At 44.3% G+C, this 72,089-nt stretch overlaps 1 pseudogene; it reads right to left on the bottom strand.

Annotated features, from left to right (window-relative positions):
• Positions 1-27,812: 27,812 nt before the first annotated feature.
• On the bottom strand, positions 27,813-39,960 carry LOC131901728 (fibroblast growth factor receptor 3-like; annotated as a pseudogene).
• Between the last annotated feature and the right edge of the window lie 32,129 nt (positions 39,961-72,089).

Raw genomic sequence — 72,089 nt, 5'->3', positions numbered from 1 at the left:
GGATCCATAACCTTATTGATTCTCATAGCCTTTGCCATTTGTACATATGGTGGGATATATTCTACCTCCCTTATACCTGTGAAATTGTATGCCCTTTGTTCAATTGCCCTATTAAATATGAAAATATTTTTTGCTGCTACTTCATCTGTAGTAACATTGGCACTGACTTCCCAGGGTATGGGCATGTCCAGTAAGTCTTTAGATTCGTGAAACCAGCAAACTGATATCTTACTGCCACCTAGCATGTTATGTATTTTATGTTTTGGTTCATGTATCATGCCTATGGTTAATATTGGTGTGCTGTCAAATTTTGCTAATGACATATGTTTGTTTATTATGGTAATTTTACCATATATATTCAAATTTATTATTGTGGTTGCTTTATTTGTGGTACAGTTAGTCCATACCGCTGTATTATTTATTTCGGTAAAGCATGATAATTTGTTTCTCAGGCTTGTGACACCTCATGTTAGTGATTTTGCTAAGGTTAGGTTAAAAAGTCCCAAATTGCTTGCTTGCGTAAAATATGTTGGATATGACTGTTGGTCATCATTAAATCTCATTATTGCCTGGACCTGTTTAGTAGCTGTTATATTTGCAGTACTGTCCGCAAAAATTCCTAGCCATGGTATCTCCTGGCCTATTGTATCTGTGATTGCTATTAAATCTTGTACTGACCTTGATGTTCTTCCAGTAAATAAAGGTCCTACATGTAGGTCCACTATGGTTTTCGTATTGTTGTTTTGTCTAATGTTTGTGTTTGCTTCGGACATGTTGATACATGCATATGCAAAAGAGTGTTTTTCCCTGTGTAATGTGGAATTTACTGTAAGTATGCAGATGTGTGTGGTGGTGTCTGTGTTGCAATCATATTTAGGTTTCATTGCGTGTCTCATTGAAGCCCAAGGTTGTTGTATAATATCTGTAAGTATGATTGGGAATCTCCAATGTTCTACTCCTAATTGCAGTATTTTTGTCCAGTCATCCCATTTCCATTCCTTTCCTTTTACTGATGGGTTATCTGTGCTATATAATACAGAGAAGTTACCATAGAATGGTAAATTGGGATAGTCTGCTACGCATAACCAGTTAGTATTATTTTGTCCTGGTACATCTAGCTTATGTTTTTTAATGTATCTCCATAAGTTATTGGGACATCTATTTCCCCAGGGTTTGGGTAATGGTATTATTCTACTGGCCATGGTTTTACCATTACACCATCATTGCATGCTGTCCAATTCATAGGGTTGCATGGGTTTATAGGTGTTGTAGTTACTTTAGGTGTTGTTGAATATGTACTAGTAGGGTAATCACCATCATAATAATCATCATTGTAATTATATACTTGTTCTTCCCACCTTTCTGATATCTTATTATACAGCATACCTATCTCCTCCATTTGTTGTGCTATTACTGGTGCGAAATATTGTCTCACAAAGGAGCTATTCATGCCTAGTTCACAGTCAAATTCTGGTTCTGTTTCTATTCCCATTGTATTGGTCCTATAGTGTGAGTTTACCCTTAATGTGTTTGTTCTGATATGTGAATTCTTTGTCCAATACATGTTGTATATGGCTGCGTGATTGGTAATTTTGGTCCATAATTCATTGTAATGGCATTTTAATGGGTTCTGCTCATGTATGTTGGTGTTAACATCATCCCCTGATTCTAACATATATTCTTTGTTTGGATGGTATATGCTAAGTGCCATTCTATATTGATCACAACCCTTATACCAGGCATATGTTAAACATGCTGCATATTTTTGCCAAAAACTATGTGTTTTTCCTATATAATGTGTAAATCTTCTCTCTGCTGACCAATATAGTGGTAATTTGCCTTCTAGATCATAAATTGTTGGAGTAGCAATGGTATTCTGTTTCCTAGTGCCCACTTGTATAACATGTGGCATGGTGGTGGGTCTGTTTGTTGTGGGTGTACTGTCCAATAGGGCTGGCATTGGTATGCTGTTATTGCCATCACATCTGCTAACCTGAGGCAGAAAAATGAGCACACAGAGGCCCCAATAGCATATAGCTTGCTTGCCTTTAGTGTGTACATCACCTTTGCTATTCTTATTGCCTCCTGTGTAGATAGTGTATCCAGCATACCGTGAAGTTGTCTGCTCTGGATGCTGCAGAAGCGTATTCAGGATTGGTATTGTTAACTATGTTGTATGAGTAGCTTCTTTGGTAAATGATGTTACAGAAGGGAAAAACAAATTCTAAGATTGGCAGTACTATGTATACTGCAATAGCTATTAGCCAAATCGTCAGGAGGGTTGCCCTTATGAATATCACCTCCCTGACACACATTTATGCTATATCCTCCAGCCTGGCTAATTTCAAGTCCTTTTTACCTTGAGTTATCCACACGTTGTTTCCTGTTCCTGGTGCTATTATTTCTGCTGGGGATAATTTGTTATTCTTCCGGTTCCTGTAAAGGCAATTAGGATTCCTTATTACTTCTCTATCTATAACTGTAGGATAATCTATTGTATGTTGTTTTTGTATAGCTTCTTCTATTGGTGACTTCCTATTTATTCTGGGTCTGGTATTCAATTCATAAGTTGCTATTTTTATTGCTAATGACAGTGGCATTCCCTTATGCATCTCTAGCTGTTTTTTAATCATTTCGTTCCATCTTTCTATTGCTCCGGCTGCTGTTGGTGTATAGGCTCTATGGAAGTCCCATTGAATGTTTAAGTTTCTAGCCATTCTTTGTGTTTTGGCTCCTGTGAAATGAGTTCCTTGGTCTGATTGTATTATATCTGGTGTTCCATATGCTGCACACCATCCCCAGACTGTAAGTATCGTTGTGTTTTGGTCTGGGTGTGTGCTTTCTCGGGCCATCCCAAGACCTGTCGTTATGTCTACTAGGGTACAGCAATATTTTCCCTTGAAGTTGTTTAACGGTCCTATGAAGTCTATTTGTAGGATTCTATTAAAATCCATTCGGTGTCCTATTATCCCTTGGTAATTGTGTGTTAATCTTGTCATAGCCTTTGGGCAATTGTTGCAACTATTGATTGCTTTCCTTATTGTCTGCCATGTTATCTTAAGATTTCTTTTATCGAACCAACTTTTTAGTGCATGTGTACCTATATGTCCTAACTGCTCATGGATTTTCAGTATCTCTTCTGTACTTATAGGTATGTCCTTAGTTGATGGTCTTATCTGTATCCATTCTCTCTGTATTTTACCTTTTCCTGTTTCTGGATCAATGTTTGCCTTCCATGTACCTTTTAATTTTATACTTAATGCTGAAGCTAGTTTGTCTACAACTTCATTGTTTTTACTTGTCTCATCTTGTTTCTTGGTATGTGCATCTACATGGTATACTATGATTTTGATTAGTCTGCTTGCTTCATCCAATTCCTGCCATGCTGCCTTTGACCATATGTCTTTACCATTAATTTTCCACCCATTATTTCTCCATTTACCTGACCATACTGCTATGCCATTTGCCACACACCATGAATCGGTGTATAAATATATTTGTTTATAATTGTCCTTTATGGTTTGTCTTATCGCCAATAGTGCGGCTATAACTTCTGCATGTTGGGCTGATTTATCAGTGCCCTGGTCTGTAATGACCATTCCATCCCCAGGTCTATAGGCGGCTGCTTTCCATCTCACTTTGTTGTTCACCGTAGTTGCTGATCCATCAGTGAACCAGGCATTAACCAGGGAGGGATCATACTCTCTAGTCCCCCAATGGCCCATTGGTACCTGTTTCTGGGGAGGGGTTGAGGTTGGGAAAATGTATCCCTCTGGAGTCATGGGCCTGTCGGACTGAAGTATCGACTCCGATACCGCTGGTACCGACCCCTTTGCTGACAGAGGTGTTGATCGAAGGAACTCCTGAAGGTACCATTTCCATTGAAGTACCTTTCCTTCCATGGGTAGTCCAGCCCATGCCTCTCCTGGTGCCTTTACTCAGTCCAAAATGGGTATATGTGACCGGAGAGTCACATGGTTCTCTTTGAGCAGTGAGTTGATTGTCCTGAATGCCTCGTAGGCTGTCCATATGGTTCTTTCGAACAGCGAATATTTGTTCTCTGACCATGGGAATTTCTTGCAGTAGAAGCCTATTGGTGTTTCCCTGTCTTTATTTCTTGAAAATATATTCCAATTAACATAGCCCTGCGTATACAAGATGTCCACAAATATGTGGTCACCGGGCTGTATATAATATAGGTGGCTGTACTGGTTTATATATCCCAGTACCAGTTTAACGGCATTTTCACAGTTTTGGTCCCATTCAAAATCCTGTGCTTTCTTTGTTATTTTATATAAAGGCTGTAATATGATCTGTAGGTATGGGATATGTTGCCTCCAATATGCAAATAGGCCAATTAGATGTTGTACCTCAGTTTTATTCTGGGGCCGCTTAATTTGTTTTAATTTATCTATTACTGTTATAGGTATTGTTGGTCCTTCTGTAGTCCAATGTACCCCTAAGAATTTTACTTCTGTTCCTGCTTTATTTACTTTTTCTAGGTTTATAGTCCATCCTTCATTTCTTAAATGTTGAATTAGTTTCTCTAATGTACTTTGTACTTTTTCAGTGGCTTGTCCTACTATCATTATATCATCTACATAGGTATATATGTTACATTCTGATTCTGGTTCGAAGTTCTTTAATGTAGTTGTTAAGGTGTTGTCTGCAATAATAGGACTGTTCAAATACCCTTGAGGGAGTCTCAAGAATTGATATTGCTGTCCTTGCCATGTAAATGTAGTAAGTTCCCTAGATGTTGGGTGTAATGGGATTCCAAAGAACATATCACTTAAGTCTATAGTTGCCATTGCTTTTGGAGCTGAATTTTTAATTCTAAGAAAGATGTCTTCCACATCGGGAAGTTGTCCTGGAAGTTTGGGTGTTTTTTCATTTATTCTCCTGAAGTCAACTGTAAATCTCCATTTGCCATTAGGTTTCAACACCGGCCATACCAGGCTGTTATAATTGAATGATTGAGATTTCTCTATAATGCCTTCTTTTAGCAAAGTTTGTATAGTCTCTGTTATTTCCTTAATACCTCCTTTGATAGGGTATTGTGCCGTGAAGGTCGGGGGTGTGTGTGGTAATTTAATAGGTTGTATTTTTACTTCTGCTAGATTACATCTGACCTTAGCTATTCTCTTATTATTTAGAAAGTCTGGGAATAATTTTCTTATTTCTTTAATGCCTAGGATATTACAGGGTGCATTGAAACTAGCTGCTTCAATCTCATATTCCTTATTATATAATTTGAGTCTTAATTTTATTACTGGTACTTCTGTTTCTGCTGCTATTCCCTGTATTATAACCCTTTTGTCAGTTTTAAAATGTTCTGTAAATTCCGTTATTATACTAATTTCAGAACCTGTATCTATTAGCCATTTTACTATTCTCGGCCCTTTGTTAGTTATTATAGGTATAGCTACGAATGGTCTACCAGCCGGGTTGATCAAGTCCGTCTTGGTATGTAGCGTCTGGGGGGTCCTGCTCTTGGGGGCCTGTAGTTGTTCTGATTGAAAAATTTTGGTCTGAAATTTGGTTTGAAATTTTGATTGCCTAAAAAAGGTTTTGGTTGGTATGTCTGTCTCCATGGGTTGCTCTGTGTCTCTCTCCATGGGATATTTTTCCTTCCTGTCAACCTTCTAATTGGATTCCATGGTTTGTTTGCATTCTGTCTTATGGGCATTTGATTAGGTTTTCCAAATGGTCTTATGTTTGAAAACCGTGGTGTAACTTTCTTCTTGTCCTGTTTCTTATTAACATTAAATGATACTACCTTGTCTATGTCCATTTCCCTGTAAGATTTAAAGAATTCCATGGCATCTGAGATGGTTTGACATGCTTGCAGGGGTCCAGCTAGGCTCATTTTAAGGTGTGCTGGAGCTCCTTTAATAATGATCTTTTTAAATTGTGGTGTAAAAGGTGCGGCTTGAGGTGTGGGTACCTGGTTGTATATGAAATATAATATACCTAATTTTCTACATTGTTTTATGGCTTGTGCGTATGTTGTCCACTGTGCTGCTGATTCAAATTGAGTGAGGTCTAGTGTTGGAAATGCAAATCTCCAAGCTGCAGTAATCCAATCTAATAGTGGATGTGTATCGCCTTTTGATGTCTCAATTACATGCTCTAGAGCTTCCGATACTGAGGGGTTCTCTACTATGTTTCTGATCTTTCTCATTTCTAGATCAGTTAACATGACTGTGTCAGCTCCCTTTTCCCACAGTCGGCACATATATTCTGCATCTTTCTGTCCATTTTGGGCATAATCTTTCCATAATTCTGAGATCTCCTGAGGAGTATATGGCCTGATTTCCTCAAACTTCATTCCCATTTCAAATTTGGGATGATTACTACCTCCTCCAGTGCTGAAGGGGTTCAGAGCTGATATAGTATTTCTAATAGGAGTTCTCTTACTTTGGGTAGAGACAGGAAATGATGGTACGGTGTTACGTCCTTTCCATCCAGGAGTAGCGCTATGCTCCTGTTCCTTCCGCACTATGTGTAAGGCTAGCCTTTTGCTCATTAATCTGTCCTTATCAATATCCTGCACCGTTTTCATAAGCAGTGCGGTAGTTTGTGCCTTGCTACATCCCTCTAATTCTTGTTCTACCACATCCGGATTTGTTAATGTGTTAGTCACATTTACTGATTTCATGCCGGCCTTATTTTTAACCTTGGAGGCTACTTTCCCCCACTGTTCTTCAACCTCATCTTGATATTCTCTACTTGTCACCGGGGAGATGTTAGTCTTCTTAAATTTCTTAATTAATCTATTCATTGTAAGTGGTATACCAAGTCGTACAAAAATTTAATTAATTTTTTCCTACGGTACCACTCCCAGTCACTAATTCGTTTAGACTGATTCAAGGAATCAGTTATCAATTTTTCAAATTTTAAATCCACAATCCTTTCTATCCTTTTGGCCAGCCAGCGCCTCATTTAGCTCTTTCTCAGCACCTTCTGCTCTTCCCCAGGAGTCTGGGTTGGCATCAAGGTGTCCGGTATTCTTTCGGTATTCCGCACCCTTAGGGAGGGTGGTGTTTCCCGTCTGCTTCTGATACTCTCTCTCCTACCAGTTCTTCCTCCTTGGACCTTCAGATTAGGTCCTCAGAGTTGACTTTGAGGAGTTGATTTCTCAGAGCAGCTTTGAGGTCGCTTGCTAGTTTATTTGGTTTCCTGTAATTTGTTACTCCACCAGAGTAATAGCCAATTCTTTTGTATTACTTATTTTACATTCCTCAGTGCTCAGTGGTCAAGGAGGCCTTAAGCCCAAAATCCTGCCGACTACGCCAACTGTAGCGAGCACATACCCCAGTTACGGGGGAGGAATAATCACTCTTGATTCAGACTTGGTATAACACTCATTTATTCACACAGTAAGATTACAAGCAATATTCATCCTGTCTTCCAAATGGAAGCAGGAGTACCTCTCCGGGTATACAGGTCTGGACTCGCCATGTCTGTTCCTCTGGATCTTGGGTCAGCCTTCCTCAGGTCAGCCACGTCTGCACTGGGCACAGGATCTCACGTCTCTGGCAGAGGAGAGTCGTCTCGCGCAAGGGCCTGACGAGCTCTGTTGGTCAGGTCTGAGGCTTCATCTTTTATATTCTTTCCTGGCTAGGTTTCTAGTCTTATCCCTACTTCCACACATAGTCTATAGCTTATCACTACTCCATTTGTGGTTTACTTACATTATTCTATTACTTATCACTCCTGACCAGGGTTGTTCACCCTAGGCCTTACATATGTTCCTTACAACTAGCATATGTGAGGACCTGGGCTCCATCCCCAGAACTAAACCCCAACACCCTCAAAACCCCACCAGGTCGAGGGATCATGGTCAACACTGAGGGCCTGAGTTCAATCCTGAGGACCCCAATGGAGCAAGGAGAGAAACAACTGGCCCAAGTTGTCCTTAACATCACACACACACACAAACACACACACACACACACACACACACACACACACACACGGTGTAATTTAAAAAAACAGGGAGGGCAGTTGCTAGCACACACTTTTAAACTCAGCATGTGGGAGGCAGAGGCAGATGGATCTCTGAACTGAGGCCAGCCTGGTCTACAGAGCAAGTTCCAGCATATCCAGGGCAGAACAGAAACCCTGTCTCAAAAGCAAAACAAAAAAAGAAAAAATTGTGTCTGAAGAGCACTAGCTGCTCTTCCAGGGGATCTGAGTTTCTGTCCCAGCACCCACACTGGAAGGCTCACCAGTTTCCCAGGGGAACTTGGATATGTGGCCCTGTCCTGCTGGTGCCCAACCACAGTGGGGACTGCAGCTTCCTAAGAGGAATGCAGGTCTGACCTCCAGACCTACACCTTCAAGGAGCCTGTCCCACCTCCACTCAAAGGCCAGTATATCAGGGCCTGGCTAGCCAAGAAGAAGGAAGTACCAGTAGAAACCAGAAGAGGGTGTTCTTTGTTTGCAACTCACAAAGGAAAGCTCACCTCTCTGGGCAAGGGGTGGTGTGAGTGGGCGTGGCCTCATAAATCCCTCAAACCTGGGCGGGCTTCTAATACCTCTCAGAGCAAGCTAAATGTTTGAGTCCCTAGCTGGGAAGAGGGGTATGGTTACCACAGCGCCCCTCATCTCCCAGTCTATGGATTTCACAGAAAGGAATGCCCTCCCTTTCAGGGGACATTGGCTCAGGGCCCTCAGATGGGGCATGCCCTTAAAGTGCCCCACCTCTCCGTCGCTCTAACGTCCTGCCCATCAGCCCCTCAAAAACCCTGAAGTAAGGTGCCAAGCTTGAGGTTCGTCTGGGAGGAGCCACACGGAGCAGGTGTCCCAAAGTGGAGCGTGGCCAAGACTGCAGAGAAGGGAGTCAGACATCTAGGTGAGCCAGCCAGGGATGCACACCATGTTGGTGCTGGGGACCTGTGATGCGAGTGCCAGACATGGCCTGGGAAATGCTGGGACACCGTTCAGGGCAGGAAGGGGTGGAACTTGGGGGAAGCTGGTGAGCTTGCTGAGCTCTCCAGCAGCTGCTGAGAGGACTTGGCTGTGGTGGCAACTGGAGTAGTCAGTCTCAGGAAACTGGGAAGGCCAGGGAGGCAGAGCCCAGAGCCAAAACCAGGGAAAGAGGGACCTACACACTTCCGAGCCCCAATGTGTTGGACAGGATGGCTGGGCACTCAGAGAACAGGAGGAGTTCTGTGGCAACTCTCACTTGGGAGTGGAACCTGAGAAGCTGGGCCTTGGAAGCCACACAACAGTTCATACTGAGGAGAGTAGAGGAGGAGGAAAGAGCTCTAGCGGCCCTGGAGATGATGGGGTCCAGCCTCTGGAGACTCCTCTCCTCTTTCCTCCTTCGTTTTTTGTTGATGTTGTTGTTTCTTTGTTTGTTTTGTTTTTTGAGACAGGGTTTTCTGTGTAGTTTTGGTGCCTTCCCTAGATCTCGCTCTGTAGACCAAGCTGGCCTCGAACTCACAGAGATCCGCCTGGCTCTGACTCCCAAGGGCTGGAATTAAAGGTGCACACAACCATTGCCAGGCTCCTCCTTTGGTTTTATGCAGCCCCTACTTTGACTTTTCTCTGTCTCCTGCCCTGCAATTCTGGGGATGGAACTTAGATCCTTGTGCATGCATATGTGGTAAGTGTTCCACTATGGAGCTACATCCCCAGACAGGTATCCAGCATGCTTCCTCATGAAGTGCAAAGCTCTGACTTTGACCTCCTTGTTGGGCAAAACCCTCTCTCCAGTCCAACTGGTGATTGTGTGGGTCAGGTGGGGACTCAGGACTCCTGGCTTGACTCCCTTCCTGACAACAGACCATGAAGTGTGGCTCCCCTTCCCTCATCTCTGAAGTGGCCTGTGCAGGTTGGGTTCAAACTCTAATCCAGCAAGAGCCCGTTGTGCCAAGTGCTTGGCTGCCTCCCGAGAGCAGAGTCGAGATCTCCTTGTGCTTCGGAGGGACAACTACTGTCCTGTTACATGGAAAGAATGACATTCTCATCAGGCAGGTCCTCACAGTGACTGATGGCATGGGTTATAGCTGGGGCAAAATTGGTGACACAGGGAGGAAGTCTTGGGGTGTGCGGAGTCCATTATGTTTCCTCTGAAGAGGTGGCTGACACCAGCTAAACATGGAAAGCCGTGTCAGTGATGGACACATGGTGACAGAAGAGACCACATCGCTATGCTCTTTGGGGCACCTGCTGTGACCCCTGCTTTTGTTTATCTCAGCTGACTTTTCCAGTCAACCACCAGAGAGGGTTCTTGTTCCTATTTTCCCAAAATGGACTCAGGCAGGTGCTGACTTTGGAGATGGACCTAGGCTTTCTAGAACCAGGAAATGTGGCTAGGATGCTAGGTTCATGCTCTGGATCTTAATACATGCAAAGCCCAGGCTTCCATGGCCCCCAAAGGATCAAAAAGACAACAAATCCCTGTCTAGAACCCCACCTAGAACTACAATAGCTCTTAATCCAAGTTTGGCTGTCAAACTGTGCTGATGTCTGGTGTTGGGTCTTTCTTTGCCCCCAGGGCCACCATATGCACTATGTGATGCTGTAGTGTCCCCGGCTTGCATCATCATGAGTGTGGTGACCAAAGATGATGACAGGTGGTATCATGTGCAGTGGGCCACATGGAATGGACCCAAGGTGAGAGTAGACAGTGTGTGCAAAAATCTGGCTGCAGTCCCTCCTGACCTCAGTGTGAGGGACATCTGCAGGAGCCAGGGGAAGGGTAGGAGACTCTGGTTGCTAGATACTGCTGGCTGCTGGGTGGTAGAAGGGATCACCCATGAGGGACCAGGGCATGTGGGCCAGCTGAGGAAGCCTGAGGGACAGAACAGGACGATTGTATTTTCTAGCTCTTGTATCACCACTAACCTGGGTTTCTGGAGACTCTGTCCCCATCTGGAACAAAATGTCACTTTTCTTTCAGGGTTAGCTGTACCTTTGTTCACATTTGGAAGTAAATCTGAGACCTGTGCTGTGGCATGCCATAATCCCAGTCAGTAAGGAGAGTGAGGCAGGAAAATTGGATGCTCAAGACTAGTCTGAGTTGGTGAATTTGAGGCCAGCATAATTGAGAAGGCCTTCTCTTGGAGGGGGGGTGCTGTGGGATGGTCTGTATGTCAAGTGTGTTGCTGACTGGTCAGCAAATAAATCACTGATGGTCCAGTGTCCAGGCAGGAAGTATAGGTGGGACAAGGAGGAGAATAAAGCTGGGAAGTGGAAGGCTGAGTCAGAGAGACACTGCCAGCCACCATGATGACAAACAGCATGTGAAGATGCCGGTAAGCCACGAGCCACGTGGCAAGGTATAGATTAATGGAAATGGATTAATTTAAGCTGTAAGAACAGTTAGCAAGAAGCCTGCCATGGCCATACAGTTTGTAAGCAATATAAGTCTCTGTGTTTACTTGTTTGGGTCTGAGCGGCTGTGGGACTGGCAGGTGAGAGAGATTTGTCCTGACTGTGGGCCAGGCAGGAAAACTCTAGCTACTGGGGGGCAGGGGGGGGAGAGAAAGAGAGGGAGAGGGAGGGAGAGGCGAAGGGAGGGAGAGAGAGGGAGGAGAGGGGGAGGGAGTGAGAGGGAGAGAGAGAAAATGAGAATGTTTTTAAAGGTTTTATTTTCATTTTTTATTTTGTAATGTGAGTACGTGTTTCCCTGGTAACTGTGTTTATAACTGCAGTTTCTGCAAGAGGCCAGAATAGGGCATGGAAGACCAAGAGTTAGACAACTGGAAATCAAACTCCAGTCTTTTAAGAGATGTTTCCATAACCACCAAACCATCTCTCCAGCCCCAAGAAGAGAATCTTTGAAAACATTTTTATTCACTTAAAGGAAGTAATGCTAACAAATACCAGATAAAATACAGGACCCCACAGTCAGAATTTGTCTTTGTTTTTGTGACAAATAATCCATACTAGCCTCAAATTCATTCTTCTGCCTCAGCCTCCTAATTGAGTTAGTTACTATCATGTATCACCACGCCTGGATTGATCATTATTTTTTCATTAAAAAAGAAAAAATATCGTTGAGAAACCACCTCAATCCTTTTTTTTTTTTTTTTTTGATTTTTCGAGACAGGGTTTCTCTGTGTAGCTTTGCGCCTTTCCTGGAACTCACTTGGTAGCCCAGGCTGGCCTCGAACTCACAGAGATCCGCCTGGCTCTGCCTCCCGAGTGCTGGGATTAAAGGTGTGCGCCACCACTTCCCGGCTGAGAAACCACCTCAATCCTTTTGTCTTGTACTTCTGACACAACCTTTGATATGCACTGAATTTTGGAACACACACACAAACACACACAGGAGAGAGAGAGAGAGAGAGAGAGAGAGACCGAGACCCATAAAACATAAAATCAGAAACCATAACATACAAGCAATAATCCAGTAAGATAAAAATGCCCAAAGAAAGGAATATGAGAAAAAAATCTACAAAATATACCCTTCAGTTTTTTTTGTGTAGGCAATCTTCTGCTGGGCATGGGGGTCTACCCTTAAGTGTGTCTACCCTTAAGTGTGGTTTATATGCCCAATGAAACTTCATTGGAAAAAATAATAATTTTTTCCTTTATAAGCTGTTATTAATTATATCCTCTCAGTTAGGAATAGAAGCTTGTGTCCAATTCCACCTCTCAGTTCTGACACCCGGTCACTTGAACCTGTGCAGGTCAGTCCTGTGCATGCTGCCGCAGTCCCTGTGAGTTTATATATGAGTCAGTCCTGTGCAGGTCAGTCCTGTGCACGCTGCCACAGTGTCTCTGAGTTTATATATGAGTCAGTCCTGTGCAGGTCAGTCCTATGCATGCTGCCATAGTCTCTCTGAGTTTATATATGAGTCAGTCCTGTGCAGGTCAGTCCTGTACACGCTGCTACAGTCCCTGTGAGTTTATATATGAGTCAGTCCTGTGCAGGTCAGTCCTGTGCAGGCTGCCATAGTCTCTCTGGGTTTATATATGAGTCGGTCCTGTGCAGGTCAGTCCTGTGCACGCTGCCACAGTGTCTGTGAGTTTATATATGAGTCGGTCCTGTGCAGGTCAGTCCTGTGCACGCGGCCACAGTATCTCTGAGTTTATATATGAGTCAGTCCTGTGCACACTGCCACAGTGTCTGTGAGTTTATATATGAGTCAGTCCTGTGCAGGTCAGTCCTGTGCACGCTGCCATAGTCTCTCTGGGTTTATATATGAGTCAGTCCTGTTCTAACAGGAAGGCACCATTTCCCTGCTCTCATCCATCCTCTCTGGCTACTACACTCTTTCCTTCTCCTCTTCCACTTAGTTCCCTGAACCCTGTGGGAGGGGTTTGATGAAGACATCTCATCTAGAACTGAGTGTTCCAAAGACTATCACTCTCTGCACATTTTCCAGTTGGGCCCCACCTTTTTAAAAAGTACCTTTTACTATTTAAAACAACTTTAAATTTAAATATATTTTAGCATATTCTTCCCATCCCCCAAGTCCTTCCATATCCTTTACCCCCCCCACACACACATCCAACTTTGAGTTCTTTCATGAAAAACAAACAAAACCCCATAAAACAAAGCCCCCAAAACCAAGAAAACTAAATAAAACACCACCCCAAAAGAAAACAAAAACAAAAAACAAAACCCACCAAACTATAACCAAATAAAAGCATACAAAAAATTGTGGAGTACATTATATGTTGGTCTCCTGAACATGAGTCCTGGCCTGGGGTGGTTGATGTACACATTGTCACTCCATTGGAGAAAACTGGTTTCCTTCTCTTAGCAGGTATAAATGACAGTTCAGTTGTTGACCTTTTACTCTAGTGGCCAGGTTTTCACTCATTCATCCATTCGTTTTTATGTAGCTAGAGTTTTCCTGCCTGGCTCACAGTCAGGACAAATCTCTTCCACCTGCCAGTCCCACAGCCGCTCAGACCCGACCAAGTAAACACAGAGACTTATATTGCTTACAAACTGTATGGCCATGGCAGGCTTCTTGCTAACTGTTCTTACAGCTTAAATTAATCCATTTCCATTAATCTACACCTTGCCACATGGCTCGTGGCTTACCAGCATCTTCACACGCTGTTTGTCATCATGGCAGCTGGCAGTGTCTCTCTGACTCAGCCTTCCACTTCCCAGCTTTATTCTCCTCCTTGCCCCGCCTATACTTCCTGCCTAGCCAATGGCCAATCAGTGTTTTATTTATTGACTAATTAGCAACACATTTGCCATACAGAACATCCCACAGCATATAGCTAGAGTTTTCCTGCCTGGCCCACAGTCAGGATATATCTCTTTCACCTGCCAGTCCCACAGCCTCTCAGACCCGACCAAGTAAACACAGAGACTTATGTTGCTTTCAAACTGTATGGCCATGGCAGGCTTCTTGCTAACTGTTCTTATAGCTTAAATTAATCCATTTCCATTAATCTACACCTTGCCACATGGCTCGTGGCTTACCAGCATCTTCACAAGCTGTTTCTCATCGTGGCGGCTGGCAGTGTCTCTCTGACTCAGCCTTCCACTTCCCAGCTTTATTCTCCTCCTTGCCCCGCCTATACTTCCTGCCTAGCCAACGGCCAATCAGTGTTTTATTGATTAATTAGCAACACATTTGCCATACATCCCACAGCAACAGCATTTTTATATTTTAAAAATAAAACAAAATAAAATATAATGATAAAACAAAAGCTGTCACATCAAAGCTGGACATAATAGAAAAAAAAAGAGCCCAAGAGAAGGCACAAGAACCAGAGCCCATACATTAGCACCCTGAGGAATCCATAAAAACACTAAACTAGGAGCACAGGAGACCCTGGTGCAGACCTGTGCAGGCCCTGTGCATGCTGCTTCCATCTCTGGGATTTCACATGAGCTTTGCTCATGTTGGTTTAGAGAACCTTGTTTTCTTGGTGTCCTCCATCCCTTCTCGTTCTTACATTCTTTCTGCTTCCTCTTCTACAGGATTACCTGAGCTCTGAGGGGAGGGATTTAATGGAGACATCCTATGTTAGGTTGAATGTTCCAAGGTCTCTTACTCAAAGACCCTGGAACATAGGGATCAAAGGCCCTGCCTTTCTTAACAACTTTGGAGTTAGTGTTCACCAAATGAACTGCAAGGACCAACATCCACATCAGGTCATGAACAAGCTCATTATCTGTTTTCCTAAGGATTCAGTGAGAATCAATATCCATGTTGTTGCATCATTGTTGCCAACTTCCCAGAACCTCTGACCTACAGAAGTGTATACTGTGCCATAGATTCATTACTTTTTCCTTTCCTTTTTTAATTTTAGAGGTTTTTTTAATGATTTTTTTTTAGATTTATTTATTATGTGTGCAGCATGTATGCCTGCAGGCCAGAAGAGGGCACCAGATCTCATTACAGATGTGGTTGCTGGGAATTGAACTCAGGACCTCTGGAAGAGCAGTCTGTGCTCTTAACCTCTGAGCCATCTCTCAAGCCCCATTTTTTCCGTTTCTTAGTCAATAGCTTTTGCAGGGAAATTTTGGTCTCATAGAAACATGGAACAAATGTATAGAAAATTACCTCAAGTTCCTCCTACCCTAACACAGTTTTTCTTAGTAGAAATGTGCATCAGTTGACACTTTTGTTATACCAATGAGTTGTTAATGATACATAAACCAAAGTTGTTTTGAATATAAATTAAACAGTTCTATTTTGAACTATTTGTGTGGCTCAGACTTCCAAATGTAGAGAATGGAAGGCAGTTAAAAGCAATACACCCTTTTTCTGTGGAGGTCATCCTCATGTGCTGTTCACATGTAACTAGCACACAACACACAACTGTTCTTTCTTACTGAAATGGTGTCACTCCATGGCCTATTACTTGTCTTACTTTCAAACAAAACCACTTCACCTTAGGATTATCCTGGACAGTGTCTCTGCTTTCTCCACCACACTGTATCCTTTTTTCCAGGACGCCAATCTTGAACTTCCTCACTGAGAAGAAGGGAGGACAGTGAAGGCTGGGTGGGTTTTTCTGGCATCCTGTATATGAGGTTGCATCTGAACAGCCATGTCTTCCACCTGATTCTGCTTCTTACCAAGCAGGCTTGTGCTTTGGGCTTTCAATAACTACAGCTAATGAAATGCTAAGAAATCTCTTATAATATTTAAATTTTATGTATATTTATTTGCATTGACTCTGTACTCCATTTTCTCATATGGTCCAATGATTTTATATTTTCCTGGTGCTGTCTGTTTGTGATTCTGAGTTCTATGATAACCTTATAATACTTACTCATCATTTGTTTGTTCACAACCCTTTATTCTTAACACTGAGTATGTGAGAATGAACTGACATCACATCATATACAGCATACACGGAAGTCTCTCTACCTCTTGGTCCCTAAAACTAAATAGGGGAATTGTGAGGTAATTCCTTTAGAATACCACATAAATGGAGGGGGGGGGGGAATGTGTACATGAGTGCAGTTCCCACAGAGACCAGAAGAGGGCTCCAGATTCCTTGGAACTGGAGTTACTGGTATTAAGTTATGAGTCACTGTGATGGGTGATGGGAACTCAGGTTCTTTGCAAGAGTACAATGTTTTGCTGTTAGGCCAACTCTAGCCCCATCATTCAGAAATTTTAAGAAAAGAATAGAAAATAGTAAACCACATTGGTCGCTATGTTTAGGTGTTCCTAGAAAAATAAGCCCTTAAGCAAATAAGTATTTTTCTGTTTTGTTGTTTCTAAAATTGATCTTATTATTGTGTACATATTAATTATATAAAATAAATATATAATTATTTATATGCAATTATTATTATTTATGTGCAATGGAACCCCTTTATTTCCCTGTTATACTCCATCTAAAATATGTCCCCTGACACTTCCTTAACATTTCTCCTCCTCCTTTCATATTTTTTTCTAGATCCCATTTATGCGATATGTGTTATTTGTATTTTGGAGAGTTTATTTAGAGAGTTTATTTATTTAAAGAATCTGTTTCTTTAACTTGATGATACACAGACAGTTGCAAGAATTTTCTTGAGAATTATATATTTAGTGTAGTTTTGTGGATGAATATTTTGCATTATTTATGCATATCATGTTTTCGTTATCCATTCATATGTTGGTAATCATCTAGTCTCATTCCATAAATTGTCTGTTGTAGTATAGTTGACACACACACACAAACTCACACACATATATATGATTCAGTATAGTAGCTTCACTTTGATAAATATGCACACCCAGGAATGATACAATTGGTATGTCTATGTTACATTTTCATTCAGAACCATCATTATAGCATCCGCAGTAAATGGGATGTCTTACATTACAATGAGCATTGCATATGTGTTCTTTTTTCCACTTTCATTCCAGCATTTTTTTAAAAAAAAAATAGATTTGGTGCAAATGCAATTGTTAAAAAGATACTTAAAGCTGGAATTCTGGAGCAATCTAAATATTATTCATCACCAAAAGTAAGGATCATTTGTCCCCTTCTGTGTTTACAATTTTTTTTAAATTTTACTAGTGTGATAAATGGAGCTGGGGAACCAAGAAAATGACCACCTAATCTACAGTATTTGAGCCAGGCTATAAGCCCTGCTGAGAATTTATTCTAATGCAAATAAATGGTTGTCATGCCTTACTCTGAGTGGTCAGAGCTTGGCCTCATATTACTTACTACATAGCTGGTTACCAAAAGTGGTCCACTTGATAAGCAGAATGCACTTGGGAATACCTAGTGTAACCTTGCATACATATTTGTATTTCATTATATGTATGATGGCATTTGAAGATACTGTCTCAGATATGGTGGTAGTGAAAAATGATTTTTAGGATGCAGAAAATGAAACTGTGCCGCTCCTCTTCTACCATACACAGGCTCCGCATAAACAGGTTATGGATGTCAAAATGAACCCTGATACTCTGACAATGCCAAAGGACATGGGAGAGAAAATACTCCCACTTCTAAGCACAGGTAAGGGTTTTCTGAATAGGACTCTCAGCTAATAGGAAATGAGACTAAAAATTAACAAAAAGGAACTCATGAAATTAAGACTTTTCATTAAAGGAAAAGAAAATATCATTTAAATGGTAGCACAGAGAATATGAGAAAATCACTGGTGCAACAGTGACATGGAGTTAGTGTTTACTTCATTTCCTTCTGATCTGCACTATAGGAAGGAATTAGTACAGCACACAGTACACAGTAGCTGGTCAGAAGACTGTGGCTGCAAGGGTCATGGCCCTTTAAGATTATGCTACTAGTAACTGCTTTCTAAATGTTTCTGTTTATCCAAATAGATCTCTTCAGCTGTCAGTCTTGGTCAGAGGTTCTTCTTTCTGTAGTAGGCAGCAGTAAATGCACAGCCTGGAAACTTCCAATGCTGAAGTAACCATGAACGCTGAAGTCCTAAATGGGGCATGAAGTCCAGCCACTCACCATAGATTTAGGGAGCATACAGAAATAGGTCCTGCATATCATGACTGAGGATGAGGGGATCTGCTGTGAAATGCTGTCTTTTGGACATGACATAGCCATAGTTCACTCACAAGAGTTATGATCACCTACAGCTTCAGGTAAACATCTTCAGTACTAACCTTGAATATATCTATCTATCTTGAACCAGACAGCTGGAAGAAAAAGCTCACTATGCCTTAGTCTTTGGAAAGAAAATTAAAAAGGAAGCTAGAAATTGACCATTGGTATTATTTATCAGTTCCCCCTTTCTTTACCTGTCTGCCTCCCAGGGAAGACTGTGTAATTCCTAGTCTCACAAATTAATGAGTTTATTGAAGTTAATTAACAGGAATATAAGTAGGGGATTACTTTCAGGAATATGAATAACTCATATGCAGTAGCATCACAAAGGCTCATATTAAAATGGGTGACTCATGAAAACTAGAAACCTGAGTATCTCTACAAGACTCATCTCTTCACCTGTCCTACTCACTACCTATATAACATTGGGAGGGGAAGGGCCTTGTTAATCTTTTAAGTTTCAGCTTTCCCAGCCATGGTCTAATGCCCAAGTCTTGCCAACCTCCTCTGTCTTTCCATAGAACTTTCTGAGCCTTAATGAAACAGTCTTACCCAGGAAAGAGCATACAAGTTGGATATCCAATATCATACATGCTAGCTATATAGAATGATCAGTTTACAGTTAGCAAAATAAAACTGCATGCATATACACATGCATGTAACAATAATTAATGAAAAGAGATGTCATAAATTAGAAAAGGATTAAGGAAGAATGTAAGGAGGATCTGAAAATATGAAAGGGAAGAGAAAATAATGTAATTATCTCAAAAATAACAGAAAAAATTCACGTGAAAGAAGAAAAAATTGTTACACAACACTCCACCCCTTCTTTCAAATGTTAGTTGTTTCCACAAAATCACATTCTACCACGGAGCTCTGCAAAGGTACTAAAGTCACATGCCAGTTCTGACATCCCTGATGAAGCAACCTTTTTTTTTTTTTTTTTTTTTTTTTTGGTTTTTCGAGACAGGGTTTCTCTGTGTAGCTTTGTGCCTTTCCTGGATCTCGCTCTGTAGACCAGGCTGGCCTCGAACTCACAGAGATCCGCCTGGCTCTGCCTCCTGAGTGCTGGGATTAAAGGCGTGCGCCACCACCACCCGGCAAAGCAACCTTTTTATTTTTCACCTCTTTTGTAAGCACAGCTCCATCGTGCCCAGTGAATTGGCCCTAAAGCTTTGCATCTCTCGTTCCTTCATCATCTCCCAGTACATATTTGTGAGACCTCTGCTTGTGATAACCAAGCATCCCAATGCTTCCTTCCAGTCCATCAGGAAATGATCTCTCTCAGATTTCCTTAGATTGTGTAGCCTTTATTTCAAGGAGATCTGAGTAAGTACATGATTCACTTTCCCACTTCTCTAGCACTCAGATTGATCCCATCAATAGTTTACCATCTCATGAGCCAAGCTGTGGCAGGAAATTTCCTTGATCTTCTGAAAGTCTTTCCAACTCAAGCAGTTGAGAGATATTGGACTCCCTGACTAAGACAGTATTCTTCCCTTTGCAGGCCATTTTAAGGCTCTGAAATGCAAGTTCAAACCTAGATTTTTCCTTTTCTCTGTATAAAATGTTCAACCTAAGTGACAGGTACCTTCCATCACTTTATTCCAAATAGAGAATTATATTATAATTGTGTGTCAGTGTATAGATTTTAGGACTAAGGCATTTTTAACAAATACTGCACTTTTTTTCTTATTCTTTTTTGTTTGTTTGTTTGTTTTGTTTTTCGAGACAGGGTTTCTCTGTGTAGCTTTGCGCCTTTCCTGGAACTCACTTGGTAGCCCAGGCTGGCCTCGAACTCACAGAGATCCGCCTGGCTCTGCCTCCCGAGTGCTGGGATTAAAGGCGTGCGCCGCCGCCGCCGCCGCCGCCGCCGCCGCCGCCGCCGCCGCCGCCGCCGCCACCACCACCACCGCCCAGCCAAATACTGCATTTTTATATATGATCTTGATTTTTTTTTTATCTTCCTCAAACTTTGTTTTATGATTAAATCTATTTTCTGGCTCTGTCCACATATTTCCATTTTCATTGAGAAAACTACAGATTTTACCTCACAACAAACATTTATTTAGTCAGTAAGAGGTTTTGGGAACATGACAGAGAACTAATTGTACCAACCCATTGTAACCATTTCTCTAAATTACATCTGTCACATAAGGAAACAAAGATGAGCAGTTTATTTAATTGTTTGTTTGTTTTTTGCATCTCTGTATGCTTCAAGAGGAGACAGGGACAAACTGTTGACAGCAACCTGGGTTTCTCACACTTCAAATTTTTCCAAGTATTTTAATGACTTAAAAAGTACTCCTGTACTTTTTAATACAATATTTTTAAATGTGTTGCTCTGAATTACATCTGATAACTTTTGATTAATGTGATGGTATGTATTTTCCTGTGCAAACTGAAATGAATTGGTTTGACAATATGTCAGAACACATCAGAAAACAATTTTAAACCTCCTCTGGTATTTATCTTAATTTGTTGCTATAAATCTGTCTGGGATAAGGGCTCCAACTGAAGTACCATATTTTCTAAAACAGTTCCGATTTCCAAAAGTTTATATTAGTAGTAGAGCATAAGCCTTAGCTTTTTATTTGAATTCCGTGGTGAACTGTTTCTTATCACATTACAAACAATAGGAAAAGTGAGCTCAATTTGTCATAAAGAATTTTAATCTGTACATGAAGTTCTTAAAGAGCCAATGCTATTGTAAGCAGGATCCAGAAGTATAGACTCTCCAGTGTCATTCCCTGAAGGAGCTTGCACCTGAAGAACTACATCTCCTTTTCATTCACAGTCATTCCTGCTAACTAGTTCTGGGCTTCAGGAAAATCATTTAAATAATCGTGGTTTCAAGCATTTTCACTCATAACAGAAAATTTCCAGCTCCTGTTACTTTGAGACAGTCACTGTACTAATGTTCTGATTTCTATTTCTCTTGTTGGACTAGTTTTCTTGAAAAGGGAATGCTAAAAGAAGATAAATTTACAACGGAAAACAATTTCTTACATTCAGATGTTTAAGCCAGTGAGGAAAATGAAAGGACCAAGCAGATGCCATAACTGGCTGCTCAGTCTTCTCTCAGAGATCAGGCCTCAATTTCAGTTTCCTGAGACTTGAGCAAGCAGTTTCTGGGAGGGCCATGAACAAAAGACATAGTCCTTGCAGTAGCTCCCTTTCTGCATGTACTCTGACTGCTCAAAGTTCAGCCACATGTTTACTTTCTGGGGCCCCTCACCAACTTAGAGTTATGTGCAGTACGTGCTTGGCCAGCCAGCCCCCATGGTGGCTCAAGGACAAAGCCTGGGACTTGTGCTGGACTGCCCCCAAAGCAATAAATTGTAACCACCAACCAGTAAAAGAGAACAGAGATAGAAATAAACCAATCCGAGTTGCACCCGTGCAAAACTCCCCCAACTCCCCTGAAGGGCTTGTGGATTTTGCCTTTAAAAAGCTAGCCACACAAAGAAAAAGCAAGTTCCTCCTGGCCTCACGACTACGAGTGAGTGCTTTGGATCGAGCTTCCCTGCCCGCGGCTTGTAAACAAACAGAAATAAACCATGCTGTTGCATTCTGAACCTAAGGTCTGTGGTGAAGTCTTTGGGGTCCCTATCTGGGCATAACAGAAAAGAAGATCCTTCAGTGCTGTTGCTCTGGGTTTTTCATCAGCACTGTTTCCCTTAAACCACATGAGCACTGGTGAGACAAGGAAAACAGCACAGCTTGCTGGTAAACCCTTGAATCTCCTGTTTATTGTTTAGGCTATTTGTTTTGGGACCCATGTACAAAAGAATAAACAAACAGTGAAATCCCAACTTCCAGACCCAACACCTGAAACCTCATCCCATTTCCAGCCCTGTTTCCTCTTGATTTTGTTTACTTTTTTAAAATGCCAGGTTAATCATTATTTTTATTTTTATTATTATTTTTAATTCTGTACAATGTATGTATGTGGGTATGTTCACATGAGTGAAGGTGAGGCCAGAGGCATTGGATTTTCTGAAGTGGGCAGAAGTCACAGGCAGTTTTGAACTGTTTGGGGAACGGATCTTGGGTCCTCTAAACTCCATACAGAGTAATCCATCTTAACCTTGGAGGCATCTGTTCAGCCCTGCTTTCAACCTTATTAAAATTACCAGTCAGGTCCAACATGGTAGCACACATCTATAATCTCAGGCACTCAGGGAGCTGAAGAAGATGACTGTAAATTCCAAGTTAGTCCCAGCTGCAAATCTCTGGGAGTTTGAGGCCACTTGGTTTACATAGAGATTTCTGTGAGCTTAGAGGGCGGCCCTGTCTAGGTATAAAAATCCAGGGGCTATGTAGAGAGACCCTGCCTCAAATGATAGTTGATAGATAGATAGATAGATAGATAGATAGATAGATAGATAGAATGGATAAATGAAAAAGTTAAATAAACATGAACATAAATTTAATTAATTTGGAACAAAACAAACAAGGAACAGTAGTGCTGGTGATCTGGCCTACAGTCCTAAGCATCACCCTCGCCCTCAGGGCCTGAAGCCCTAGGCCCCATCCTCTCAGTTTTGCATAAACTGGGTGTGCTGGCCCATGCCTGTAATCACAGCACTCAGAAGACCAGCGTTACTCCCTCCACTATACACCGCGGGTTGGAAAGTGGCCCCAACCCTGGATGTGTGCTCTGCTGTACCAAGTCCAGTGTTTCTATGCTCCCCTTCCAGACACACCCAGAAGAAACTTTATTCAGGGTGACCCAGAGCCCACACAAGCCCAGATACAAAAAATTAATGATGATGATATTCTTTTTTGTTGTTATTGCTGGCAGGTTCTGTTCTTAAGTACCTCCGAGAAATATGCTTTCTTTGATCAGAGTACCTTAAAGATAATCAAGTATTTTTCAGTTAAAATAGGGAAACTAGCACATGTAAAATTTTCACGTCTGTTTTTGTTTCGTCTAACTAAGAAGCTCCTCAGACATAACTCTGAAATACTAAAATGGATAACAAAAGCTTGTGAACAGCCTGTTTACACTCCCACCTGTTGTGACTCTGTCTTTCACAGTCACTGAACTGTCTTACACCTTGGTGAATTGTAGAAAACCTGAGAGAAAGCCAGAATGCTCATCTGTACATGGAAATAACAGGTCACTGCCTATACATTGTTGCTTTCTGATTTGCTTATATTTTTATGTGTGCATGGATGTGAGCTGTGTGTGTGTGTGTGTGTGTGTGTGTGTGTGTGTGTGTGTATGACAGGGTGTAGTTTTTGTTTTATCTGTTCGTTTGTTTGTTTTTTTAATCATTGTGGGCCCGCCACTCAGCTCTCAAATAAATACACAGGGGCTGATTCTTACTTTTGATGCCCAGCCTTAGCTTGGCTTGCTTCTAGCCAGCTTTTCTAACAAATTATCCCATTTCTCTTTAACTGTTTTGCTTCTGGGCTTTTTTCCTTTCTTTTTTCTATATATCTTTCTTTCCTTCTTACTCTGTGGCTGACTGTGTGGCTAGGTGGCTGGCCCCTGGTGCTCTCTTCTCCTTCTTTTCTCAATCCTCCTCTTCTCTCGAGCCTAGATTTCTCCTATTTATTCTCTCTGCTTGGCAGTCCCACCTATCCCTCTACTGCATAACTACTGGTCATTCAGCTCTTTATTGGACCAGTTAGGTGTTTTAGACAGGCACAGTAACACAGCTTTCCAGAGTTAAACAAATGCAACACATCTTTGCATCATTAAACAAATATTCCACAGCATAAATGAATGTAATGCATCTTAAACTAATACTCCACAACAATAGGGGAGGCATGTGTGATACATGAGGTGGGGGGCAGGTGGCATCCAAACTTGGTGTTAGGTGAAAGGCAACAGTAACTCCATGCCATGATTCAGGTCTTGTTTTATGTATTAATTCATTCGTTCACTGTTTATTTGAATTCTTATACATCACCTGGAATTCCAGCATTCAATCTCATTAATTAATTTTTAGAAAATAAAAGCCAGGTCTGGAGAGAGGGCTCAGAGGTTAGGAGCACTGGCAGCTTTCCCAGAGGTCCTAAGTTCAATTCCCAGCAACCACATGGTAGCTCACAACCATCTGAATGAAATCTGGTGCCCTCTTCTGGCCTGCAGTGCAGGCATACATGCAGGCAGAATACATAATAAAAAAATAAATAGAAAATAAAAGCCATCATGAAGAAGGTGCAACAAATTCATCATACCATATTGAGCATTGCCAGTGAAATGACACCTTTTTAGTGAAACAAAGTCTAGATCTGCAGGCCAGGCTGATTTTTAATTCTTTGTATCTTCCGCTGTTTTCATATTCATAATCATACAGCTTCCTGCTCTTGAGAGCTTGGATTTAAAGGCATGGTCTTCCATGAAACCATGTATTTCTTTAATATATGAAAATTTCAGTAAAATTACAAAAGTTTACATATCATAAATTTGTGGAGGGAAAATTTCAGTTTATGTAACTTGCATATTAATTTTCAGATTTGACTGACAAAGTATTAGAAATTTAAACATCCAACTGTACACTACCAAAGAAACAACAGTATTTTCAGCCTGTGTATATTCAGCTTTTTCTCTGGTTACTTATTGGTCTTGTAACTGGAGTTAGTTGGTAGTAGTTAGTGAATGTATTAAACAAAATCAGCAATGTTGATAAACGTCTGTTGGTACACAATTACTTCTTACAGCATACATTTTTCTCTGTATGTTACTATTTTGTGTTAAAACTCTGCCTACAGAACACTCAGCATGACAGTATATGAAATATGTACGCTTTTCATAAGCAATAATAATGGAGGAAAATACAAGTGTGCCTCAGTGGGAGGTTATATGCCTTTGTGTATATGTAGTCTTGATTAGATTCCTCAGTACATATATAAGTGATATAGATTGATGGATGGATAGATGATAGACAGACAGACAGACAGACATGGTGACCTACTGAATTTGTTATCTTTCTGTCACTGTGACCAAGTATCAGACAGAAACAAATTAAGGATTGAAGTACTTGTTTCAAAATTAAATCCAAAGATTTTGATTTCAAAGGATTTTGTTAATGGTTACTAGGCCCTGAAAAAATGAGAAGAACATTATGGTGACAGTTTGTTCTCTCTGTTTCATGCTTATGGTTCAAGATGTGAGCTTTCAGCCTCCTGTTCCAGCCGCCATGCCTGCTTGCTGCCCTCACTCTGACATAACAGACTCTAAGCCTCTGTAACTACAAGCCAAAATAAACAATTCCTTCTATGTGTTGCCTTGGTCATGGTGTTTTATCACAGCAACAGAAAAGTAACTAATATGAGAGGTCACTAGACCTTTTGTCACCATTCTCTTCCCTGACAACCTCAGACGTTTGCATTAAACCCACGGCAGCTCTGTCTCTATCTCTGCATCTGTCTCTCCCTCTCTCTGTCTCTGTCTCTGTCTCACACACACACCAGGAATTGCTGCTTCATCTTTCTTTTTAAAAATATTCCCAAACTTGCTGAAGAATCATCCTAATATGTCAACAGACACACTCCATATTCCTGACAGGCCTCAAGAGGAAACGTCAATATGATATTGGCATAAAACTTCAACTAAGATAAATTTCCCAATAATTTCATGTAGAACTGCGTGAGAAAACATAGTTATGACTAACTAAAATGAGAACATTTTTTTTCATAGACAACATCCTGAGGCACCCATCTCCAAATTGAGAGTAATTTTGTAAATTCCAATGGTCATCATTGTTGCTGCAGTTTCCCACATAACATATAATACCCAATGCATTCAACTAAATTACCACATTTAATGATGCCTTCTCAAATATGTGCCCCTTTTAAAATATTGGGTAATATGTTACATACATACATACATACATGCATGCATACATACATGCCATATAATATCACTTAGGGCCAGAATTTACCAGAAACAGAGCTGTCACAATATACAATATGGGTGATATATAGTGTACTGATGTGATAAACTATAGGAAAAAAGAAAAGTGGTATGTCCATGCCGTTGGACCTGTGAAAATGGGAACGCATGGGAGGGCACCCAGGGAGGGAAACTGGTGGTATCGGGTACACATACCCCCTTCTTTTCCTGTCCTGCAAGCCTGAGAGTGGATGCACATGGTGTAACATAGGGTTTCCCCCACTAAGAACCTCCAACTCCACACATCAAGCTGATGATGGCCCAGTGTGCCCTCTCCCCAGACTCAGAGCAAGGAGGTGTGGGACACAGTGGTGACAGAGCAAATGCTCAGACCTCCAGACACTGGGGACATACAGAAAGCAATCAAGGCAGGCAGTCCCGGACATTAGAAAGATCCCACATCCCCACAGATCACAGCATGCCTTTTCCTCAGAAATCTAAAGATACATTCATCACTGAGGGTGAGCTGGACCCAACCTGATGAGCTCCCATCATCAACCCAGGATGACAACCAGCCACAGGCCAGTGTTAGTAAGCAGGAGTGTCAGACTGGGAGCAAACCTATTTTTGATGCTACCAGAAGACACAAGGAAACCACCACCACCCATGTCCAAAAGGCAAGGCAGTTGGGTAAAGAGACTCCTCTGGATCAGAGACTAGACACAGCAGAAGGAACCTAACTTCAATAGGACATGGGAGATCTGAGTGGGAGGCTCAGGCCCTCTAGCTACCTCCTCTTGCCTGGTCACTGTCATCAGGTGTCTTCGTGTCTGTGAGTCCTTGGCATGAAGCTGTCTGGTGCCTCTTGTTAGGTTGCTGTAGGGGGTACTAACAGACATCCAGACCTACAGCATCCTCTCTACATAGTCCTGGCTGTCCTAGAACTTGTTATGTAGACCAGGCTGGTCTCAAACTCCTAGACCATCTGGCTCTGCTTCCCAAGTGATGGGATTAAAGGCATTCACTATCAGTGGACACTGTTTAGACCAGGGATTTTGCCTTCCTTCCCACAGAGGTTACCACATATAATTGAGCATCCTGTGTCCTCATAGGATCTCTTCTCTGCAAGGCAGCTTGGAAGCTGAACAGTCCCAGAGTACTTCCTCCACAACCCCCTGGTTCCCTCCTATGGACTTTCTTGAATCCTCTCCTTGGTACCTCTAAACTGGTCACCCTGAGGTTGTGCCAGGCACTATGGATCACAGGCAGGCATTCCCAAGCCCAGCTGTCCTCACCCTGGGAATGAAAAGCTAAGACAGTTTGTCTCCGTGGGTCCAACACTTTGCTCTAGGGACCAGCCAGCAGCTAAGAATTCCTCACCAGCTATTATCCCCAAGCCCCGACAGGGACAAACCTCAGAACCAGTCCTCACAAGTAGTGAGGATATAGTTGCACAGGATGGCCCTATAGTCCCCAATGCCCTGTATTACTTCTCTCCCTTCTTACTTTTCAGCGTTTTCACAGCCACGATGACAGGCTTGGCAGTGCTGTCCATGGTAAGGCCAATAGCCTCTGCCATAAAAACCTGGCCAAAGCAGCCTTCTCCCAGAGGATTGCCGATTGTCAACCTGGCCAAAGAAGCAGAGGCAGTGAGTATGTGCCCAGTACCCCCAGCCCTCATGGCCCTGTGCCACTGCATCCATAGACAGAGTAACCCCTGAGACCTCACCCTGGACCCTACCTCAGGAGTATTTCATCCCACCTCCAACAGGCTTCTGCCTGGTAGCCATCTAGCCCCCAACCACAGAACCCCACCAAGTACATTGTGTCCCTCACCAGCACTAACCGAGTTCTAGATATTTCCCACTTTGGGTCAGCAGGCAGCTCAAGCTCAGAACTATTAGCCATAACAGTATGTTCTCTTGAGAATGGGCAGACGATGTGGACCAGGGGTATGTCAGAGTTCACGGAGGAGTAGGACTCCACGGTCACCTGCTTGGATCATTGGGAATAGGTTGGTGCCACACAGTGGGTGCTGGGCATTGGAAAAGAGCTGATGTGGTATAACTCCTAGGAGAGGCAAGGTCAAGTCTATGTGAGGCAGAATGTAGGGCCAAGAAGAGGGATGCTCATACAGTGGTTACTGAAGACTCAAAATTGTTTTGCATTTCAGAGTAGCTTGGGATCTATGTGGAGAAGAGGAACAGGGAATAGTCAGCCCATCTGACTGCAGAGAAATGTCTCCTGGCAGGCCCTGGGCATGGCTGGGACTCTAGGAGGCTCAAAGCACAACGGAAAGATCAAAATCTGGTATCTATTTTCAGTTACCTTTCGCTCAGGTGTGAATCGAGAACTCCTGTGAACAGCAGGAGGGCCCAGGCCCTTTCTTGTGGCTTTATGCAGGTAGCAGAGTGTCACAGTTGCTGCCATCAAAATTGAGAGGGAGAAGCCCACCCAGAAGCTGATGATGCCCTTGGATAAGCTGCCGGCCTCATTACCCTCTGCCAGTTCTCTCTCAGCTGCAAAGACATGAATGTTGGGGCTTTATGAGGCCTTATGGGACTTCCCATCAGCCTGAACCCCAGGTACCTGTGGGAAAGGGACCTGCAGAGCTGGGTGACCTACGTCCCCCACTCACCTTGGTAGTCAAAAACATCTGTGAGTCAGTAGGGGCCAGACTCAGGAGAGAAGCCTGGCAGAGCCAGAAGCACCCACAATACCCACAAGGCTCCCAGGCGATCCCAGAGCCTCAAGGCAAGACTGTGGAAACCCACCTGGAGGATTGAGGGGGAGGCCTTTGCAAGACCAAGATGGGGAAGGTTGATGTTCCCATACCAAACACAATACCAGGGTGATTACCACAGGATGGACTGCAGTAAGTTGTAAGGGATCCCCTGCTGTCCCTGGCAGCAGCTTTGTTATGTTCTGAGGCAGCACAAGAGGACAGACACAGAAGCAGCAGAAGCCAGTACCTGGCAGCACCTCAAGCCATGCAGAGCAATGGGAAACCCGAAATAATTGCCTGCCAGGCAAGTGTACTCCCCTGAGTCCTCAAAGGTGATATTGCGCAAGGACAGAACTTCTAGCTCCTTGTCGGCAGTGTTAGTGCCTGATGTCTACAAAGAGAGAACAGAGAGCAATAGGCAAGCACCAGCACCTCCCTTTGGGTACCACAGCACAGTCCACAAGGAGATGATGCAGTCAGGCTTCAAGGGAAATGTTCCCTTTGCCACCACCACAGCCCTGCCACAGCCATGGAGGCTCAGGGCCCTCTGCATCCTGTACCAAGCCACTGAACCTGAAGTCAGTCTCTCACTTGGTGGGCAATTCCCTGTCCAAGGTGAGCAACAGGCAGGTGGGAAGAGCATGGTGCCACAAAGAGGCAACATGCAGAATTAGAGCAGAAATAGGAGATGTGCAGAAGGAAAGATGAGCAGACAGATGTATGGACAGGAAGCCAGAGGCATCAGTGTCAGCCAGAGACGGGTAGAAAGTCGCTGTTCTCAAACAGCATGGGGCTCAACCCCTGGCAGGTTCTAAGGACCTTTGAAGCATGCAAGTGGAGTATGCAAGAGGACACACAGGCCTGAGGGGCTTTGAAGGAGGAAGTCAGTCAGTGCTGGTGGGAGCTACCACTATTATCAAGGCATCACAAGTAGAATGTGAGCCACAGGTGGGGTCAAGCAGGAAAGGGGTGGCGCACGGCATTGGGCAGGCCCACAGCCGGGGCCCTGGAGCTGCAGCTTAGCTAGCCAGGTAGGCACAGAACAGTCATCATCTGCTTGAGGCCTGTGAACATGCAGCCAAGATGCCTTCTCAGCCACGCCTATGGAATTGATGGATCGGCAGAGGTACTTGCCCCTATCCCACTCCAACACATCGGCTGGATGGAGTTGTGCATCTGCCTCAGGAGTCTCACTGATCCAGGACAGTGGGGACATCCCAAGCCAGCTCCAGAAGAACATGAGGACAAGGCGGGGCAAGGGAGATCCCAAATAATGGGCTGGGGATCGGGCAGCAACACCTGGAAGGCTGCCTGAAGGGAGGGACATAATGACAGTGGTAGCTGTGGTTTCACAGAAGTGGCCTCTGTGTCCACCCTACACACACACACACACACACACACAAAGAGAGAGAGAGAGAGAGAGAGAGAGAGAGAGAGAGAGAGAGAGAGGAGGGGGGTTGGGGAGAGGGAGGGAGGGAGGAGATCACACTGGACATGGCTCTAGTGGCCTCTCTCAATATCCAGGATTCCAGCTCCTGCCAACACCTGTTCCTCTCCCCAACTAGATTTCCTTGTCTCTCAACAGATGTTTTTCTTTGGGCTTCAGTGTTGCAAAGTCTGAACTCTCAAGTGGCCCCGACCTGCGGACATGGAACAAAGCTACAGGCAGAGGGAGGCAGGACAGAGCCAGTGAAGCCAGGATGTAGCCAGTGCTACAGTACAGCTGGGGAGTAGGTAGCCTGTCCTCTAGGGTCCACAGGGTACTAGCTCAGCAGACATCCTCCTGCCCTGAGCCACCACAACGGTTACTCAAGAGAAGCCTTGGGCAGGCCCAGTCCTCGGACCAGACAGGGAAACAAGTCCCATGGCAAGGCACAAGTAACACAGAGCCTGCCTGGAGCTCAGAGTAGGTGATAAGCACTGGGACCCATCTGCACCTTCTCAGAAGCTCCAACACCTGGACCTAAGTCCCAAGGTATCCCTCAGCCAAAAAGGGACTTATGGACCAGGGCCAAGGCACTCCCAGACAACCCATCCACCCAACCACCTGCCAACAGCAGAGCCCACCTTGAGTACGGTGACATGGGGCTTGCCATCAGGGCCCATCTTGCTGCCATTCACCTCAACATGCTTCAGCCACTGGATGTGTGGTTGGGCATCACTATACACCTCGCAGTGGAACTCTACGTCACTGCCCTCAGTGGCTGTCTGGTGGCTGGCAGCCCAGCATGCAGGATGGGCCGATGTGGGAAGCGCTCTGTAAGACACAGCTAGGTCAGGTGCGGTGGGTCAAAGGGCCCAAGGCTGACATGCCTTAATCACCCAGCCTGGCCCTCACCCAGCACGTCCAGTGTGTAAGTCTGCTGAATGCTGCCAAACTCGTTCTGTACCACGCACGTATAGTTGCCACCATCAGAAGGCACCGCACTCTCCATGACCAGGCTCCAGTGCTGGTGCCTAAGCTGCAGGTAAAGTTAGTAGGTGAGTAGACACAGGCTACACCCTCTGTATCCAGACCCTACCCATCTGTGCCCGTTTCCCAGACCCACCCTGATGCCCCCTATGCGATGCTCCCCTCAGAATTCCTTGCCATTCTTCAGCCAGGAGATGGAGGGGGTGGGGTTGCTGGCGGCTGCCCAGTGGAAGCGTACAGTGCTGGTGGCTGGCACAGCCAACAGTTTCATGTCCATATGGTCCGGTCGAGTCCAGTAAGGGGCCCCTGATGATGAAGTGCTCATAATAGCATAATTGTGCACCCTTGCAAAGCTGCCCTAACTACCCATCCTCTAGCCTTATCCTCATCTGTACTGAGACTCTTTTGCTTTGCCTGAACACTTTATCCATGGCCGCCCTACTCTCAGACTTGGGCATGTCCTCTTCTCTCCCGCTGAAGCAGGTCCACAGGTGCAGGTACCCAGGAGGTAGAACCCAGTTGGATGTAGATTCTGGGAGGTATCCAAGTCAGGTCATTCCACCAGTGTGGCAAACTTGAGCTAGCCTCTGCAGTGCCCAGGGCCTGGTAGGGACCCTTCAGTTCATGCTTCTCCCACACTGAGTTCCCTCCTTCCTCTTTGCTGGGTGGACGATGCTGTTGTGCAATATTAGGTGAAGATGTGTTACATTTGTTTATACTGTGAAATATTTGTTTAATGATGCAGAGATGTGCTGCATTCTTTTACGTTGCATTTAGCTCTGCGAAGTTGTGTTACTTTGCCTAAAACATCCGACTGGTCTACTAAAGAGCTGAATGGCCAATAGCTGGGCAGGAGAAAGAAAGACATGGGGCTGGCCGGCAGAGAGAATAAATAGAAGAAGAAAGATCGAGAAGGAACAAGAAAGGGAGAAGAGGATGCAAGGGGCCAGCCACCCAGCTACACAACCAGCCACGGAGTAAGAAGTAAAGAAAGGTATACAGAATAGAGAAAGAGAAAATCCCAGAGGCAGAAGGTAAATGGGATAATTTAAGAAAAGCTGGATAGAAATAAGCCAAGCTGAAGCCAGGTAATCATAAGTAAGAGGAAGTTTCTGTGTTTATTTAGGAGCTGGATGGCAGGCCCCCAAAGAGTAGAGTAAAAACAACCAACAACAGGATGCCATATTGTGGGACTCATGAGGAAACTGAGAGAGACAGCAGATTTCCGGAACAGAGAAGGGAAGCTGGGGCAGGGCCTTCCACGGCAACTCAACCGTAGGGCCCTATGAATCCCTAGGAGGAGGAACCGCCATACAAAGTAGGAGTAAAGTGTGCAGACACTGGTGAGGGGCCTCTCCTAGCTCTGAGCTGCCCTCGCAGGCTCCAAGTGTGGCCAATGGGCTTCACAGATGACAGCCACACTGGGAGACTTCAGTGACTTAATGCTGCCCGCTGCCAGGCAAGGTCAAGAAGGAGACCCATCTGGCACCTTACCTAAGCCTATGTGGGGCATAAATACTAAACACAACCAACATGAACTTAGGGCAAAGGCACTGGTAATGTGGTTGGGGCAGGAGCTATAGAGCAACTGGGCTAGAAATTTTGCTCTGAACAACCTGGTAGCCAAAGGGAAAGGGGAAACGAGAAGCCAACCCACTTCTCAGGACTATTACCCTTTGTTGGCTTCAGTCCTAGAATCCAAGTCCATTTCCATGAGGGTTCCACTCTGAAATCTCATACAAGCCTTTATACCTGCTTTCCTCACCCACACACACTCATAAATTCATTACCCTTTTTTCCCAATAATTTTGTCTCTCTGATTCTCAACACCTTTCCCACTCTACCCCAGAAGGCCACAGATGGTTGTGTACTCAGTCAACACCAGCCTAGTCTCAGAGTCATAGCCACCTCCACATACAATGTCTGGACCCAGGATGGCCTTCATGTACACACATACTTTCTCTCTCTCCTGCCATAGTTCTAGGCCATAATATGGGCACTGCCATCCATGTGCCCTCATTACTCACACCCAATCTGTGATGCCCCCTTTACAACATAAGCCTCAGCATGGTACTCCTCCCCTCCTGCTGGCCTGAAGTAGACACTAGTCCCCTTAATCCTTGCATCTACTTACTCATCAGTGGCAACCTCAGCTCCCTGCCTGGCTTGCTGGCACTTGTGATGCTCCTTCCCACCAGAGTCCACACCAAAATTCCTACAGGGCTGCCCTGCCCTCTCACTGCTCCTGGAGCACTGTCCACCTGTCCCAGTGTCCTCTGACAACCAGCCTACAGGAAGGAAGCAGCCTGACCCTGACTAGCTCAGTGTGCCTAGACTCTGATCTCACCTGTGTCATCAGCCACATCCTCCCCATCTTCATCGTCTCCTAAGGCTGGAGCATCTGCAACAGTTATAAGCAAGCAGTGGTCCTGTGACACTACCACATCCAGAGATCTGCTGCTCCCTGGTTTTAGAGCTCACTGCTCTCCACCTTCAGGGCCCACTGCTCCCTGCCTTCAGGATCCTTCCTTTGCAACACCACTCCTTCAGACAGCACATCCTTGAGGGTATCCTCTACTCTCTGTCTACAGCCAACAACACTCTTGAGCCAGAGATACTCCATCCACCCTGCCTAGGACTGCCCTGACCTCCCTGGCCATGCAGCTGCTCAACACATTTGGCAGCCTCAGCCACCAAGCACTTACCTGTCACACGCACAGTAAAACGGTACCTCATACCCCGAGGGAGCTGCTGATGACAGATGTAGACCCCCGCATCCTCACGGGAGGCATTCAGCACTAGTAGCCTCTGGGGCCCCACCAGGATGCGGTGGGAGGCTGCCAGCCTTGTGCCATCCTTAGACCAAACAGTTCAGCCTGTGGAGGCTCCTCCAGGAAGACAGTAGATCAGCTCCACGGTGTCCCCACTGCCAAAGGCCACCTGCTCCTGCTGGAGAGGCTCAGGCCCTGGGACCTCTGTGGATGAATTGGAAAGCTGTGAAAGAGTCTCCCAAGTAGTAAGTGAAAGCCCACACTTTACTTTGCAAACACACTAGCAAAGGCCATGGCAGGCAAGTGAGGGGCATGCTCCTGGGGCTTGGGGTCTGGACGGACTACGTTCAAACCAGGAGTGGGCAAACTATTTCAGTAAGAGTCCAGTGACATCCGCATCTCAGCTCTGTCAATGGTCTGTGCTAAGCCTTCTGGCTCTGTCCTGCAGGAGGAAGCTGTCTTCTGCCTCGACCCACTCAGCTGGAGCAGGAAATCTGGCGAGGGACGCTGAGGTTAAACAGCACTCAGGACACCCAGTCTCCGTTCATCAGCAAAGCTCTTTGTTCACACAAACATGGGCTTATACACCCCTCTAACAGCAGGGGTCAAGGAATGGTTACTCTGTATCCGGAGGTAAGCCGGACACTGTTTTCCAAACAGGAAAAAACACAGGGGAACTGAACCCCAGCACTTTCAAGAACCCAACTGCACATTTTCACACAAACAACTTAAGCAAACACAGCATAACTGGGACAGGACAGAAAAGGGCATTTAAGATGAAGGCAGCAAACTTATCGCTGCCGACAGTCTTCCAAAGATGACACAGAAGAAGCACAGCAGCCCTCCTAGTGGCTGGAAGATCTCAAAGTGTCCTGAAGGGTGGGGGCAGTTCTAGGGTACATCACTTGCCTGGAATATCTGAAGTCTTAAGCTCATTCCCAGCACCAGCAAAAAAGACCCACATTTTTCTTCCTCTGATCCTTCCACTATTTGGAAATGTACAACCAATCCTTAGCTCACAGGAAGGGAAAAAACAAGTGAGAGACAGGCCGTCGTTCTCTGGCCTCTGGATCAAAGCTCAGAGAAAGGATAGGGAGCCCTTTCACTGCGTTCTTAGCACCCAACTCACATCTTATTCTAACACAGTTTGATGGAGAGGAATCAGACATCTGGTGTGGTGACTCATACACTCAGAAGCCTGAGTCAGAAGGATTGACACGAGCTCATGGCTAGCCTGGGCTAGTGTGAGACTGTGTCATGAACAAAATAAAAATAAATGAAAAGAGAGAAGAGCCGGGCGGTGGTGGCGCACGCCTTTAATCCCAGCACTTGGGAGGCAGAGCCAGGCGGATCTCTGTGAGTTCGAGGCCAGCCTGGGCTACCAAGTGAGTCCCAGGAGAGGCGCAAAGCTACACAGAGAAACCCTGTCTCGAAAAACCAAAAAAAAAAAAAAAAAAAAAAAAAAAAAGAAAAGAGAGAAGAATGCTGGGTGGTGTTGCACACCTTTAAACCAAGCATTCAAGAGGCAGAGGCATGTGAATCTCTGGATCTGAGGCCAGCCTGATCTACAGAGTGAGTTCCAGAACAGCCAGAGGTACACAGAGAAACCCTGTCTTGAAAATTAAAAATAAAGACAAAGAAACAAACACACAAAAATAAAAAAAGAAAGAAAGAAAGGAGGGAAGACACAGGGTCATTCAAGAATGCAAGGCACTTGATTGCATACACCAAGAGAGTTCTATTCACACACTTCCACCAGCAGCAGAAGTATACTAGTTTGGGGCCTTGGACCGAGGCAGTCTGTGACTTGCAGCTTATATGCCCACTAGATACAACAGCCAGTTAGGAAAATAGGACAGACAAACATTAAGGACAGCAGTCTGGATATTACTCAGGTCGGCAGTCTAGGGTAGGTCCATATGAGCTCATGGGGTGTCTGAGGACCTGGGACCCCCATTTCACAAATGAGGACCATGCGTTGCCAGGGGACATCAGAGTGGCCATGTGAGCCAATTGGAGCTAGAATCACAGCCAAGTGGAGATAGCCACCTATCCTGAGGGTTAAGAAACTGGAGTAATGTAGCCCCTCGGGTGGTTAGACACAGGTGGCCATACATACACCTCTCCCCTACTCAGATGGTGTCCAGCTTATGAGGAGACCCAAAGGCCTCACACTTAGGGACACACCACCAGCTGGCAATCACACCTAGACCTTCCTGCTAGGACCCAACAATGCCCATCACAGGAGCAGCTTGGCACAGGGCCCAGGACAGGGGCAGGTAGTCCTGCTGATCAGACCTCCTTCCAGAGATACAGATGGACTGGTTACACTGTCACTTGCAATTCTGTGGATGCACAGCCTAGATTCAATGCCCACTCAGGCCACACCAGTCCCAGTTGGCCTATCCCAGAGTCATCCCACAGATCCAAAGTACACCAGGATTCTGACAGCCAGAGGGACTGTCCCCAATGTGGGACTCCATGAAGTCACACAGAGCCACAGCTTTCAGCCTGTTCCTGGGTGGACCTCCCATCAAGGGCCCTTCTAGCCAGCTCTCCAGTCCTGCTGCCTCATCCTATGGGGGCAATGAAGGCTGGAAGCTGCATGAGGCATCACAGAAGACCAACAACAGTCTAGTCAGTAGCCTCAGTGCAACTGTGGCCCTAAGGCAACAGCCAGTTAATTCCAGTTTAGGCAGGGCAGGACAAAAAGGTCAAGCTATTCCCACAAGTACCCAGAGCAGGAGAGTGACTAGGGGAAGACGCAGCATCCCCCAGGCCAGCCCCATGGAGAGCCAGATTGCTGGAGATAGGGAGTGGGGACTGGAAATGGCCCTGAATCAGCTGAGCTGACATTTGATCTGTCTGTCAGGAGCCAGCACAGCCCAGACACCTAGACTTTGGGGGACTCAGGCAACGGCAGATCCAACCCTGTGATCCCATTCCAGGGTCACAGGGCCTAAAGCATTTGTGTCATGAGTCATGCAGGGAACAAGAGAAGGACAGTGTAGGATGGGGCTTGAGACAACACAGAATATGGTACACCCTGAGGAGGTAGTGTCAGATCACAGGCTAATGGAAGGCTCACACCCCCATGAGCCTTCAGAGCATTGGAGAACACAGATATTTTAGATTACAATTCATAACACTAGCAAAATCACAGTTAAGAAATAGCAATGGCCGGGCGGTGGTGATGCACGCCTTTAATCCCAGCACTTGGGAGGCAGAGCCAGGTGGATCTCTGTGAGTTCGAGGCCAGCTTGGGCTACCAAGTGAGTTCCAGGAAAGGCGCAAAGCTACACAGAGAAACCCTGTCTCGGGGGGGGGGGGGGGAGAAAGAAATAGCAATGAAATAGTTTTATGGTTGGGGGTCACCACAACATGAAGAAATGTATTAAAGGGTCATAGCATTGGGAAGCTCTAGAACCACTGTAGCTACTACTTCCCCCTACTGAGCACACAAATCCAGCTTGCCCTACCTACCAGGGGTGGCCAGTGTGGCTGGGGCCTAGCCCTGACCCACAGCCCTTAGGTCCAGCCAGCTCTTGCTTGGTAATTTATGCTCCAGAGAGAGTGCCAACCATGTCTGTATTTTCACTACAAGACCCATCTAGTTAAGGAAAAGGATTAAATTTATTGGCCTGTCAACTCCCTGGGTGGGAAAGAGCTGGTGCATGTCCGGCCAGTCCACCTTCACTGCCTGGAGCACAGACAGCATCTGCATCCCCTTTGACCTGAGATCACTGACACTAGACACAGGGAGCAATGTCTTCGCCTAACATTAATATGGTCCCCGGTCAGTGGCCATTTGGCTCCTGAGGAAGCACCTCCATGCAAGCTGATGCTCAGAATAGGCTGACCTCCTGACAGCTGCTGTCAAGACAGCCGAATGACACGCACGCTCAACCTTCCAGCACACTTCCATTAATTAAAAAAAGAAGAAAAGAAAAAAAAGTTGCAGGAGCCGCAGCTGCTGAGGAAGGAAGAGTATTAGGGGAGCTGGGAGAACCAAGCTGCCTCATCTAGCAGGTACTGCAGCCCTACTCAGACCTCCTGGGGAGGCTGAGCTGCCATGGATGCGGGCAGTGGGGGACTGGGGAGGCAGCAGGGAGCTGGGCCACCGGGGTACAAACACCAAGGTTCAAAGGAATGGCTGCTGGGACACCTGCTCAGTGGGCAACAGCTCACCATTCTTGGTGTGGCAATATCAGGCCATTGGCCCGCATTGCCATGCTAGAGCCAGGCATAGGGGAGCAGAGGTTAGGGAGAGCCTGTATACACATATTTACCTAAGGGGGGAGGGGTCAAGCCTCACACTCGAGCCTAGTTTGATGGAATTCAGTGTCCCATCAGAACTTGCTGGCCAGCCAGGCTGCATAGCTGATGCTGGGCTCTTGGGACACCTGCCCGTCACCTCCCGGAGTGTAGTCTACAGAGATGTGCCTCTGAGAGACCAACCCTCAAGACACCTATAGGCAAAGAGAGGAATGGAGGCCCTGAAGCTGTCACCTTGTCATGTGAGACACTGGGTGACAGAAGCTAAGCTTTGGTCAGGGTACTCCAGCCCACCCCCAAACTCTAGCCTTCATTTTGGCTGAAGCTGAGCAAGAACTGTCCTGGAGGCCTTGGAAACCAACAGAAGACACTTCTGGTCAACGATGGGAATTATGGAAACTTAGCAAACGGCCCTCCTGAATGCTTAGGCTGAGGAACTCAGCGGCTCCCTGCACTGTGAACCACGCCCTGGGTTGCCTCCCACTTGGGTAGTGGCACCAAGGCCCCAGACACCTCATACACTACCACATCGCAATCTGTTGGTTATGGGTTAAACCAAACTCACTGTTGCCCATGGTGCTACTCAACCTAACAACCCCTACTCACTCAAGGGCTGTTTGCCATTCCCAAAGCCTCTGATGGCCACCACCATACCCCCAACACATCCCACCCTGCTGTCAGGAATCTTGAGTCAGTCCATACCTGCTTCTCCCCTCACAAGCTCTGTGCTAGGAGGCCGGGAGGCAACTCTGGCCCCAACCACTATGCACAGCACTGGCAAGCAGGCCAGGGCTCCCATGACTGGAGATGGTAGTGGAATCCTCAAGCACCAGGTGTGAGCATGTTATATACCCAAGGCCTGGCTCCTTGGCCAATGGGAGGGTTCCACTCTGGAGTCTGTGGGAGGAGAGTTGTGTGTTTACCAGAGCATGCAGTAGGGGGTCGGGAGCACAAGTACCTGCCCCAGGGCACCAGACCATCCCACCTTCTGTGGTCCCTCCCTCCTCTTTCCTCCCTGGCTGCAGAGCCCTCCTACCTGACAAATGTATCTTCCCTAAGTTTTTTTTTTTAACCCCAACTAGTAAAATTAAGGGAAATTTAATTATGGTGTTTGGGATCCATTTACTCTAAACCCTCTCCTCAGTTTTTCTAGGATTTTGTGTAGTTAGTTAAGCAAGCTTTGGAAGACTTTTAACTGAATGTTTCATTGTATTCTTTTAGTCCTCCCAACCCACTGGACTAGACTTCCTGACAACAATAAACAAGTTGTTACTCTGCAAACTCCTGCAAAACTAGGAATCCAGGCTCCAGGGCCCATTAGCCCTTGCCACACAGAATTGTGCACCCTGGGGTCTCTATTCCTCTGCATCCCTTCTCAGTCCACTGTCCTCACCTGTGGCAGTGTTGCTCTGTCTCCCTCTAACAGTTGGCCCTTGTGCCCATCGTCCATGTGTGACCCTCAGCCGAGCCCACCAGACAAAACTTCTTTTAATTTAAAAGATTGATACAATACAAATTTATTTATAGCAACATTGCCACAAGAGCCTATGGTGATATTTTATTTGTATTAAAATGTTATTTGTATGTTAATAAATAAAGTTGCCCAGGAGTCAGAGCTATTAGCAAGCCATAGGAAAGCAGGGCAGAGGTGGCTTACGCTTGTAATCCCAGCACTTGGTAGGCAGAGCTGGGTAAGTCTCTGTGTGTTCAGGGATACAGCCAGCATTGGAGACATACGCCTTTAACCTCAGTACCAACCATAGAAAACCTGGAGGTCTATACAGACAGGCCGTGATGAGGCGGTCATGTGGTTGGGTTTACAACCAATGAGAAGGCAGAACAGAAACTCTATATAAAGACTTTAACACAGTAGGAAGGGTGAGATTTTAGCTCTTAGCTCTGACCTCTTGGCTTTCTTCTTTGCATTGGTTCTGTGGTTCTTATTTAATAAGACAGTTGGTTACATCTACAAGAGCCTTTGACAATCTGAGAGCTGCTGAAAAAGGGGAAGAGAGGGGATGGAATTTTTAAAGACACAAACCACAATTGTCTCAACTCTGGGGGTATTTTTGCTACATGAGGCAATATCCTGTTTTTGTTTTTGTTTTTGTTTTCTGAGCAAACAGAGGTGAAGCGAGATTACAGAAGCAGAATGATTAATCCTTTAAGATAACAATTACACAATATGGGGAACCGGGAACAATTTTGAGAAATGAGCCAGGTGCCTCTGAGATCCATCTTCCCTTTAGATTGCTGTCAAGACTCAGCTACTGACAGAAATGACTTACAGTTGTAACCCAGGCATCCTGTGGTTAATCCTTAGGCTGAGAATAAGGTCTTGGTGACTCCTAGGTTTTTCTTTTTTACACAGTAACTTAGTTTGAAACTCAGTTTGAAATGGAGCTAGTTTTTAACCATTATGCAAGTATCCAGACCCAGTCTCTGATTTTAGAGTAGCAAGCTGCGGGTGGGGGTGGGGCTCAGCATTTGCACACAGAAGGCTGCAGACAGTCTGCAGCATAGGCTGCTGATTTCCTACCCTTCCCACGCATGTTGGGCAGGGAAATCCAGGTCCTGTGTGGCCTGGAGAATGTGAAGTTGGTATTCTTGGTACCTTCTGACAGTACCCTAACTAGTCAGTAGTACTGGAGTCTCTAGTTGAGCTCAATTTCTACATGTTTGGTGACTTAAGTACATGGAGACTTAACTGTATGGTATCTTCAGCAATTGGGCCTTACTGTCAGGTTGAGCAACAACATAAGTAATAACCTGTGATATTTGGGGGCTGTACTGTGTGACTCCTTAGCCAACAACTCAACAAGATGTAACACATTTCTAGTCCTGGAAGTTTTATTTTATAACATAGGATGTCTAGTAGTCTCCCCTATTACATAGTAATCACATTTAAACAACCTTTATATGTGTGTATGTTTCAGAAAACTTCTACAGTTCCGGGCATCCATATAGCTTTTCAACCTCCCTGGTTTAGACAATGTTCTATTGCTGTGAAAAGACACTATGAGCATTACAACTCTTATAAAGGAAAGCATTTAATTGGGGCTGGATTACACTTTCAGAGGTTTAGTCTCCATTGTTATCATGTCAGGAAGCATAGCAGAATGCAGTCAGACATGGTACTGGAGAATGAGCTGAGAGTTTTACATCCATATCAGCAGGCTGCAGGAAGAGAGAACCGCTGGGCCTGGCTTGGGCTTCTGAAACCTCAAAGCCCACTCCCAGGGACACAGTTCTTCAACAAGCCTACACCTACTTCAAAAAGGCTACACCTCCTAATCATTTCAAATAGTGACACTCCCTGATGACTAAGTATTCAATATTTGAGCCTATGGGGGCCATTCTTATTCAAACCACCACACTGCCTATATGCCCTCCTTTCCTCTGCCCTCCACCTACCTCTCCATGGACTCCTCCTGATCTAATTTCCCCCTTATCCCTTTGTAACACTTCATTCAACTTCCTGGTCTTGGCCGAGCTTCCTCCCCACTGGCCCTTTAGCAGATACCTGACCTCTGTGGCTATCCTAAAGGTTTAGAAGATAGCATCTATGTATAAGAGGAAAAATGCGTTATTTGTCTGGGTCTTGGTTACCTCACTCAGAATGATTGTTTCCAACTCCATCATTTACCGGCAAATATTATAATTTCACTTTTTGTAAACAGTTGAATAATATTCCATTTTGTAAATGTACCACATTTCCATTATCCATTCCTCTCTTGATAGACATCTAAACTTGACCCGTCCGGTGGGCCAGGTTATTGGGTGAGACCCGAGGAGGCACCTCCTGAAAGATCAATGGGGGCGAGAGAGAAAGGAGACCAGGCGCATAAAGAAAGACAGAGTCAGTCTGAGTTGCGTTGAGGTCTCCTTTATTGACTGGGTGTTGAGGCTTATAAGCAGGGCTTCAGGCAGGGAGGGGGAGCAGGGGAAGCAGGGAGAGAAGAATGGAAAATTCCTAAGGGAGGGGTCAGGGCGAGGTTGCTTTGATCCCAGGCCCCTGCAGCTGGCCAATTAGCACAGGCTCCAGAAAGTTTATCTAGTCATATATCCTGTGGTTAGGCCAGGAACCTCCTGTCAAAGCTTGACAAAGTTCAGGACACAGCTGTCCGGATTTGGTCCCCAACATAAACTGTTTCCAATATCTGGCTATTATGAAGAGAGCAGCAATGAATATTGATGTGCTAGTATTTATGTAGAAAGAGGGAGAGTCCTGTGTGTATATGTCTGCGAGTGCTAGAGCTGTATCTTGAAGTATATCTATTTTCAGCCTTGAGAAACCTCCACACTGATTTCAATAGTGTCTGGACTAGTTTGCACTCCCACCAGCAATGAAGAAGTGTTCTTCTTTCCCCACATCCTCACCAGCATGTGCTGTCATTTCTTTCATTGATCTTGGCCATTCTGGATGGGCCATTCTACTCAAAGAAGTTTCCATTTTCATTTCCCTGGTGGTCAAGGATGTTTTAAGTGTTTCTCAGCCATTTGTATTTTATCATTTGAAAGCTCTTTGTTTAGTTATATGCCCCATTTTTGTTGTTGTTGTTGTTGTTTTGAGACAGGATTTCTCTGTGTAACAGCCCTAGATGTCCTGGAACTAGCTCTGTAGACCAGGCTGGCCTCAAACTCAGAGATCTGCCTGCCTCTGCCTCTCGAGTTGTTGGGATGAAAGGTATGCGCCACCGTCTCCTGGCTTATATGCCCTCTTTTTTTTTTTTTTTTTTTTTTTTGGTTTTTCGAGACAGGGTTTCTCTATGTAGCTTTGCGCCTTTCCTGGAATTCACTTGGTAGCCCAGGCTGGCCTCGAACTCACAGAGATCTGCCTGGCTCTGCCTCCTGAGTGCTGGGATTAAACGCGTGCGCCACCACTGCCCGGCTTATGGCCTCTTTTTAAATTAGGTTGTTTTGTTTGCTGTTCAGTTTATCTTTAGGTCTTTATATATAACTAGGTACTACTAACCTTATGTCAGAAGAATAATTCCCATGGGAAAAGGAACTGACTCTGGGAGCCTCTCAAGTGTGTCTGGCTCCATGTGGTCTTGTTCCTGGGGCCAGTCCTGGGTGGAGGGGTGTCTATAAGTGTGGAGTGAGAGGTGAAAAAACTGGCTCTGGGTATCTCTGCCTAAAGTTGGAACTCTGAACAGACCCAGAAAAGCAGAGTTATGTGGACTAAATGCATTAGTGATTAACTCTGAGTCGCCAATAATGCATCAGTGCCACTTTAAGGAAAGAGATAAAGCAACTTCTCCTTAGAGTCATTTAACCAAGAGAAGTCTAAATTTAAATTATTTATCTCGTGCTCCGTGTGTCTTCATCTTCCTCACAAAGGGCCTCTCATTCTACAATTATTAAACTGCACAGAAAGTATCACAAAGAGAAGGAATGGGGTGCTTTGCAGAAATCTCCAACAGAGTTTTACAAGGGATTAAGTCACTGGTGCCAACTGAACCAGAATATAACACTTTTTTATCATCCATCATTCAGAAAAGTTACATTCAACCTTCCTGGTGGATTTTAAAAGGTTGCTTTTAAACTCTGTATTTACTGTTTTTGGCAAATGATACACATGCATTATCTGGGTCAAGAGCATAGAAGAGTGCATAACTTAAGATTGTAGCTACACAGTAGCATAGGATGGAAAAGCTGATTGAATGGAAAATCCAAGGCAAGTGAGGTCCATCATTGCACTATTATCTTAAAGGCTGGTTAAACAGGCTGAGTAGACAGTAGGGTAGCAATGTTAAGTGACTGCATACTCATCTTCATCTTCATATCTACATTGTATCACCACACACCATGGGAGGTGTGGGTGGTGTAGAAGCAGGGAAAGTAGGGTGATAGAGATTTTAAATCTAATCTGCTAGCTCTATCTTTCTATCAGGGACTCTAAACCATCAATATGCAAAAGAATTGTACAAATTCTTGTCATTCTGTTGATTTTGACATTCAAGCAGAAACACCAATGCACAGAAAATAAAAAATAAAATAAGTTTAAAAAAGAAAGAAGGGACTGGAGAGATAGCTCAGAGGTTAAGAGCACCGACTGCTCTTCCAGAGGTCCTGAGCCAGCCCAGCAGAGCCAGGACCCAAAGCTTCTCCCTTGCACATGTGGTGCAGAGCCTAGGCTGTTGTTCACAAAGTTGACACATTTTATTACTGAATTGCACTTTCAGCTTCACAAAAACTATTTCAAAGAGCTGGAACAAGTGTAGGGTGAAGGGGGCGGGGAGGGACATGTGCCTCTCAGAAGCTGGATCCCCAGCGAGCTTCCTCAGGCAAGGGGCACAGAGAAAGGAGCAGGCTACCAGTCTATAGGAATCAGCTTTCCATGCACATGCATAGCAAGCCTGCAGTTCCTCACACATAAACACAGACACAGTTACGAAAAATACTATATCATCTTCACAAGAAATTTTAAAAGTCTCACATATGTACAGCAAAGAGTCTTGGGTATCCAGAGCTAGGCTGGGACCACCAGAGATGACACAGACCAAGGTTGGGTCAGATGAAAGGAAGGCCTGAAGGACTACCTGGCCAGGCCACTCTGACCTTGGCAGCCCAGCCACCCAGACTAGGGACAGGAAGATCACAAAGACTGGGTTAATCCAGAGTCTATTTAATGAGCAAAGGAATTTCTTTGGGGGTTAACTCACAACCATGGGAGATTTATCGTAGGGTTCTGGGAAAATTGAACTATGTCCCACGCTGATCTGCCTAGTCCAAGATCTCAACACCCAAAACCATGAGGTAGTGAAGAGAGAGCCTGTAGAGCATCCTAGATCTTAAGTGTCCCCCAGCAGCCATGCCCTAGGGGCATGCACCTCAAGGTCATAGGCAGACTTAACAGTTACATGTGACCTCACTAGGGGCGATGCTTCAGGGCATGGTTCAAACAACCATCCACTACAACTGGGTGGCACGGGTCTATGCAGGCCTCCTCACCATGTGGACCAGTCTCTCCTTCCTGCCCTTCTATCACCAGGCAACTACTTTAAACTAATTCAGCTAGTACACAGTTACAGGACACAGCCATGAATGGGGAGAATTGCCTAATATGCAGTGTAATGACTACTGTAAACCCTCAAGGGAAGAATATAAAATACATTTCATGTGATGATTAAGTAATCTTATGTACATTTGTAAGATTCTTACAATAAGAACTAGTAATTAATTTTTCAACCTTTTTACAACATCTAAGATGTTTAAAAAAAACCACAAGGCTACTACTTCTGCAACCCATAAAATTCTATAATAAAACGTGATTTAAAAATAAAAGACCATTTGAGTGGCACCATCTCAAAGCATCTTCTCATGATTTTGTTTCTGGTTGACATCTTTATGTATCTAAAATGTTAAAACTCTTATTTCTCTAGCATAGTGTAAGTAAGAGTACATCAGAAAGGCCTGTTCTCAGCCAGCACCCCTGCTCTCTGTACAAACTGGGACAAGCTACACAACTGCTGTAACCCCAAGAGCTGCATCTGTAAGACCGGAATTCTGCAGACTTGACACAAATATTTAAATAGATCAGACAGGCCTAACAATTAGCAAACAATCAATAAATGAAAGCTATCGTTACTTCTCTCTTTTTTTTCTGATTTTGGAGACAGGGTTTCTCTGTGTAGCCCTGGCTGTCTTTGAACTCACTCTCTAGACCAGGCTGGCCTTGAACTCACAGAGTTCCATGTGCCTCTTCCTCTTGAATGCTACAATTAAAGGTATTGTAAGGAACACATGTAAGGCCTAGGGTGAACAACCCTGGTCAGGAGTGATAAGCAATAGAATGATGTAAGTAAACCACAAATGGAGTAGTGATAAGCTATAGACTATGTGTGAAAGTAGGGATAAGACTAGAAACCTAGCCAGGAAAGAATATAAAAGATGAAGCCTCAGACCCGACCAACAGAGCTCGTCAGGCCCTCGCGTGAGACGACTCTCCTCTGCCAGAGAAGTGAGATCCTGTGCCCAGTGCAGACGTGGCTGACCTGAGGAAGGCTGACCCAAGATCCAGAGGAACAGAAGTGGCGAGTCCGGACCTGTATATCCAGAGAGGTACTCCTGCTTCCATTTGGAAGACAGGATGAATACTGCTTGTAATCTTACTGTGTGAATAAATGAGTGTTATACCAAGTCTGAATCAAGAGTGATTATTCCTCCCCCATAACTGGGGTATGTGCTCGCTACAGTTGGCGTAGTCAGCAGGATTTTGGGCTTAAGGCCTCCTTGACCACTGAGCACTGAGGAATGTAAAATAAGTAATACAAAGGAATTGGCTATTACTCTGGTGGAGTAACAAATTACAGGAAACCAAATAAACTAGCAAGCGACCTCAAAGCCGCTCTGAGAAATCAACTCCTCGAAGTCAACTCTGAGGACCTAAAGAAAATCTGAAGGTCCAAGGAGGAAGAACTGGTAGGAGAGAGAGTATCAGAAGCAGACGGGAAACACCACCCTCCCTAAGGGTGCGGAGTACCGAAAGAATACCGGACACCTTGATGCCAACCCAGACTCCTGGGGAAGAGCGGAAGGTGCTGAGAAAGAGCTAAATGAGGCGCTGGCTGGCCAAAAGGATAGAAAGGATTGCGGATTTAAAATTTGAAAAATTGATAAATGATTCCTTAAATCAGTCTAAACGAATTAGTGACTGGGAGTGGTACCGTAGGAAAAAATTAATTAAATTTTTGTACGGCTTGGTATACCACTTACAATGAATAGATTAATTAAGAAATTTAGGAAGACTTACATCTCCCCGGTGACAGGTAGAGAATATCAAGATGAGGTTGAAGAACAGTGGGGGAAAGTAGCCTCCAAGGTTAAAAATAAGGCCGGCATGAAATCAGTAAATGTGACTAACACATTAACAAATCCGGATGTGGTAGAACAAGAATTAGAGGGATGTAGCAAGGCACAAACTACCGCACTGCTTATGAAAACGGTGCAGGATATTGATAAGGACAGATTAATGGGCAAAAGGCTAGCCTTAAACATAGTGAGGAAGGAACAGGAGCGTAGCGCTACTCCTGGATGGAACGGATGTAACACCGTACCATCATTTCCTGTCTCTACCCAAAGTAAGAGAACTCCTATTAGAAGTACTATATCAGCTCTGAACCCCTTCAGCACTGGAGGAGGTAGTAATCATCCCAAATTTGAAATGGGAACGAAGTTTGAGGAAATCAGGCCATATACTCCTCAGGAGATCTCAGAATTACGGAAAGATTATGCCCAAAATGGACAGAAAGATGCAGAATATATGTGCCGACTGTGGGAAAAGGGAGCTGACACAGTCATGTTAACTGATCTAGAAATGAGAAAGATCAGAAACATAGTAGAGAACCCCTCAGTATCGGAAGCTCTAGAGCATGTAATTGAGACATCAAAAGGCGATACACATCCACTATTAGATTGGATTACTGCAGCTTGGAGATTTGCATTTCCAACACTAGACCTCACTCAATTTGAATCAGCAGCACAGTGGACAACATACGCACAAGCCATAAAACAATGTAGAAAATTAGGTATATTATATTTCATATACAACCAGGTACCCACACCTCAAGCTGCACCTTTTACACCACAATTTAAAAAGATCATTATTAAAGGAGCTCCAGCACACCTTAAAATGAGCCTAGCTGGACCCCTGCAAGCATGTCAAACCATCTCAGATGCCATGGAATTCTTTAAATCTTACAGGGAAATGGACATAGACAAGGTAGTATCATTTAATGTTAATAAGAAACAGGACAAGAAGAAAGTTACACCACGGTTTTCAAACATAAGACCATTTGGAAAACCGACTCAAATGCCCATAAGACAGAATGCAAATAAACCATGGAATCCGATTAGAAGGTTGACAGGAAGGAAAAATATCCCATGGAGAGAGACACAGAGCAACCCATGGAGACAGACATATCAACCAAAACTTTTTTTAGGCAATCGAAATTTCAAACCAAATTTCAGACCAAAATTTTTCAATCAGAACAACTACAGGCCCCCAAGAGCAGGACCCCCCAGACGCTACATACCAAGATGGACCGGATCAACCCGGCTGGTAGACCATTCGTAGCTATACCTATAATAACTAACAAAGGGCCGAGAATAGTAAAATGGCTAATAGATACAGGTTCTGAAATTAGTATAATAACGGAATTTACAGAACATTTTAAAACTGACAAAAGGGTTATAATACAGGGAATAGCAGCAGAAACAGAAGTACCAGTAATAAAATTAAGACTCAAATTATATAATAAGGAATATGAGATTGAAGCAGCTAGTTTCAATGCACCCTGTAATATCCTAGGCATTAAAGAAATAAGAAAATTATTCCCAGACTTTCTAAATAATAAGAGAATAGCTAAGGTCAGATGTAATCTAGCAGAAGTAAAAATACAACCTATTAAATTACCACACACACCCCCGACCTTCACGGCACAATACCCTATCAAAGGAGGTATTAAGGAAATAACAGAGACTATACAAACTTTGCTAAAAGAAGGCATTATAGAGAAATCTCAATCATTTAATTATAACAGCCCGGTATGGCCGGTGTTGAAACCTAATGGCAAATGGAGATTTACAGTTGACTTCAGGAGAATAAATGAAAAAACACCCAAACTTCCAGGACAACTTCCCGATGTGGAAGACATCTTTCTTAGAATTAAAAATTCAGCTCCAAAGGCAATGGCAACTATAGACTTAAGTGATATGATCTTTGGAATCCCATTACACCCAACATCTAGGGAACTTACTACATTTACATGGCAAGGACAGCAATATCAATTCTTGAGACTCCCTCAAGGGTATTTGAACAGTCCTATTATTGCAGACAACACCTTAACAACTACATTAAAGAACTTCGAACCAGAATCAGAATGTAACATATATACCTATGTAGATGATATAATGATAGTAGGACAAGCCACTGAAAAAGTACAAAGTACATTAGAGAAACTAATTCAACATTTAAGAAATGAAGGATGGACTATAAACCTAGAAAAAGTAAATAAAGCAGGAACAGAAGTAAAATTCTTAGGGGTACATTGGACTACAGAAGGACCAACAATACCCGAAACAGTAATAGATAAATTAAAACAAATTAAGCGACCCCAGAATAAAACTGAGGTACAACATCTAATTGGCCTATTTGCATATTGGAGGCAACATATCCCATACCTACAGATCATATTACAGCCTTTATATAAAATAACAAAAAAAGCACAGGATTTTGAATGGGACCAAAACTGTGAAAATGCCATTAAACTGGTACTGGAATATATAAACCAGTACAGCCACCTATATTATATACAGCCCGGTGACCACGTATTTGTGGACATCTTGTATACGCAGGGCTATGGTAATTGGAATATATTTTCAAGAAATAAAGACAGGGAAACACCAATAGGCTTCTACTGCAAGAAATTCCCATGGTCAGAGAACAAATATTCGCTGTTCGAAAGAACCATATGGACAGCCTACGAGGCATTCAGGACAATCCACTCACTGCTCAAAGAGAACCATGTGACTCTCCGGTCACATATACCCATTTTGGACTGGGTAAAGGCACCAGGAGAGGCATGGGCTGGACTACCCATGGAAGGAAAGGTACTTCAATGGAAATGGTACCTTCAGGAGTTCCTTCGATCAACACCTCTGTCAGCAAAGGGGTCGGTACCAGCGGTATCGGAGTCAATACTTCAGTCCGACAGGCCCATGACTCCAGAGGGATACATTTTCCCAACCTCAACCCCTCCCCAGAAACAGGTACCAATGGGCCATTGGGGGACTAGAGAGTATGATCCCTCCCTGGTTAATGCCTGGTTCACTGATGGATCAGCAACTACGGTGAACAACAAAGTGAGATGGAAAGCAGCCGCCTATAGACCTGGGGATGGAATGGTCATTACAGACCAGGGCACTGATAAATCAGCCCAACATGCAGAAGTTATAGCCGCACTATTGGCGATAAGACAAACCATAAAGGACAATTATAAACAAATATATTTATACACCGATTCATGGTGTGTGGCAAATGGCATAGCAGTATGGTCAGGTAAATGGAGAAATAATGGATGGAAAATTAATGGTAAAGACATATGGTCAAAGGCAGCATGGCAGGAATTGGATGCAGCAAGCAGACTAATCAAAATCATAGTATACCATGTAGATGCACATACCAAGAAAGAGGATGAGACAAGTAAAAACAATGAAGTAGTAGACAAACTAGCTTCAGCATTAAGTATAAAATTAAAAGGTGCATGGAAGGCAAACATTGATCCAGAAACAGGAAAAGGTAAAATACAGAGAAAATGGATACAGGTAAGACCATCAACTAAGGACATACCTATAAGTACAGAAGAGATACTGAAAATCCATGAGCAGTTAGGACACATAGGTACACATGCACTAAAAAGTTGGTTCGATAAAAGAAATCTTAAGATAACATGGCAGACAATAAGGAAAGCAATCAATAGTTGCAACAATTGCCCAAAGGCTATGACAAGATTAACACACAATTACCAAGGGATAATAGGACACTGAATGGATTTTAATAGAATCCTACAAATAGACTTCATAGGACCGTTAAACAACTTTAAGGGAAAATATTGCTGTACCCTAGCAGACATAACGACAGGCCTCGGGATGGCCCGAGAAAGCACACACCCAGACCAAAACACAACGATACTTACAGTCTGGGGATGGTGTGCAGCATATGGAACACCAGATATAATACAATCAGACCAAGGAACTCATTTCACAGGAGCCAAAACACAAAGAATGGCTAGAAACTTAAACATTCAATGGGACTTCCATAGAGCCTATACACCAACAGCAGCCGGAGCAATAGAAAGATGGAACGGAATGATTAAAAAACAGCTAGAGATGCATAAGGGAATGCCACTGTCATTAGCAATAAAAATAGCAACTTATGAATTGAATACCAGACCCAGAATAAATAGGAAGTCACCAATAGAAGAAGCTATACAAAAACAACATACAATAGATTATCCTACAGTTATAGATAGAGAAGTAATAAGGAATCCTAATTGCCTTTACAGGAACCGGAAGAATAACAAATTATCCCCAGCAGAAATAATAGCACCAGGAACAGGAAACAACGTGTGGATAACTCAAGGTAAAAAGGACTTGAAATTAGCCAGGCTGGAGGATATAGCATAAATGTGTGTCAGGGAGGTGATATTTATAAGGACAACCCTCCTGACGATTTGGCTAATAGCTATTGCAGTATACATAGTACTGCCAATCTTAGAATTTGTTTTTCCCTTCTGTAACATCATTTACCAAAGAAGCTACTCATACAACATAGTCAACAATACCAATCCTGGATACGCTTCTGCAGCATCCAGAGCAGCCAACTTCATGGTATGCTGGATACACTATCTGCACAGGAGGCAATAAGAATAGCAAAGGTGATGTACACACTAAAGGCAAGCAAGCTATACGCTATTGGGGCCTCTGTGTGCTCATTTTTCTGTCTCAGGTTAGCAGATGCAATGGCAATAACAGCATACCAATGCCAGCCCTATTGGACAGTACACCCACAACAAACAGACCCACCACCACACCACATGTTATACAAGTGGGCACTAGGAAACAGAATACCATTGCTACTCCAACAATTTATGATCTAGAAGGCAAATTACCACTATATTGGTCAGCAGAGAGAAGATTTACACATTATATAGAAAAAACACATAGTTTTTGGCAAAAATATGCAGCATGTTTAACATATGCCTGGTATAAGGGTTGTGATCAATATAGAATGGCACTTAGCATATACCATCCAAACAAAGAATATATGTTAGAATCAGGGGATGATGTTAACACCAACATACATGAACAGAACCCATTAAAATGCCATTACAATGAATTATGGACCAAAATTACCAATCACGCAGCCATATACAACATGTATTGGACAAAGAATTCACATATCAGAACAAACACATTAAGGGTAAACTCACACTATAGGACCAATACAATGGGAATAGAAACAGAACCAGAATTTGACTGTGAACTAGGCATGAATAGCTCCTTTGTGAGACAATATTTCACACCAGTAATAGCACAACAAATGGAGGAGATAGGTATGCTGTATAATAAGATATCAGAAAGGTGGGAAGAACAAGTATATAATTACAATGATGATTATTATGATGGTGATTACCCTACTAGTACACATTCAACGACACCTAAAGTAACTACAACACCTATAAACCCATGCAACCCTATGAATTGGACAGTATGCAATGATGGTGAGATGGTAAAACCATGGCCAGTAGTATCTGGAATAATACCATTACCCAAACCCTGGGGAAATAGATGTCCCAATAACTTATGGAGATACATTAAAAAACATAAGCTAGATGTACCAGGACAAAATAGTACTAACTGGTTATGCGTAGCAGACTATCCCAATTTACCATTCTATGGTAACTTCTCTGTATTATATAGCACAGATAATCCGTCAGTAAAAGGAAAGGAATGGAAATGGGATGACTGGACAAAAATACTGCAATTAGGAGTAGAACATTGGAGATTCCCAATCATACTTACAGATATTATACAACAACCTTGGGCTTCAATGAGACACACAATGAAACCTAAATATGATTGCAACACAGACACCACAACACACATCTGCATACTTACAGTAAATTCCACATTACACAGGGAAAAACACTCTTTTGCATATGCATGTATCAACATGTCCGAAGCAAACACAAACATTAGACAAAACAACAATACGAAAACCATAGTGGACCTACATGTAGGACCTTTATTTACTGGAAGAACATCAAGGTCAGTACAAGATTTAATAGCAATCACAGATACAATAGGCCAGGAGATACCATGGCTAGGAATTTTTGCGGACAGTACTGCAAATATAACAGCTACTAAACAGGTCCAGGCAATAATGAGATTTAATGATGACCAACAGTCATATCCAACATATTTTACGCAAGCAAGCAATCTTGGACTTTTTAACCTAACCTTAGCAAAATCACTAACACGAGGTGCCACAAGCCTGAGAAACAAATTACCATGCTTTACCGAAACAAATAATACAGCGGTATGGACTAACTGTACCACAAATAAAGCAACCACAATAATAAATTTGAATATATATGGTAAAATTACCATAATAAACAAACATATGTCATTAGCAAAATTTGACAGCACACCAATATTAACCATAGGTATGATACATGAACCAAAACATAAAATACATAACATGCTAGGTGGCAGTAAGATATCAATTTGCTGGTTTCACGAATCTAAAGACTTACTGGACATGCCCATACCCTGGGAAGTCAGTGCCAATGTTACTACAGATGAAGTAGCAGCAAAAAATATTTTCATATTTAATAGGGCAATTGAACAAAGGGCATACAATTTCACAGGTATAAGGGAGGTAGAATATATCCCACCATATGTACAAATGGCAAAGGCTATGAGAATCAATAAGGTTATGGATCCAGATGACCTAGTGGTACATTATAAAAATGGGATAACTAGATCAGGGAGTTTTTGGCAAACTTTGGATTATGAAATGGATAGAGTAATTGAATTACAGCACCATAATCTTCCATATTATTTCTACATGTTAATGCCAAATCCACAATATAAAGAATGGAATAAGGCTGAATGGGTAGCACACAAACCTAGAGGATCAATGAAATCACATACACAATATTGGGATAAAATATATTATCTCCCGATATCAAGAAATAAGGATTTTCTCAGCGAACATTCCAACACACCATTAATTATATTTAGAGGAAATATGACCAGACCAAATAAAGAAAATATTGGATTATATACAGCTCATTTCCCAAAAGGATACCTAATACCTAATAATAACCCTAACCAGAAGGAACCCCAACAGTAGTCAAGGCACCAGCTATTATACCAGACCTAAAAAGTCCAGCTAAATTAGTTTTATACCCTAGGATTAGAAAAATTGAAATTACAATAGACTTGACAGCACTGAAACCACCTATAGAATATTGTAGTGATGTGAATTTTAGATTCGATTTAGACTACTCATCACCGACAAGAGTAGGAAGAAAACCACTACAAGCAATGGCAGTAGCAGCCTTTATGGCAGGAGCAATTTTAGGTGGAATAATGGGTGGAGGAGTATCAGCAGCAATGATAGAACCAATAAAGGCAGAAATATACCACATACAAGAAGTAAATAAGAAAACAGCAGAAGCTTTAGCAGCTATATCAAATTCTATAGATGGCATGCATACACTAATACAAACTATGCAAGGCGAGATAAAAATGTCACAAGACCTTTATAAGGAGCAGTTCTCCTATCAAGCAAAACTTATTAATACTAACCATAACATGATGATGTGTCAAATGTATCGAACTCAAGTCAGTAATATGAATAATGAATTAAATAGTTTATTTAGCACAGGGTTAGGGAGAAGAACAAGAGAATATCAAAGTATACTAAACCCTGAATATGAAAGCTCATGTACAGATGGATTATGCAATATACATTTAGTACAGATCTTCTTACAAAATTCATTTTCAGCATATCATTCCAAGGCGATACCACAGCTATATACTGAAAGAACAGGAGTATCAGAATGGAACCACCAATACTTAGTACCCATAGACCATTACTTATGGACCAATATGAATGACACACCAGTGTACATACCATTAGAAGACTCCATATCATTAGGAGCAAATACATACATTTATCCACATCTACCAGAAAGCACACTTGAAACTAGTCAATTAGCAGTAACTACTATCACACAGTCACTAGAAGATACAGGAGATTACACTTTCTTGATATGTGCTAAATATTTACCTACTTTAGTTAGCTGCATAAATCTTAATGAAACCACAATGAATGATGATATCACAGAATCAGGATGCTATATGGTACACAACTGTAGCATCCTACAAATGAATTTCACTAATTATGATGGTAAAAACATAACCAAACAAAGAGTGACCACATTAACACTAGAAGAAAAACATTATTTTGATGGCTCACACTTATTTAATGACCCAACAGAATTAGAACATCACCAAACATTTGTAAAACAAGCAATGGAGTTACAACACATTGCAGATTTCAATCAGAAACAACTAGAATCCATACATAACAAAATTAAAGAACAAGATGCAGCCATACATACATCACAAGCACAAACACACAATCTAGTGAATCTGTTAAGAACAAATACATACATACACAAGGACTGGGCAAAACAGATGCAGAAATGCAGCTTTTGGGATTATTTAGGCAGATTAGTCAGATTAGATATAATATGTACACCAATTTACACATGGTGGCACTGGATAAAGTTAGCAACCTTTTGGTTTTTAGTAATTTTAGGGATAAGTATTGCTTTATGTTTGTCTGAAAAAATCAAATGCTTGATAATAACTCCATGCTTAAGATGTCTTACAGGAATCAAGTAACAGGAAACCCACTTTGGAATCCGTCAGGCAGACGCTTCGATTTACTTAGCAAAAATGGAATGAGTAATTTACTATATACCACATACCAAAAATATATGGAACCATTGTCTGATATTTTCTATAGAATAGGTATATTATCTATGGCAGGAACAATACAGGGATGCAAATACTGCACCCATAAATATGCAATGTTCTACCTATCAGAACCAGGTGAGGTAGACAACCTCCCAATGCTCTTGATGCACTTAACGTTCCACTTGACAATAGAAAGAGGTATACATGATATGAGATTAATTGGAGATGGATACATGAGATATTATGGAACCATGCAATCTAGTATATATAGGGTGAATGGAATGTATAAAATACACAGAAATAACATGGATGCAGCCCTACATATAAGCGCCGCTTTAGCTGCAGCATATGTGGGCCGCGGTAATCACAGACTATATGAAACATATAGAACATGGCTAAAACATAACCCTGATGAAGCAATAATAAGCATTGATAAAGATTTCCTGAATGACCCACAGTGGGAAACAAGAGAACCAATGTATTTACAAAGCATATGTACTAGAATATTGTGTAGAGATTTTGTTATAGATGTGTTAAAAGAATTTGCAGCTTATAGCACTTGGTTGAAGTTATATAATGCATATATAGAGAAAAAACATAAAAATAAACCACCTAGAATGAGAAGGATAAGAATGCTAGGATTAACAAATTAGGATAATATATTGTAAATTCCCAGGCTGCGACCTCATGTGATGCCCTTTATGTTGAAGACATTTCAGGCATCAGGGGATGGAATGTAAGGAACACATGTAAGGCCTAGGGTGAACAACCCTGGTCAGGAGTGATAAGCAATAGAATGATGTAAGTAAACCACAAATGGAGTAGTGATAAGCTATAGACTATGTGTGAAAGTAGGGATAAGACTAGAAACCTAGCCAGGAAAGAATATAAAAGATGAAGCCTCAGACCCGACCAACAGAGCTCGTCAGGCCCTCGCGTGAGACGACTCTCCTCTGCCAGAGAAGTGAGATCCTGTGCCCAGTGCAGACGTGGCTGACCTGAGGAAGGCTGACCCAAGATCTAGAGGAACAGACGTGGCGAGTCCGGACCTGTATATCCAGAGAGGTACTCCTGCTTCCATTTGGAAGACAGGATGAATATTGCTTGTAATCTTACTGTGTGAATAAATGAGTGTTATACCAAGTCTGAATCAAGAGTGATTATTCCTCCCCCCGTAACTGGGGTATGTGCTCGCTACAGGTATGTACCACCACCACCCAGCTTACCATTAATGCTCAATGCCAACTTCCATATTCAACTAAAACCTAACTGTAATGGTAAATAACTACAAATGATTTAATATTATTTATGCCAAATACAAGGAGAAAACCTAGCCTAATCCTCAATTGTTCCTTCATTTCACTGTACTGCTCTTGACCTGCTGGATTAAGAATATCCAAGAGACAGGTTTCTCTACCAATTATTATTTATTTCCTGTAGGAATCCTGTGAAGACAGAAACATGGTCTGGTTATTACAGTACATCTTTTAAATGGTGGACATACATAAGTCAGCAACAGATGATCCCATCAAAAACAGGCAAAGAACTTCAGATAATCTCCAGAGCAGACAAGTAGCCAGTAAGCACTTAAAGAGATCATTAGAGAAATACAAATCAAAACCATGAGATGCTATTTAGCAACCATTTTGGATGGCTATTGGCAAGCACCTTGGGAGGCAGAGTCAGGCAGATTTCTCTGAGTTCAAGGATAGCATGATCTACACAGCCAAGTCCAGGCCAACCAAGTTGACATAATGAGACCCTGTCTGTGCTGGACAGTTTTATGTCAACTTGACACTAGCTAGGCATCTGAGAGGAAGGAACCTCAATTTAAAAACTGCCTCCAAAATATTTGGTTGTAGGCAAGCATGTAAGGTAATTTTTTAATTAGTTAGTGATGGGAGGGCCTCCATAACACTGTACATGGTACCTTCCCTGGTCTGGTGGTCCTGGGTTGTATAAATAAAGCAGGCGGAAGCTGGGCGGTGGTGGCACATGCCTTTAATCCCAGCACTCGGGAGGCAGAGCCAGGCGGATCTCTGTGAGTTCGAGGCCAGCCTGGGCTACCAAGTGAGTTCCAGGAAAGGCGCAAAAGCTACACAGAGAAACCCTGTCTCAAAAAACCAAAAAAAAAAAAAAAAAAAAAAAAAAAGCAGACTGAGCAAGCCAGGAAGAGCAAGCCAGGAAGCAGCACCCCTTCATGGCCTCTACATCAGCTATTGCCTCCAGGTTCCTCCCCTGTTTGAGTTCCTGTCTTGACTCCTTTAGATGAGTAATAATATGGAAGTATAAGCCAAATAAACCCATTCCTTCCCAACTTGTTTTAGGTCATGGTGTTTCATCATAGCAATAGAAACCCTAACTAAGAAAATTGGTACCAAGAGCAGGGGTATTGCTGTTACAGACCTGACCATGTTGTTTTGATGAGTTTTTATGGAAGGACTTTGCAACTTTGTGCAAGAAAAGCCATTGAATGTTCAATGCTTGGTGAGCTGTTCGGTAGGAACTTGGAAGATAGGAGTGTTGAGGGCAATGTAGAAGATGGATGGATGGCTTGTGAAGTTTCAGGGGCAGTTTAAAGACTCTATCAAGGCCATTTGATAATTTGAATCAAGATTCTGTGGTTCTGGTTAGATGGAGTGAAGAATCAGCTGTGATTTTAAAAGATATCTTAACTACTAAAGGGAAACCTTTGCTTTCCTGGGATACTTGATGCTGGTCAGGTGAAGCTGAGAAATTAGCAGTGATTAAGAAGAGACCAAAATCACTGAGATAAAATCTTCTGGGAAGTGTTTCCTGAGAGCACACAAAAGCTGAATTCCAGAGGCAGCCAAGGTTATACACATGCACAAACACTGAAAAAAATTAATGAATTTTGAAATGATGTATAAATACTAAATATCTTGCGTCAATGTAGCATTCCTGAGAATGGAGGCTCAGAACTGAGCGACCATTTTGCATTTGTATGTCCCCACCAGAGGATAGAGGAAAGAGAATATTTCAGCAAGGCAGGGACACACACCTGGAGTCTGAGAGCATGCTAGCTAGAGCACCTAAAAGACACAGAGTGTGGCGTTCCCTCAGAAACCTGGAAGGGGCTGGCCAACTCTGGAGAGCAGCCTCTCCCCACCACATCAGCTTATTCCCAGTGCCTGAGTTGAGTGCTGGGGTTACAGTCCTGCCCGCAGTCCAGAGGATGGAGCCCAGGGCTTTGGCTCTCTCCTCCCCACATGAGCCAGGCCCCCAGCCTTCCTTTGTTTCTCTGTTCATTTTTTTATTTGTTCTACTTCAAGTTAATTATATTTACTTGTTTATTCCAGTCAATGACTTAGTTGGAACAGAGTGTGTGTTGGGGGGGGGTCCTCATTTCATAACCTGGAAAATCACTACCTAGTTCAGATCTGCCTCCAATTCACAGTGTTCCACCTACCTCTATCTCCTGAGTGACAGGATTAAAGGCACGCACCATAACACCTGGTTTCCTTTTATTTATTGATTTTTTAACTCCCGGAAGGTTTTCTGTATGTCTGGGTTTTGTTGTTGTTGTTGTTGTTGTTGTTTGTTTGTTTGTTTTTGTTTTTGTTTGTTTGTTTTTCAAATAGAGTTTTTCCATGTAGTTTTGGTGCCTATCCTGTATCTGGCTCTGTAGACCAGGCTGGCCTCAAACTCGCAGAGATTCTCCTGGCTCTCCCTCCTGAGTGCTGGACTTAAAGGTGTGAGTCACCGCCGCCCGACTGTATGTCTGTTTTTAATTTCTTGTTCTCTTATATTATTGTACATTTAGTTTAATTTCAAAATGTATTTTTGTGTCTCTGGGTGTTTGTGTGTGTGTGTGTGTGTGTGTGTGTGTGTGTGTGTGTGTGGGTGGGTGGTGTGGGGTTACAGTTAAAAACTTTTTAGTAACTGTGGTTAGCCCACAGCATAGCTGTTGACTTCAACAAGAGGAAAGCAACCATGTGACATACTTTTCAAGGTCCTTTTTTTTCTCTGTATTTCCTAGCCTCTAGAGGGCTGCTGTGGGATGTTCTGTATAGCAAAAGTGTTGCTGATTGGTCAATAAATAAATCACTGATTGGCCAGTGGCCAGGCAGGAAGTATAGGCGGGACAAGGAGAGAATAAAGCTGGGAAGTGGAAGGCTGAGTCAGAGACACTGCCACCTGCCACAATGACAAATAGCATGTGAAGATGCCAGGAAGCCACGAGCCACGTGGCAAGGTATAGACTTATAGAAATGGATTAATTTAAGCTGTAAGAACAGTTAACAAGAAGCCTGCCACGGCCATACAGTTTGTAACCAATGTAAGTCTCTGTGTTTACTTGGTTGGGACTGAGCGGCTGTAGGAATGGCAGGTGAGAGAGATTTGTCCTGACTGTGGGCCAGGCAGGAAAACTCTAGCTACAGAGGGCTAGGATTTAAAACCAATTTGCTTGTGCAGAATTGTGAGGAGACTTTTCTGACTGAGACAGTACACTCTACATTAAAAGAAAAACACCAGAAAGGTTTAACTTCCTATATGGAGTGAGGGGGAAAAAGAGAGAAAAGAGATATGGATTTAAAGACAGGAAAAAAAAAAACCAGAAAAGCATAAGGTCACAGAGACCCTAAGGCCGAGCAGCAACTGATTCCCGAGTTTGGCCACCAGTGATCACTCAGACCTATGTTCTCAGCATTCTAGAGGCCAAGGTTGAGAGTTGGAGTCTGGGCTGCAGAGTGAGTTCTAGGACAGACAGAGCTACACAGAGAACCCTGAAAAAGGAAGAAAAAGGAATGAAAGACAGATAGACCTATAATCAGCACCCAGGCTTCTTCTCTTCCTACATCCACCCTCCAACAAGCACCAGGAATGGCTTTGTTCTGTCTGTGTGTTGTGGCGACACCACAGTTTATGCATGCTGAGGATAGAAGCCAGTGCTCGGGACAGCCTAGACCAACTCAGTTCCTGACCCAACACCCTGGGAGCCTCAGAACATCCCCAGCTCTGTTTTTCTTTGCTTTAATTTACTTTTTTAAATGCCACTTTAACTGATCGTTTTAATTTTTATTATTTTTAATTGTGCCATGTATATGTGTGGGTTTGCTCACGTGACTGCAGGTGCCCAGAGAGGCCAGAGGCACTGGCTTTCTTGGAGTGGGCAAGCATAATACATAGATGATAGATAGATAGACAACAAGAAAGAAAGAAAGAAAGAAAGAAAGAAAGAAAGAAAGAAAGAAAGAAAGAAAGAAAGTTAAACAAATAAATGTAAACATGAATATACTTAGAATAAAACAAACAAGGGACATCAGTGCTGGGGATCTGACTTATGAGGAAATGGTTAAGACCTGGAGACACTAGTGAAGATGTGTCTTTTCCAAGGTGCCTTCTAATTGGTTTAATAAAAAGCCAAATGGCCATTAGGTAGGCAGGAGGTATAGGTAGGACCGAGGACACTGAGAAGAAGAAAGGCAGAGTCCACAGTCAGACAGAGAGGGAGCAAAACATGCAGGAGGACAGGTGGGTGTCACGAGTCATGTGACAACACCAAGAGGAACAGAAAAGGGTTAATTTAACTTATATGAGCTAGCAGGACAAGCCTAAGCTATGGGCTGAACTTTCATAATTAAGTCTCCTTGTAGTGATTTGGGAGCTGGCAAGAGGAACAGAAAAACCCACCTACCGGGAAAGATTCTGGTGTGGGCTACTGAAGCCACTTGAAACAGCCCTGAGAGAGACCTGGCCAGGACTCTTGTAAAAAATGTCAGGAGGACCCTGAGGTTTGGCATCAATATTTAACTTTAATGTGCAAATAAATAGAAAAAGAAAAAAATTCAAAATCAGCTGCAAAGAGAGGTTGTTGAGAAATTCCTCAAAGATGTTAAGGAATAGGGCCTCAGAAGCCTGTGAAGGTGCCCACGCTTCTTGCTGGGGAAGGGAGGTCCAGAGGGTCCTGGGTGGCTCAGGGTCCCCATGTGCAAATGCCCTTCTCAGGAAATTAGGATTTAACCAAAGCGCCTGTGGATCCCTTGAGATGCACGCAGCAGAACCTGAGCAGGCACAACTGCTCCCCAGTGCCCAGGCCAGGGCAGAAGAAAAGGAGGCTCAGGAACCTTGGAAGACAAGACCTCTCAGGAACCTTTGATATGGCACAGCCATGTGGCCCCTGTGGAGGGCAGCTGGGGGATGGTGGGCAGTTAGCAGGCTCATGGGAGAGGTCTCACCCTTGGGAAGCCAGGGCAGCTGCTGCTGCAGAAGTCACGACCATTAGGAGCTCCAGAAGGAATAAATATGTGTGCGTCTATTTATTGCCCCTTGAGGAGGCAGTCCCTGCAGTCGCCCAGGGTCTGGTCTCCACTGCCAAAAGCTGTATACATGCTCCTGCTTGCTTTAGGTCAAGGTGCGACCCTAGGCTCAAAGTGGCAAAAACCCTCTTGGAGGTCAGGATGAGTGGGATGGGGGCGCGGGGGGGGGGGGGGTTCAAGTGCTGAGTCCTTCAACAGAAACTTAGGATGAGGTAGGGTGGCAGCTGTACTGTCTGGGGTAGCTAGTCATCAGCAGCCTTGCACGTGCGCAGTTTTGCAGTCTCCTCCTTCTCACCATCAGCCAGTCCTGAGCCAGCCCCCTGTGCCCTCCAGCTGACACAATTACATCTCCAGTCAGAGGCCTTGCATTCTCGAAGTCCAGGTGGTGACTCAGCAACACCTGGTGTGAGTGTGTGTGTGTGTGTGTGTGTGTGTGTGTGTGTGTGTGTGAAAGAGAGAGAGAGAGAGAGAGAGAGAGAGAGAGAGAGAGAGAGAATTCCTGTGGCCAGGCTGTGGGAATCACAGTACAGGGCTCATGGGCTCAGGGTGTGGAGCTCAAATGCTAAGGGCTCACAGCGGTCACGGATATGGCATCTGCTTGCCCAGCACAGTATCCTGCCGTGTTCTCTCCACTCCCATGAGCCACTTCCACAAGCTCTTGGCCTCACCTGCCAGCTCCAGAATTTTTTCAGGTTCCTGCAGGGACCAGGCCTGGGGATAGGACTTGCAGGCTCAAGGCCAGGGAGATGGTGCTGGAGGCCCACCCAGAGCCTAGCATAAGTGACACCTCATCCCCCCTAACCCCATTTCTGGAAGTTTCTCCCAGCAGGGCTGGTGATTGCCCTTTCTGCTCCCTGGGGGCGGGGTGGTCTCCTGCTTCCTAAGTTTACACTACACCTCCAGCACCCCCACCCCATGCTGTATCCCACTAGCAAGCAGCACAAGTGGGACCTCTGCATGAACACAGACTTCGGCAGGGAGACCTCCATGGACTAGTGCACAAAAAGATTATTCCACAACACTTCCCCAGAGGAGCAGAAATTGCCCAAAATGACGGCAGCTTCCCCAACCTGGGAATGCTTTCTAGAGTATTCTTCCCAATTATCTTCTCACATCCAATAGACAAATCTCCTTTCTACACTTTGGTTGTGTGTATACAAACTAGTTTGGGAGTTGTGGGTGGCATACTGATTAAAGGCATGACAACCTGAGTTTGATTCCCCAGGCCCCACATGATGGAGGAGAGAACTGAGTCACATATACTGTGGTTCACACACCAACATACAAAACAACTTAAATTGTAACAAATTTCTTTTTAAAAATTGTGATGTTTAGCCTGGCGAGTAGTGGCGCATGCCACAGTACTGGGAAGGCAGAGGCATGCAGATCTCTGTGAGGGGGAGGCTAGCCTGGTCTATGCAACCAGGTCAGTCAAAGCTGCACAGTGAGACCCTGTCTCAAAAATCAAACAAACAAAATCCATCAATTCCATGACCACAACACCAGCTCTCTGCCTCTCAGGCTGTCCAGCTCTGCCCCCATCAGAACACCCTCCTTGCTTTCTGGTCCTTCCTTTCACTGTACCACCCTGGCATGTCTCCAAGACAGCCCTACCCACACTGACCCCTGACCCCAGGTGACACTCCTCATCCACTCAGGAGCTGCTTTCCAGGGCTCCCTCTATGTGTCCTCACCTCCTGGACTGCCCTGGCTATGGCTATCCTTAATATACCCAGGAGAGGCTAGTGGCCAAGGCTGGTGCTACTTTGTTTACTTCCTGGATGTGAGGCTGAGCATCTCCCAGGCTTCCCAGGAGAGCAGGTGCCCTGAAGTGGTCCAAGGATTCTCCATGGAGTGTGTGACAGCGAACTTCTGGTGACCTGCAGCTGCTGACACCAAAACCTCACACCACAGTCACAGGCTGCCAGAGCCTGACCCTGACCCACAGAACCATGCTGTAAGGACTATAAGGACTTGTCCATCTTCAGTGTTGGGAATTCATGCCAGTGACAGCAGAACACCCCTGGTAGACAGTGGTGTCTCCCTGGCCCATGGTCATCATGCAGGGTGGAGGTTCTGTGGGGCCCTCAGACCCATACTATGCTGTAAGACCTGGCAAGCTCCTTTCCTTACCCCTGGAGCTTAGGACAATAGGGTGAATGTTCAGACCTTGTAGAACAAAGGAGGGGTATTATGAGAAATCCCTGGAGTCTGCTTAAAAGGTAAAGAAATTTATTAGGAAGGAAGACTCACTACAGTACAGGAGATTTATTGTAGGGTCCTGGAAGGCCAAGGTACAGTCCCAGGCTGCCTGAGTCGATCCCAGCATCTAAGCCCACAGTGGAGAGAAGAGGAGCAGTGTAGTCTCAGGTCTTAAGGGTAGCCCCCGGGACCACGCCCCAGGGCAGGTACTTCAAGGTCATAGGTAGGTAGGACAGTTACCTGCTACATCTCTAGGGACGGAGCTTCAAGGTCATAGATAGAACAGATATCCACTACAGGGGGTCTCACATGACCTCATGAGTGTCAACTCTGTCTGGTGCAATGTTTGCTTCACCACACACCCATGTAGTCCCTCAGACTGAGTCTGATGGTGGAGGTGCAGTCTGGTCATCCCAACATTCAAGATGTGATGCTAGCAGGAACAGGAGGTTGATGCTAGGCCATGCTACATAGCAAGACCCTGCACACAGTTATTTCAATTGAGATAAATACACAGATAAACTCTCACCTACTTGTACAAGGAACCCTTCAGTGCCATAAAAAAAATTCATATTCAGCTGGGCAGTGATGGTGCATGCCTTTAATCCCAATACTCATGAGGCAGAGTCGGGCAGATCTCTGAGTTCCAGGCCAGCCTGGTCTACATCATGAATTACAGGACAGCCAAGGCTACAGAGAGGAAAAAAACATTCATATTGAGGGACTAGAGAGAAGGCTAAGTGGTTAAGCACACTGACTGCTCTAGCACAGGACCCGGGTTCAGTTCCCCGCACCTACGTGGAAGCTCACACTCATTTAACTCCAGTTCCAGGGGATCCAACTGCCTCTTCAGATCTCGTGGACACCAAGCAATCATGAGGTCCACATGCAGCCTCTGTGTGTGTGTATGTGTGTGTGTGTGTGTGTGTGTGTGTGTGTGTTCATAGTGGACCAGAAACATGGCTTGTCAGGTAAAGATGTTCATCACCGAGACTGGTGACTTAAGTTCAGTGTTCCCAGGATCCACATGGTGGAATCAGAGAACCAACTGACTCCCACAAGTCCTCTGACCTCCATACTCATACTGGGTCACACACATCCCACACCCAGAATAATGTAAAACTAACTTTAAATTTCAAGGCCATCCTGGACTACATACTGAGTTCTAGTCCAGTCTATTATATGTATGAACATATATGTCCAACCATCACCATCAGCTCTCTTCAGAGTTCTCCCAACTTGTAGACACTCCCCCAACTCCTCATTGTTGTGCCCACGTTGCAAGTCCCCCAAGCAAGACCATCACAGAGTATGGTGATATTTTATTTGTATTAAAATGTTATTTGTTAATAAATAAAGTTGCTCGGGGGTCAGAGCTATTAGCAAGCCATAGGAAAGCAGGGCAATGGTGGCATACACTTGTAATCCCAGCACTTGGTAGGCAGAGCTAGGTAAGTCTCTGTGTGTTCAGGGATACAGCCAGTATGGGATACACACGCCTTTAATTTCAATACCAATCATAGAAAACCTGGAGGCCTATACAGACAGGCCGTGACAAGGCGGTCATGTGGTTGGGTTTACAACCAATGAGAAGGCAGAACAGGAACTCTATATAAAGACTTTAACACAGGGGTAGCTCTGGTTCGGAGAGGTAGGACCACCACAGGAGGAAGGGTAAGGTTTTAGCTCTTAGCTCTGACCTCTTGGCTTTCTTCTTTGCATTGGTTCTGTGTTTCTTATTTAATAAGAAGGTTGGTTACATCTACAACAGAGCCAATATCTGATGCAAGCACACAGAGGTTTTTAAAAACAAAACAAGCAAGCTTGGTCTTCCATCCAACATCCATCACAGCGGGTGGAGGAGAACAGCCCTGAGCACTCACTTTAAGGGATTTATATAGGAAAAGTTTACATGCAGCTTGGGATTGGATGAGGGGCTAGGGGTGAGGCAGTTCTTTGAAGTTACTGGCTGAACTACAAGCATGAGGTCACTGATGGCTAACAGGATCCATGGTATCTACAGAGATATAAGTTTTTACTCCCTATGAGGTCCCTATGAGGTTACTTATGGCTAACAGGATCCATGGTATCTACAGAGACATAAGTTTTTACTCCCTATGTCCTGCTTTTGCTGAACCCAGGATATATACATTCATATTTATTGTTCCAGTCCTACTCTCCTCTAAGGTCAACTTCCGGTCAGTGGAGCCCATTACTCCCCATTTCTTGTTTTGCCAAGTCCAGGATACATATATTTATTGTCCTAGCCTCACAAGTTCAATTTTTGGTCACTTCTAAAATTGCTGGTCAGCAAATCCCTTTAGAGAAAGGGAGGGGGAAGCATCTCTCAAGATGGCTACTGATTCTTCCCTTTCACTCATCAGCTGGTACCCACTGTCTGTTGCCAAATATTCCTTTATACTGTGTGAAGAAGTGTCACTATGATTGGTTTAATAAAGAGTTGAATAGCCAGGTAGCTAGGCTGGTAGAGGTTAGGCGGGACTTCTGGGGACAAAAAGGGAAGAAGAAAGGTGGGGTTAGCAGCCAGATGCAGAGAAAGCATCATGAGCAGTATGGAAAGACGAGGCAACTAGCCTTGCAACAGAACATAGATTAAAATAAATGGGTTAATTTAAGTTATAAGAGCTAGTGGGACAAGCCTAACCTAAGACCAAGCTTTCATAATTAATAATAAGTCTCAGTATCATTATTTGGGAGCTGGCAGTATATAGAAAGACTTGCTACAACTGTCCTACTGTTTGTAGGTCCTTATCAATGACCTTGGTGTCTCCAGGACCTCATATATATGAAATCCCACAGTCTCTGACTGTCTGTGACAGGCTTAGTTCAGTCAACATGAAGGGCTTAAGGTTCATTCAGGTGGGGGATGTGCCTGAATGCACTTCCTTGTTTACATCTGGAACCTGGGAAAATCCTGTACCCAACTTGTCATGAGGGTTCTGATAGGCATCCCTCCAGTTTGCCTTCCAAGTCACAAAGCTATTCCTGTTGAGGGGCTGTTGGTAGGCACCCTTCCTTGCCATCTGCTCCTCCACAACCCCCACCCCAGCCACAAGCATCATGGTCCAGACATCTTCCTGTGTATATGGCTCTGGCCTCAACTCCAGACACAGAAGCCTTGAATGTAAATGGGTCACAATTTGAACACAAAATTACCAAACCTCCTTGCCCTGGCTATCCCCAAGAAGCCTGGGTCCCTCACATACCTCTGGATGCTCATTCCAGGCCTTGATTTCTCCTTCCAGTGAAGAGACTAACCCGAGGGACTGCTCATTCACATCCTGCTAGATTAGGGCTTGAGAGGCATGAAAAGACCATGTTGGCCTCTCCCCATCCATCTCAAATTGGTTTTATGTTTCCAGACTTTGGGCATCTCATGATGCTTTCCCCAGAAATGAGTACATCGTTTGAGGGTAGCCCTGCCTCCAAGGACAGGATAGTGGAGGGGTCCCTGGTGGCACAATTTTTTTTAACGTTGCTAAGCATATAACCTAGGGTGTCTAGCATGTGATGTGGCCCTGAGATACATCCCCTCAGAGTTGTGTGTACTTGCCTCTCTGAACCTCAGTTTCTTCTTTTTTCTCTTCCTCTTCTCCATACCCCTTTTCATAAAGCTTTGTGTGTGTGCATGTGCAGAAAACATCTATGTCATGTCTTCCTCTAACACTCTCCACCTTATTTTTAAGACAGGATCTCTTTCTGAACCTGGAGCTCACTGACGGTGTATGTGTACAGACCATTGAACCCCAGGACCCTCCTGTCTCTACCTACCAGCTAGGGTTTACATGTGGGCTCTACCATGCTCTGCTGTTATACACTGGTACTGGGAATATGAACTCAGGTTCTTAGGCTTGCACAGTATCATCTCCATAGCAACCCTCTCTCCCCCCTTTTTTTTGTGGACTGTTTCTCATTACATAGCCAACCTGTCCTAGAAATTGCAATCTTTCTGCCTTAGCCTCCAAGTGCTTGGAGTGACAGCCATGTCCACTACTACATCTCAACAGTGGGTCTCCACTGAGCAGAGCCTGTGAAAACTCCCCAGAGTGTCTAGGACACGAAAGCAGCTCATGGGCACCCTGCAGAGGCCTGGTCACCTCCCTCATAAGTCATACCTGGAGCTTTGAGGACAAGTGACCAGTACCTTCAAGGGTCCATGGACCCTACCGTAAAGCAGGTATTCAGTGTCAGGGCTTATGAAGGGCACAGACCCCCTCAGAAATCTCCAGATGACCCCCTACTCACAGGGAGGTCTTATTTCTGTACCTCACTTTACTCCATGCCGGCAAGGAGCTGGGAAAAGGAAGGCATCCATATGGCAGGGTGGTTCCCCCAAGAGGACTTGGGGTATGCTGGGAAACAACAAGTGTTGATGTGGACTTTATAATATTTTTGTTACAATAAACAATTACATATTTATTACTTTATTTATTTGAGAGAGGGTCTCACTAAGTAACCCTGGATGTCCTGGAACTCACTATGCAGATCATCTATCTTTGAACTCACAGAGATCAGCCTGCTTGTGCTTCTTGGAGTGCTAGGATTAAATTCTTGGACCATCATTCATAGGCTCTGTGTATGTGTGTGTGTGTGTGTGTGTGTGTGTGTGTGTGTGTGTGTGTGCCTGTGCACATGAACAAAGGCCAACTTACACATGTAGAGGACAGATGACAACTTGTAGGAGTTCATTCTCTCTTCCACCATGTGGGTCCTGCAGAATGAACTCAGGCCATCAGGGTGGGTGGCAAGCACCTTCATCTTGCTGGCACTTGCTGGCCTATTCTGACAGAGCCATGAATCCCTGGGATGGACTATTGTCCTACCAAACACAGAGAAGAAGTAGTGGGTGGCTTCAGGAAGGGTAAAGAGCTCTGTGTGGAGGTGATGTGAAGGAGGGCTGGACCCTCATCCAAATGGGTTATGTGACTAGCCAGCAGGAAATAGCTTCTGGGCCCACAGATGTTTCCTGGGCTGGGAGGGGTGGGGGTGCTAGGGGTAGGTGTAGGGCTAAAGCCCAGGACCGTCTCTTCTCCATCTTTGTCCCAGTTCTTTGTGAGGCATCTTGGAGAGACAGAGAGACATGGACAGGATACTCAGACCTCCTGAGCACACATGGAGACCCCTCATGGGCACCAGGGTGAACAAAGAGAAACTAGTGGGGCTGTGGAGGTAGGAGCACTGCTGTAGATACAGTCTTCTCTTTGGCAAAGAGGAGTTCTCCTGTAGGTATAGTCATCTCCGGAAGCCAGGGGTGGGGCTGAGAGGGCAGGAAACCCCAGGCTACAGCCCAGAATGGAGCCTAACCCTGGCAGCATGTACTGGCTATGGTTGTGTCCACTATGGAGAAAGTATGGGGGGAAGACATGGTGTGTGACTCTGTTCCTTGAAGGGGTGGATCAGAAATGGAGCTACAGCTGGGCAGGCTTACAGCCTTATGTACATAAGCCCTGATCCTTTAGGGCTGGGCTATATCCTTCCTGGGTGCTGGAGTGGGGACTGAGGCACCCACACTGCCTGAGACTCAAAAGGTTACTCTTCCTTCATCTTGTGTCCCCATAACAGGGCAGGGCTTTGGTTGACTGGTTACCCCTCTCTCCCATAAAGGCACTCTAGGTCCCACAGCTGAACTCAAAAAGTCAAAGCCCCAGCCCAGCTTCATCCCTAGGGACTTCTGGGCATGTTCTGACAGTGACTGGCCCTTTGGGAAAGGCCTATTGACTGTCTGCCCAGTGCCCACAGCTGCCCTCTATGGCCCCACTGTTGCTGCAGTCAGCCTGGACAGGTGCCTTGTCCTGGTGCATCCTCTGCTGGCTGCCAGGTCTGTTTGGTGGCCTGACTCTCCTCAGCCACCCTGGTCTTGCCTCTCACTCTGCAGCAGCAGACCTTCTGGTTGGCTGGCTGCAATCACATGCTGGGTCCCAATGATGCACTACCCTGGCTAAGCAGACCTGCCTCTGGCAACCAAAGGCAACCTGTGTGCACTGGCAGCCATGAACTCAGACTTACAGCACTGATACTGGCCTTGGTGCTGGCCTTTTTCCCAGCCTGCAATGTGCTGCTGATACTGCACTATTTGAACCCCAGCCCCTATGTGCCCAGCCTGGCACTCAGCACACTCAACAGCTGTATGCACAGTTTCAATTACTACTACATGTCCCAAGAGTACAGGGACAAGGTACAGGCCATATTATGTTGCCAGCCTGAGGCCAGGAGCTCATCTCAGGCACGCAGGGAGCACAGAAGCCAAGGGACTGCCATTTGCTACTCTACACTTCTGTGACAGGTGGTCAAGACAAGAAGGAAGCTTTCAGGGTTGATAAGATCTCCCCTCAAACCACATCCCTACTGAACCCTCAGGACATAGCCTTATTTGGAAAACAGTTGACATGACCATCATTAGTGGAGCTGAGGTCCACAGAAGAAAGGCTGATGGCCAATGTCCTTGTAAAGGGACAGCAAAGGGCCCCGGTTCTGTACACCTGTCACTACAGCACTAGGGAGAGGTGACGGGAAGAGGATCAGGAGCTCAGGGCTATCCTGGACTGCATAGTGAAATCTAATTCAGATACAGCATGAGCTCTGTGAGACACTGTCTAAAAACAAACCAAAAACCATACAGGATACAGTAACAGAGGGCAAGAATTTGTGAGTATAGAGGCAGAAAAGAGTAAAGAGTCTACAAGCTAAGGGATGCTGAATGGTGGCTAGGGTCACCAGAAACCAGAAATGAGGCAGTTTCTCCATCAGAGCACCAGAGGAACTCAACCCTGGACACTGATCTTGTCAAGGTGCCTCTCAGAACTTTGAGATGATAAACCTCAAACCTTTGTGCTTTGTATATTTGTGCTTGCTAGGTGTGTTTCCATGCATGCATGAGCCTGTGGGTGCATGAGGAGGCCAGAGGATGCCGGGAGTCTTCCTCAAGTCCTTCTCCACCTTTAAAATTTTTAAAATTTATTTTATGTGTGTGTTCTGCCTGCATATGTGTCTGTTCACTGCATGTGTGCCTGGTGCCCAAAAAAGGTCATAAGAGGGTGTCAGATCCCCTGGAACTGGAGTTACAAAAGGTTATGAGCTGTCATGTGGATGTTGGGGATGGAATCTGTTCCTCAACAGGAGCAGCAAATGCTCTTAACTGCCTAGCCATCTCTACAGACTCCACTTTAATTTTTGAGATTGGGTTACTCAGTGCATCTGAAACTCTTTGCCTATGGCTAGGCTGGCCCATCTGCAAGTTCCTGGATTCTGCTTTCTCTGTGTACCATTCCTGTCTTTTATACGAGTTCTGGGGATCCAGACTCGGGTCCTCATGCATGCACAGCAAGTACTATCCACTGAGCCATCTTGCCTGCCCTCTGTGCTTACTTTTTAAAGCCACCTGGGTCCTTCATGGTACTCTGCTATGGTTGTCCTAATATGCTGCAAGGGGTGAATGAAGATTCCTGAACCTACCTGGCCGCTCAGCTCTGCTCTTGCTGTCCCTGCACTTCACAAGGTCTCTCCCAGACTGGCA

This window comes from Peromyscus eremicus, unplaced genomic scaffold, assembly GCF_949786415.1.
Source record: "Peromyscus eremicus unplaced genomic scaffold, PerEre_H2_v1 PerEre#2#unplaced_250, whole genome shotgun sequence".
NCBI classification, from domain to species: Eukaryota; Metazoa; Chordata; class Mammalia; order Rodentia; family Cricetidae; genus Peromyscus; species Peromyscus eremicus.
The sequence above is the reverse complement of the archived record's forward strand: the minus strand, read 5'-3'. Positions and strand labels throughout refer to the sequence as shown.